Source organism: Lepidothrix coronata, unplaced genomic scaffold (genome assembly GCF_001604755.1).
Source record: "Lepidothrix coronata isolate B3197 unplaced genomic scaffold, Lepidothrix_coronata-1.0 Scaffold18, whole genome shotgun sequence".
NCBI classification, from domain to species: domain Eukaryota; kingdom Metazoa; phylum Chordata; class Aves; order Passeriformes; family Pipridae; genus Lepidothrix; species Lepidothrix coronata.
In genome coordinates, this window is record NW_016690198.1 from 7,892,582 (window position 1) to 7,964,670 (window position 72,089).

Sequence of the window (72,089 nt, forward strand, 5' to 3'; positions counted from 1 at the left end):
TCCTGCCGTCTCTAGCCACCTCTCTTACCGTTTTAGCACCACTCTGCACGATATTTTTTCTTACACAACAAGTAATGAATTTGACTCCCAGAATTTTATTGACAGGATGATAGAAACAAGAGGTTCCAGTTAAAGAAGCAGAAACTTTGTCATTGAGTTTGTCCATAGTGCACTTGTGTATGAAGGGCTGGAATTTTAGACTGAAGGGTGAACATCTGGATCACTATTGTCACCTAATGTGAGCAATCACATTTTAGGAGACTTAGCCTAAATATGCAACTACCTCATGCATGCAATTTCCCCAACCTGAGCATATATCTAAGGCATGTGGTGCTTGCTGTCCTGATGAGAGAGGGATATGTTTTGAAGCAGACATGCAGACATTGCTGGAACCCTCACCCCAGCACAGGGGTTTGCATACCCTGGCCAGTTCTTCCACTGCAGGGGTCTCCCACTGCTTCAGGATTGTCTCAGCCCACCAGGGCTGCCAGAGGTATGGCAGCCAGAAAGGGGCTTTAATAAAGTAAGTTTGGCAGCAGTCGACAGGAGTTTACCATCCCCACCTCATTTCCCAGTGGTCAGAGTACCTCAGGGAAGACCTAGGATTCAGGCTGTGCTTGAACAGATGTTTCAGTTTATCAAATAATTTGGTCTCAGCTCACATTCAGGTATTTGGTCACAAATGCTTTAAGCATCTCTCTGCTGAGCTCACCATTTGCTCCAGCCTCCCTTTCTGGAAGCCTGCTTGGTCTAATACCCTGTATTGCCTTCCTGACGTAACTCTCAGCGGGATCTGTATAGGTGACTGGGTACCAGTTTAGGTAAGACACACACTACAGACAGCACACAGAGCAGCTGGATTGCCTGTCCACCTTGCAAAATGCAACACAGAGTTTTCTGAGTTAGCTCGGGGCCTTAAAGAAGTATAGTCATGTTGGGGATACCACCTGTTGCCTAATTAAAACCAAGATCAAAAATCTGAGGAAATCACTCTATTAATGTATATATATTGCTTCTAGTGCCAAACCTAACAGCTGAGATATAGATGAGGTTTCTCTTTGCTGTATTGCTAAGCATAGTCTGCCTCAAGAAGAAAGAAACCTCTGCACGTAGGGACATAGGAAAAGAGAAGTGAAATGTTGGAATTAAATTATACAGCACTTTACAACCATATCTCTTGCTGAAATCAGAATTTGACTCCCAAAATATTATCAATGGCAATCCTGAAAACCATCCAGCTGATTCAGACCAAGCACTCTGTCAAGAGTGGTCTAGTGACAATTTTTTCCATATAGTGTTACCATTTGTACACTAAATGAACATCTCTTCTTCAGTCTGGAATGAAGGATGTGAACACAACAGTAAAGCACTGGTCTATGACACACAGTGCCACAGAGCTGTGACCCAGGCACAGAAGGACAATCATTCCACACCAAACCATAGGTGTCTTCAAGGTGGGTAGCACATTAGTCCCTTGTGCATGTGACAAATCCCTTCTGCTGTCTACTGTGATCAGCTGTGAGGACAAGAATACCCTAAAGTGAGAACTAAGTCATTGCAACACAAGTTATTGTTTAACTTAACACCATTCTCCATTCATAGCTTTCAAAACCAGAGAGTTTTGGAGAAGAAGGCTGCAAAACTGAACAAGCATCAAGGCTTGGTCTTTTCTATGGCATAGGCTATGTTTGGGGCACCACCAGAAATCCCAGCCTGACAACATCTCTCTTCCCCATGGACATGCAGTCATTCTTCCTACATCCAGAATGGGGCCAAAGAGAGGGGGAGGTAAGAGATTAAATTGTCCCTGGACCTGTGTTCCCATGACACAAAAGATTAAAGCTGAAACCTTAAAGAAGGTATTGGTATTTCTTATTTTTCATTGTGCTTCAGGTACACTGCATCAAAATATTTACTTTTTACCTTGGGAGGTAGGGCTTAGGTTCTTTCTGGGAGTCAGAAAATAACTGTGGGGGGAAGTGCTGGCTGAGGTCACACCATGCTGGTTCCCACTGCCCCCAAGAGCCAAGTACTGCCAAGTAAATGTTCCCTTCACAGGGTAGTGTGAAAGTGTGAAACTCCTAGAACAGCAGTCAGGATGCAGCCACATTGTCAGACCTTCTTAAATCCACTTATGCCATGAGAATGTTCTTAAAATATAAATATGATTAAATTGTTCTTGAAGACATATGTGTACTGAGGTATGAAAGATGGCAGAAGGGCGATTCATTCTCTAAGAACTCCTGTAAAATTTTCTTTAATAATTCATTTCTCTGCTTAATTCTTAGATGCTTATACCTCATGGTTCTGAGGCAGATTTCTGAAATACCAAGACAGATTTATTATTTGCCACAGGAGACTGAGATTTTTATTTAAAGAAGAATCCCAGTGGTCTGACAGGCAGGGCCTAAACTCCCCTTGAGTGCAAGCCTTGTGCTTGCATTCAAGGATTGATCTGCCACAGTCCAGGTGGTAGGTCACGGCAGAAGCCTTCCAATTCCCCTCTGGCATACCTAACCATTTTTTCTCCCCAGGACCCTGTCCCAGGTCTTGGCCTAATTCAGAGCTGGGAGAGAGCAAGGATAGGCTGTGTTTGACATCCATAGAAGCATTACTGCACCCACTGCCATGTAGTTTGCAGATCCATCGGTGCTGCCTGCCCTGAAAACTTCAGAGATTGAAGGGGGAAGGTCTCTCAGGCCACTCCGTGTTCCCTCCGGCACAGAACTGTTCCCTATTGTACCTTATTTACATGTGATATGATTTGCACACCCCACCATGACTCTATCAATTTGCTCCCACAATTTTGAAATTATTTTTCTGGCTTGACAGAGGCTTCCTTATTTCGGATGATAAGCATGCCTTTTCCTCTGTTAATTTTCTTCCCAATTGCTGTTGACTACAGTTTGTAAAGCTCTTAAAAGGATTCCTCCGTTCCACTCACATCTCTTGAAAAAGTTCTCTTTTTTTCTTACCCCCACTTACTTCTAATTTAGCATTTACACACAGTTACATCTTTTAATCTCTCTCCATTAATTAATACCATCAGCTGCTTAAGAATTTTGATTGCTTTTCTCTAAATTCCCAACTGCTGTCTTTTGATCTTTCTGCTTCTGAGGCTTGCAGACAAAACAATCACCAGCCTATGCACCATCTTGCCAGCACAGGGTGCAAAGGGACAAAGGGCCACCCAGGCTGTGATATATTGCTTTTAAAAATTGCAAATTGAACTGTTCTCTCACTCGCTCACCTTTTTTTTTTTCCATTCTGTAGTAGGGAGGACACTAGATTCTTTTTCAAACTGATGTTCAAATTACTGCCCATTAATGCTCATGGTCTTTCTCCATCTTTGTTTCTGCATGTGGTGTTCTTCCTTTCTGAGGCCTGTAGGTAACATGCTTTGTTGTGACAGAAATTTTTCTGCTCTTTTAAAATCTTTCTCCCTTTCTGTTATCATAGGAATAAAGCAAACATCCAGTGCTAAGCCTTTAGCAAGTCATTTGCAATGTCAATCAAAAGCAAATTCTGCACCGAACAGCGACATTGTCCAGGGCCAGAGCATTCTCTGTGCTGCAAAAATTGGACATTTAACCCAAAGCTTATTAATTAATGAAGCATATATATACAGAATCATAGAATCACAAAATTGTTAGTGTTGGAAGGGACCTCTGGAGATCATCCAGTCTAACCTCACTGCCAAGGCAGGGTCACCTGGATCAGGTGACACAGGAATGGGTTCAGGTGGGTTTTGAATGTCTCCAGAGAGAGAGAGGGTCCATGACTTCCCTGGGCAGCCTGTTCCAGTGCTCTGCCACTCTCAATGTAAAGTTCTTCTTCATGTTGAGGTGGAACTTCTTGTGTTTAAGTTTATGGCCATTGCTCCTTGTCCTGTCATGAGATGGCACTGAAAGAGTCTGCACCATCCTCCTGGCACCTGCCTTGAAGATATTTGTATGTATTGATGAGATCCCCTCTGTCTTTTCTCCAGACTAAACATCCCCAGCTCCAGCAGTCTCTCCTCATAAGGGAGATGCCTCAAACCCCTGACCACCTTTGTGGCCTCTGCTGGGTCCTCTCCAGTAACTCCTCGTCTGTCCTGTACTGAGGAGCCCACAACTGGGCACAGTACCGTATATACCAAGTGCACACACACATGAGGCACGCATTTGTCCGTATGAGGTGTGTTCACTCCGTGCCCTCACACCCGCCCCGTCCCGCCCCCCCGCCCCACAGCGGAGCGTGGAGCGCTCTCCGGCGCCCCCTGGCGGCCGCCCTCCCGCGCGCCCCACCGCCGCCCTCCAGCGGCGGCGTAGTCCCGCCCCCGGCAGCGCTCTGATTGGCTGGCTGGCGCCCGCGCCCTGCACTGATTGGCGGCGGCGGGGCGGCCCGGCGCGGGGCGGGCGCGGGGCGGCGGGCCGGGCTGTCATGGAGGCGTCGCAGCGAGCGCGGGCGGCGGCGGCGGTGGCGGGCGCGTCCGTCTGAGGGCGGCGGCGGCGGGAGGCGGCCCGGAGCGCTCCGGGAAGGTAACCTGCGGGCTGGCCGCCCTTTCCGGCCAGCTCCGGGGAGGCGAGCGGGGCGGGCTGGGTACCGTGAGAGGAAGGAGGGAGAGAGGGAGGGGGCCGGCAGGCTCTGGGCGCACCGGGGGGCAGCCGTGAGGGGGGCGGCGGGCTCGGGCTCTCCCCGCCGCTCGGGGCTCTGCCGGAGCCCCGCCGGTGCCTTTCCCACCCGGCTCTCCCCTGGGGGTGCGTGTCCTTGGGGCTCCCGGCGGGAGCGGGGGGCTCTGCGCTTGGGGTGCGCTCCGAAACGAGTCGGGGGGGGGCGGTCGGAGCGCTGTGAGGGGGAAGAGGATCGTTCTGTGGCTGGTATGGATAACACCGTGGTAGGATCAGCCCCCTCCCCCCCGAGTAGCTTTCCTCAGGGGCCACCGCGCGGCCGGGGAGAGTCCCATGGAATGCAGCTGGACGCCGGCGCGCCACAACAGCGACTTGTTTGGGTATAGCTGCTGGAAAACACAATGCGGTTACTTGTTTGCCAAATAGGAGGTGAAAACATTGAGAATTCTTCCTTCTGTAGATTTATGACAAGCACAGCCTGCGCGTCGTCAGGACCGTGTTCAGAGTCTCCATGTTGTCCCATCGAGATGAGACTGATCTGAGAAGAAGCTGGGGACGTTCTGTTTGGGCTGAGCGTTTCCATTAAGGTCTTGACTGTGAAAAAGGCAGGCCTGTATCCCTCAGGAAGCAGAGAGGTACAGACTAAATGGATCTAAAGACAGCAGTCTTCAACGCAGCTCGTGATGGCAAGCTGCGGCTCCTTTCCAAGCTACTGGCAAGCAAAACAAGGGAAGAGGTGGCCCAGCTGATGTCAGAGAAAACCAATGGTGCCACACCACTTCTGATGGCAGCCCGCTATGGTCACCTCGACATGGTGGAATACTTGTTGGACCATTGCTCTGCGTCCATAGAAGTTGGTGGTTCGGTGAATTTTGATGGCGAGACCATCGAGGGGGCTCCGCCGCTGTGGGCAGCGTCGGCCGCTGGCCACCTAAAGGTGGTTCAGTGTCTGTTAGATCACGGTGCATCTGTCAACAACACGACCCTGACAAATTCGACGCCGCTCAGAGCTGCCTGTTTTGATGGTCACCTGGAAATAGTAAAATACCTTGTGGAGCACAAAGCAGATCTGGAAGTATCAAACCGCCACGGGCATACCTGCTTGATGATCTCCTGTTACAAAGGCCACAAAGAAATTGCTCAGTATTTACTTGAAAAAGGAGCTGATGTTAACAGAAAAAGTGTTAAAGGTAAGATAGTTTCTTCACTTTTGTTGTGGTGAATACCAGTAAAGGTACTCATTTACTTCTTCAGGAGGCTGACGTGCAAAAGTATTCTGCTTTCATAAAGTGGCATAGTAAGAGATAAAGTGTATTTAGCTGTGTTTCTACTTTTTTTTAATGTACTCTTTTGTTAACATGGGTAATAAAATTTCACTTTAAATTGATAAGCTTTAATCTTAAGCCCCTAATTCTTAAAAAGACTTAGTCGTATGAAATGTCATATTCATGCATGTGTTAAAAGCTAATAAACTTGCTGAGAACTTCTCTTTTTAGTAGGTTGGTGTAACAACATACTCAAATATGTGAGTGTGCATTATTGGTTTTCAAACTATTTCTTGACAAAACAAAATGCTGTATGTAAAACTGACCTGTGCCAGTAAGGGTAATACAAGGAAGTATGCATAAAGGAGAAAAATTACTTTCTACATTGGAAAAATTAAAAACGACTTTGCTCTTCACCCTCTCCCTCCAAACTACTGAGTAATTTTTGACCTTTTTCACTGTTGGTAAACAAAAACACATAATAGGATTAAAGAAATGAAGCTGCAGGTGACTGTGATCTCAACAGAAGAATTCCAGTGGCTCACAGATCTCAAAATTGCCGCTGTTTGCACTTGCCCTGGTGTTACCACTTAAAATGAAGATTTATGGGGTTTTTTTGATGGGATCATAAGTTGGATCTCTTGGCTTGAATACTGGGGGGTTTATTACATCTCAAACTGGCATTTGGATGTGATATTTACCTGAAAAGCAACCAGTTACTGCAAGTTACAGTTAATGTTTTAGCTCACTGGGCCAGGATTTTATTTCAGCAGGTTTTGGGATTTTGTATATGTATGCGTATATATATTACTAATCAGTAATAATTTTTTTGTAGTATAATACTTCTACAGCCTGTTTCAGGCTATTACATTTGTAATAGTATACTGTACCTTAACTGTTATTTCTGTTAAAATATACTTAGTGTCTAGATTATTGTGTGACTAGATTATTATTATTGGTAAACACCAACTATGAGAGTAATCTTTGGAAAAGCTTCTTGGTTAAATATGTGGTTTTTCAGCAAATTGTGCAGATATGTGGGTCTAATGAAAAGAAAGCTAAACTACAGATCTGTCACAGAGGTGGGCAGAGCAAAATAAATCTTACTTTGTAAGGATTTGAGGTTGCTTATGAATCATCATGGACTTGTGGTGGGATAAAAATGTCATTTTTCTAAACAGTGTTCTTGGAATAGCAAGCTAAATATAAAGTGTGTAAACAATTAAAAACTTGGGGTTTAGTTTTAAATCTATCCCTTTATGCAATAGGTATGAACAGAAGACTGCTGTTAAATATTTGATGTAACAGAGAAAAAAGACGTAACTCTGCAGTTCTTTTCCTCCCTCATTTTGTGTTGGTGGAGTAGGCTTTACCTTACTCGTTCTTTTTGTTCACTTTATTAGTACATTAGCGTTTTTATCTTTGTTTAACTGACTGAGTGGCAGCCACACATTCCTGAAGATTTTCAGTGCTGTCTGTTATCTTAATTCTTTTTTCTCGCTTCTTCCTTTAGTTTCTGTGTGACTTGCACCTAGGCACACTAGCAAAAGTTCCTAAGGTATATAATTGATCTGTAATTAAAGTTGCATTGAATATGGTTTAGCTCGTTAAAACTCATTTTATACTTTGAACTGCCACGTGTACAAATGGATGTCTGTAGGTAATCGTTATCTGCTGGTAAGTATGTGGAAATCCCCTCTGGTAGGACAGGAGCGTACTTTTTGGTGTATTAAAGAAGTCTGATCTCTGAAGTTAAGCAGTGGTGAAGTAAAGCAAGCAAGCAAGTACTATAAACCTTGGAAATCATCTGTGGAAAGGCAGAAGAACTGAGGAAAATTGGTAGCCCCTAGTATTGTGGCAGTATGGGCATTGCAGTTTCTGAGACTCGGCAGGTAACCTTTAAGTTTTGTATGCAGAAATGCCATTAATTTTAAAATGGATCCAGCAGGATTCATTTTACATTGTCACATTCCACCTCAAAGACTTTTTGTATTACTTTCAGTTTCTACCCCTCCCTGCTATGTAGTAAACAGCTGACAAGTGTGTCTGGGCTTGTAGCAGGAACATAGAGAGCACCTGAGTGCTCTGCTCTTCATAGTAGAAGTTGTTGCTGCCCTTGTATGTGAGCTCTTTTTAGGTAGGCCCTGTCTTGGGCCATGTATAGAAAAACCTATTGTTCTGTGAAAGATGTAAAAAGCTTTAACTATTTCAGATTTTGTTGCATTTAAAATTGCAATGTTCCTTGTAAGAGCAGAACTACGTAACTTCAGTAGAGGTGCTGTTGTGGGAGATTACTATGCAGCCTGGGGTGGGACAGGGGACAAAAAATTACTTGGACTGTTTCTTGTGGTTTTCCACTGGATTTTCATATTACAAAGTCGAATTTAATACATATTTTAAAACTCAGGAAAATGTAAATATGAAAATGTTTTGAAGTGTTGGCAGTTCCAGGGAAAAATCCAAATAGTTTGATATTAGAGAAAACAGGTAAGTTCACACATGTCTAAGTGTGTAGAGCAGGTGAAAGGTGAAATACCGATTCTAAAATACAGGCAGAATCCCACAGCTTTAAAAGACACTGAGGAAAGTCAGAAAGCACAGGTGTTCATAAAGGTTTCAGAGTCTGAGTCAGTTAAGCTGCTACACTGAGGTGAAGTGTAGGTCTGGCACTGTCTCTTAGGAGATGGTGCTGAAGAAGGAGGTTATAAGGTGTTTGGGGTAGATGAGTGCTCTCCTGTGAAAGGTGGCCAATGGTTCTGAATTGAAAGTACAAACCTTTAGTTGTCTTAGTTTCTACTGTTTTGCAAATCTGAGCTTTCACAGTTTCCCCAAACTTCCGTGTAGCACATAGGCCACAGAAGTGTAAGCAAAGGGTTTTTTAAAAAATGTTTTATAAGCCATGGGGACAAACTGATACCTAGGGTAAGAAGGGTAGGTGGGATTTTTTATTTGATAATTGTGGAAAATTGGAAAGGTATCTCTAGATGTGAAGCAACCGAAGCAGTGCTTTACATAGGTAATTCACCACTGTCTTCCTAATTCATAGCTTTCTCTAGTCTACTGGTTTGAGAAGCTGCAGATAAAAATAAGAAAGCTTAATAACTTTCGCTTGTATGTATTAATATCTCAGGTGACGAGGTTCTATGGTGCTTCTAATAGGAGGAATGGTGTGGATAATGCTAGAGTAGCAGGAACCCGACTTTTTTCAGGACGAGGCATAACCCTAGAAGTAAAGCTCAAGTGAAGCAGAGCTCTACCTCTGTGCCGGATGAGGAGGACGTTCTGTGACGGCTGCGTGCAGATTTATGTTTGCTGCATTGCAAAGCCCACCAGTGATTTGTTATTAGGGTGGTGCTCCCTCACGGTTACCTTCAGAACAGACCTTTTGATTCTCTAATACGTTTCACTGATTTGTTTCTGTGCACAGTCTTCATCTGGCGATGTGTAGGAAGGGAAATGCTTATTCTCTTAATACAAGTGGCAGTGGGCTTAGGGCCTTCACATTACAGATCTGGGCTCTTTGAGACTGTATTTGTTGGATTTTATATTTAATAATACAATATTTAATTTAAATGCCCCGAATAAAGTTCTTTTTAATGAAGACTGTTTTTAATGGAATCATACTTTTGTTTTAACTCCAGACGTGACACTTAAAATCTTGCATTTTGAAAATTTGGAATGCGTATTTTGATAATTTGTTTTATGCTTTATCCTCCTCCGCCAGATTTGCAGAAAGAAGGGGAATGAATATCCATTATTGCAGGAATTAATGAGTTAAGTTGTAGATTAAGTAAACATATGCTGATAGCCAGGATGATCTGAATGCAATGGCACGGTGACTTTTTTTCAAAATACCTGCTTGAAAGGCAGGTATTCTTTCTGAACAAGTCTTTCCATTCTTCAGATGTTTGTTGTATGGTCTCTTCAAGGTGATCTTTGTGGTTTTGTAAGTCATCTTCACTAACTCTATCCCTCTTCTGTAGTTATCAGACTTGTCAGCTAGCCAAAAGACTAATTTTTTTTCTCCTTCTGATTATTAGAAAGTCTAATAAGAACTGCTGAACTAGGCACTCTTTTAGATGTCTCTTGGGATCTGCACAGGAGCATTTGATTGCATTTTAAAAATTGAAAATAATATTATGATTCCTAAATTCCACTGGCACAGTGTTTGATTACAATAGCTTTGTAGAATAATATGGAAAACAAGGCTTGTTGACTTTGCTTCCTCACTTTGGAAAGTACAGAAGCATACAGACCTCTGTCTCTATGGGTACTGTATCAAGGTTATGTGTGTAGTAGTACTTTATCAAGGACTAGTGCTGTTTCGGTATTGTGTTTTTATGGGCTAGTGGAAAGTGTAACATTGAAACCTGCTGGTAAGGGAAAAAATCCTTTACAAACTCGGAAGACCCAGAAATAGGGGGATTATAGAGATGCATGCTCTTTCCTTTGTGATCAGTATGGTTTAGTATGTGTTAAAAATAATTCATTTTCTCTTGCAGTAAACATTAAGGAGTCTTGACAGGTTTGTTTGCTTCTGAGGTTGTTTGTCTTGTCTGCTTGCCAAGATTCATACATTTATTGGTGACGGGGCAAGGCAGGGGGTGGGGGGGTGGGGAGGGAACAAAAACGACCAAAACCCCTTGGGCTTTATTTTTGCTTGTTTGTTTTGTTAGTTGTTGCTTCACCCCCCCCCTTTGAATAAGCCCTTGCTCTAAAAGTGTGCTGTGTTGTTTTTCTGGGGGTTGCTTTTATTTCTGTTTTGGTAGGTATTACATGGTGCAGTGCACTGCATTTTATAGATATATTGTTTGTGACACAGTGTGGAAACTGAACTTCAGTAAGAATGTCCGTAAATTAAATTAAATTAAATTAAATTAAATTAAATTAAAAAGATACGTTTAAGGGAATGAATTCTTGAATTTCAACTAAAAAGAAGTTTATGTTGAAATTAAATTATTAGCAGCACACTGTTATTAATCTAATAACTGGTAATCTTGTTCTCATTAAGTACTTTGGTGAGCAAGAGAGGAATTATTCCATTACAGCATATGGAAACTAGATTAAAATCAGTTGTTGAGATTAGCAGTTCTTTGCATTTTTTACTGAATTACTTACTTTTTAACTTAATTTTTGCTAAAAGGGAAGACGTACTTCTAGTTTTTCTTTGCCATGCATACTGAGTATAGGGATGTGTAACAATTTTCCTGTGCACTGTCCATGTGTGTGTGCACCTAGAAATACTTACTTTTTTTAATCAGTAAAATACTTGGAAGACTGAATTACTCTAAGTACTCTGATAGAAAAAAAAATGAACATTACATGAACAATTTCACTTTATAAAAGTGGTTGATTCATCTATAGGGCTGCAAAAATCTATACATGTGGTTAATTTTACACACTTATTCAGTCATTTAAATAATTTTTTTTTCTCTTATGTTTAATGATCTTGGATATGAAATCAGATTGGTGTTAAATTTTAAGTTTTATCACATGGAAATTTGATCAGGCATTTCGTAAGTACTGGGAAGTGGATGCACTTAATTGGTTGCAAATCAAAGCAAATCACTTTCTGTGTCATGGCTTCATTTTCTTTCACTCCCCTGTCACAAGCTACCAGTCTATTTTGGGAATTACTTTCTTCTGACATAGAAAGACCTGTCCTCATTGTGAATTTGAATGCCCACCCCCCAGTCCAGTAAGTTTGGAAACATAGGATAGTTAGAGAATTAGTTCAGTGATAGGTGAAGTGTTTCTGTAATGTTTATAACCACTTTTAAAGGAGTACTGTTAAAACAAGAATAAAATACAAAGCTATGGTGCCAACTGACCATATCTTTTCCTGAATTTGTGTTTACAAGATTTGGAAGGACTGGAGGTGGGGTTATTCTGTTTCTTTTTGCTGTTTCTATTTAGAGAAAGTTATTAGATAGTGTAAATGGTAAAGTTTTATACAGACAGAAACGGCTTGTAAGCGGTATTAGCAATACAATACAGTGACACATTCTAGCAGAGAAGTATCGGGACTACCAGAGTATCTCTACTCCAGTTTTGCGTCTGGGCAAGAAGGAGGACCCCTTCATGTTGTCATAATATTAACTATCTCTGATACATGATTAAATTCCTACAGGTCATTTTGCAATTAAAAATGGGTTGAAAAGACTACCTGAAACCTACTTTGAAATAATCATTCTCACCTTTAAAAAAATACTCTAAATATGGCCAACACCTTTATATGTGTCTCTTTGAAAATGGCTTATCAAAGAGAATGAGTTTCAAATTACTTTTGCTTATTTTCAGCCTTTTTCCTTCTTAATACAGCAGTAGAGATAATATTGATTTTTAGATTGTTGCTGAATAAATAATGTTACAAAACTTTAATTAACTACTGAATTGTGTTCAACTACTTATTACTGTCAATATAGACAGTACAGTGTTTTGAAATGGATGAGTTAATTCACAGGATAATGCTTGATTTGCCATACTTATTTGAACTGGTCAACTCCTGGCCAATGTATGGAACTTAACCTTCAAATTAGATATTAAGGCCACTGCCATCTTTTCTTTCAAGTTCTTCCTCACATTTGACTTGATACTTGCTAGGTGTAGATGGCTGGTAATGTTGTTCTTTCTTAAGATTGGGGTTTAAGTTGTTTTTTGGTGAGTTTTTTAAGTTGGCAGCTCTCAACTGTCTGTCTACAACTACCCACTTTTCTATGGAAACTTGTGTTTCTTACAATATATTTTTCCCACTCCTGTACCTGTACCATCCAGTCAAACTAAGTGAGGTGCAGCCTCTAAAAGTCAGTGGTGATGGCCTTGTGTTACTAATATTTACATGGTTTAATATGAACTGTGGTTATTTTAACTCTAAGGGCTACTGCAGTATAAATAACTAAAAAACAACACTATTTCTGGTAAACTGTCCCTAAGAGCTGTTTAAACTTAATTGTAATATGAATAAAAAAAACTAAATTACTTTAAGGACATCCAGTTGGACAGAGTAGTGAAATTCCTTGGAGTCTTAAACATATTTCCACATGTTCTACATAGCTGCATTGTAAATTAATGGCATACAGACTGTTGGATTGAATTTACCCAGACAATGGCCAAGCTTATTTTGTTTGGATTTTTTTCAGTCATACGGTGATGGATCTGCAGTATGTAATATGAATAACTGGTGTTGATCCAAGATGGCAAAATGTATGTTAGTAGTTGTGAAGCAATAGTAAGAACTTCAGTGCTACTGATACCTTTGGGCTTATTTGTCTTTAAAATGCTTTTATGTTATGACTCTTTAAATATCTCAAAAGTATTGACTTGTAGGTAGAAAGTTGTAGTGCCAACTCCAGTGTTTTAGAGCTCTGCTGTGAGGGATAGTGTATGGTTTGAATACACCCTGAAGTGCCTGTGTTAACTGGTGGCTCAGCCGGGTGCTTCTGTTTTTGCCTTCACCAGTAAGTACAGATTGCAGCTGGTTTGAGCAACCAGCCAGTCTTTAGTTCTGGATTAACTGCTGTAGTTGCATTTTAACTACACTTTCTCCAGCATAGCAAGAAGACTTAAAATGTATGTGTGTTGGTAAGTTTGTATATTTGTCTGCATGTGACACCTTCCTGTTTTAGGAACATAAAGGTCTTGTCCTTCTCAATAATGAGGTATCGACAGTTTTCTGGTCTGCGATGTACAATAAGGACAGAGGGAATTATAGCTGATAAATTATGCATGCCAAATTCACCAACTCTTAATCCACCTAAATTTGGTTAAATCTTTGTTCCTGCAATTGAAAATTTTGTTTTGGTAGAGATTGTAGTGTGGCCAGACCTATAATTAACTTAATGCTCTCTATTAATGGTAAAAATTGCCTGAGTATTACAAGGATTGAAAATCACTTTCTGTTGCATGAACTAGATTCAGCTTTATGAATGTTGATCTAGCAGATAATTTCAGATGCCACTTTGTGTTGTCTTCCTCTGCTTACTTGTTAGTAAATGATAGTGAAATCACTGGCCACTATTCAGAAATATTTCAGGAAAATAATATTTTGCAAGTTAAGCTCACTTTCAGTTTGTAAAACAATCTAATATTTTCTGTGGGTTTTTTTTATTTAAATGTTTGGATCCTACAGTTAAAATATGAGGGGAAAAATGTGTTCATAGCTCTGCTATATTTACAAAAACCTGCTAAACTTAAGTCATAGGCTTTTGAAAATAATTTTTTATGCATTTTTCTGTGAATTTGATTAGTCTGTCAGCTAAATTTTGATTTCTGCCGAGCGTGGATTGAGACTCAGTTTGTCCTGGATAACTGCATATTCTGTTATTGCTGGTTTTCTGGTTGCTGGAATTGAGAGCAACAACGAGACCTTAGAATATGCCGAGTTCTTTTTCAGATGGTCAACAAACCTGTTTGAGGAAGAAGTAGGAGACCAATATACATGTGAAGTTTTAAGAACTGAAAGATTAGGAGAGAAGGAGTGATGAGTGGATGATCTGGATACTAGTGAGGAAACCAAGGCAAAATGCCCGGTGCCCATTAGAAAATATTCATCTAAACAGTCTTTTAGTCTCTACATACTTCTTCTGCATACCAAAACTTGCAAAGCATTGGGTGAACATTTTCTTGTCTCGGTGGCTTTGCCAACAGAAGATAAAAGCAAGCTGCTGTGTGACAATCTGCTAATTCAAAGCACAGAATATAGGTTTACATTGTGGATCTAAGGTGTCTCAATCTGCTGGTGACAAGTGGGTGTGGAATTCAGAGGACAGTCTTTATGGTTTGACCAGGTATTTCTGAATTTTGCTTTTGTGGTGTTTTTTTTTCTTCAACTTTGTGTACTCTTACTGTGTCCTGTTAGAAAGGAGGTAAGCGTGCTATGAAATCACATATGTAAAAGCTAGAAGATGTCAAAGTTATTTGTATAGATCTACATTAAGTTCTTATAATTGAAAATGGAACACGTTTTCTATTTTTGAAGTATTTAATAAGTATGAAACCTTTTTTCTTATATGCGTACTAATTTGACATGTTTTGCTTTTGAATTTACTGTATTCAGGCCAGTGTAAACTATGCATTCTTGGCAGAAAGAATGTATTAATGTAAAGACTTCACCTTCATTTTAGTTTCAATTTAAGTCTGTATAGTGTTAGGCTTTTCAGGCAGATCTCAAGCGTGCTTTTGACTAGAGTTTCATTAACTAATGCTCTAGAATGAAGACTGAACCGTGCATTCTAGAGATCAGAGTCAGGAAAGAAGTTAAAGTGTATGAAGATAAATAGAAGCTGTTCAGATCAGTAGACTATACAAATACACTTATCCCTCACATGAGCTGAAGATTTCTATTGCATTCCTTCCTAACCCACGTAAGTTCTGTTAGAGACTAGAAATACAATGGCAAAGCACACTGTAAATCTCTCTCTTGTTGGCATTAAAAAAAAGCCTACGAAAAATGCAAATAAGGAAGTTTCCTGAAACTTGTCTGTCTTAACTTTTAAAAGCCAAATCTGATTACTAGGAATGGGCAGTGAACCCTTAGAAAATTAGGTTCTCATTTGTGAATGTGGAAACTTGCTGACAGCATAACAGAAAGTGATGATTGGATGAACAGTTAACTGGAATTTGCAGGCCTAATGATTTAGGAGATCTTAATTGGGTTGGAGGGCAGATTTTAACATGAATTTTCTGTTAATTAATTTTGTGTGAGGCTGAAAACTTTCTATGCCTGTGTCTGTAGTGATAATATAAAGAATAAGGATAATGTAAATTGTGTGGTTTTAAAGCAGTCAACTACATAATAGACTCCGTTATGTTGAGAGAGGACCAGAAGAGTTTATCTCCATCTTTCCTTTCTCCTCCACTGAAATGCTCATATCTGAAGTTAAGCAAACTTTTAATCTAGTTGAAGCCTAATAGATATTCAACTGTGGTGTCCAATACTTGGTCTCTAATTTTCTGTAAATAGAGTTTTCAAATAGGTGGCACTAGTGCTTACTAGAAATTTCCTCACGTGGTGTTGGAACTGGAATGCCATTAAATAAAAGACTTTACAATGTCATGCTAATGAAAAATAATCTGCATGTAAATGATAAGATGCTTGTAAGATAGATGGCTGCATGTTGTGTGTTGAGGGCATGTTTTTCATCTTAGCTCTGGGAATCCTAACTACAAGAGCAGAGGGATTAAGATGGGAGTTCAGGATAAAGGCCTAAGAAAGCGTTAAGAATAGTTTGTCTGGGTAGGTACATGCCCTTGACAAAATATTCTGCTCCCTCAGAATATACTGGCAGTCTGAAAGGTCCCAGCTGAGATGGAGGGTCTGTTCTGATGGATTGTGTTGTCTATATAAAATCATTGCTTCAAAACATACCCATCAAAAGGGTTGGCAGATGGAGAGAGGAAGAGGTGTAGGGTAGATGAAAAGAAAGCCAATGTTGGGTTATCCCAGCTTTAATTTTCATACACATCTCACTATTTTTTAATTGTTGCTGGAGATAGAGAAGGAGGGAAATTTAACAAGGGATGAGGGAAAAGTAAAGCAATGTGAAGATAGACAGCTTAAATTTCTGTTTTATACTTGGAAGCAGTTACAAAATCCTTTACAGAATAGATTATTCTAGTTGGAAGGGACCTACAATAATCACTAGTCCAACTGCCTGACCAATTTATGGCTGACCAAAAATTTTATCAAATTACTAAGGACATTGACCAAAGGTAATGACACTGACAGGCTTGGGGCATCAACGACCTCTGGAGGAAGCCTGTTCCACTGTTTGACCACCTCTCAGCAAAGAAGGTTCCTCATGTCAAGCCTCAGCATCCCCTGGCACAGCTTTGAGCTGTTGCCATCTGTCCTGTCACTGGATACCAGGGCAAGAGCTCAGCACCTCTGTCTCCACTTCTCCCCCTCAGAAAGCTGTAAAGACCAACAAGGTCACCCCTCAGCATCCTTTTCTCCAAACCAGAAAAATCCAAAGTCCTCACAGGACATTCCTTACAGCCCTGCCACCAACTTGGTTGCCCTCCTCTGGGCGCATTCAGGGACCTTCACATCCTTCTTAAATTGTCGGGCCCAGACCTGCTCACATTGCTCAAGATGGGGCTGTGCCAATGCTGCAAACAGCAGGATAATCACCTCCTTGGACAGCTGTCTGTGCTGTGTTTGATGCTCCCCAGGATGGGGTTTCTCCAGGCACACTGTGACTCATACTGGCCCCCCAGGTCCCTTTCTGCAGGGTTGCTCTGCAGCCACTGCTCTCTCAGTTTATATTTGTGCCTGGTGTTACTAAATCTCAGGTGCATTTGTACTTGTTCAGTTGGTGCCACTGACGATTGCTGAATGCACCAAACTATCCAGATCCATCTGGAAGGCCTCTTTTCCCATGAAAGTCAACAGCACCTCCCAGTTTGGAATCATCAGCAGGCTTACTAACAGTGCATTTGGCTCCTGGATCCAGGTCATTGACAAATATATTGATTATAGGCAAATATATTGAGCAGCACAGCCCCAGAACTGAGCCCTGAGGAGCACTTCTGGTGACCTGTTGCCAGCAGGCTGTAGCCCCATTCACTACAATCCTTTGAGCTCTGCCCTTCAGACAGTTCTTCACCCAGTGCACCCTGAACCTACTCGTTCCACAGCTGGACAACTTGCCCAGGCAGATGCTGTGAGGGACATTATCAAAAACCTCACTAAAATGCAAAAAACCTGCATCCACCACCTTCCCTTCATCTGCTGGGTGGATGACCTTATCCTAGAAGGATATCAAATTAATTAAAACAGGACTTTTCCTCTGTGAATCTGTGTTGATGGTTCCTCATGATTGCATTGTCCTTTAAATGCTTTTCAGTACCATTCAGTATGATCTACTCCATGATTTGTCCAAGTACTGAGGTTAGACTAATACATCTGTAGGTTCTTGGGTCATCGCTCTTGCCCTTCCTATAAAATGAAATAACATCTGGCTTCTGGTCAGTGGAGACCTCCCAAGACTTTTGATAGTTGATGGGAGGCAGGACCTGCCATATCATCGCCCAGCTTCTTCAGTACTCTAGGGTGAATCCCATAAGGTCCTGTGGGCTTGTGAACATTCAGCTGATACAGTCCCTGAGAAGTGTCCAGACAAATGGAAAGTCACTATTCCCACAGTCATCTTCTGAAGCCAGGGACTGGGCAGAGGGCAGTCCCTGTGTGTTATTAAAGACTGAGGCAAAATAAAACATTGAATGTCTCCATTTTACTTCACCCTTAATAATCAGATGACCATCTCCAACATGTATCAGTCTAATGTTTTCATTACACCTCCTCTTGCTACTAATGTGCTTTAAAAACCCTTTTGTCTTACACAATATGGGCCAGTTTCAATACTAATTGAGCTTTGGCCTTTTGTGTCTTGTCCCTACTTATATCAAGCACAGCTCTGTCAAATTCCTCACCTTCCCTGTCAAAGCCTGACCTTGGTTCCTGAGATCATACAATTTCTTTTTCCTCTTGAGCAGCATGAGGAGTTCCCTGTTCAACCATTTGCTTGACTTTTGACGCAGTGGAATTCCTGCTCCTGTGCTTTTGTGTAGTGGAGACTTGCATTTTAATTCTGGTTTGGTTTTGCTTTTGTTAAAAACTTGGGGCCATAATATCAAGCATTTTTATTTTTATAACTGTCTGGTAACCTTGATATTTAATCAGATCTTGAGTATTTTGACTTGTCATCTAAGCTTTCATAATACAGAGATGTGGAAAAAGCTATTTTAAAACTATTAATATTTGACTTTTTTAACTTTTTTTTAACTATTAGCATGGTGAGGTTCGGACTATAACTTGATTATGATTCGTTTAATCATGTTTCTTCTCTTGCAGGAAATACAGCATTACATGACTGTGCTGAATCTGGAAGTTTGGAGATCATGAAGATGCTTCTCAAGTATTGTGCTAAAATGGAAAAGGACGGTTATGGAATGACTCCCCTTCTGTCAGCCAGTGTTACAGGCCACACAAATATCGTGGACTTTCTGACCCAGCATGTACAGACTAGTAAGGCTGAGCGCATAAATGCTCTGGAACTTCTGGGAGCAACATTCGTGGACAAAAAGAGAGATCTGCTTGGTGCTTTGAAATACTGGAAGCGAGCTATGGAAATGAGATACAGTGATAGGACTAATATCCTGAGCAAACCTGTGCCACAAACACTGATTATGGCGTATGATTATGCTAAAGAGGTAAACAGCTCAGAAGAGCTAGAAAATCTTATTGCAGATCCTGATGAAATGAGAATGCAAGCATTATTAATTAGAGAACGTATTCTTGGCCCTTCTCACCCAGACACATCGTATTATATTAGATACAGAGGTGCTGTCTATGCAGACTCTGGAAACTTCAAGCGCTGCATCAACTTATGGAAATATGCTTTGGACATGCAGCAGAGCAACCTTGATCCACTGAGCCCTATGACAGCCAGCAGTTTGCTATCGTTTGCTGAACTTTTCTCATTCATGCTTCAGGATAGGGCAAAAGGCCTGCTAGGCACTACTGTCACATTTGATGATCTAATGGGTATACTGTGCAAAAGTGTTCTTGAAATAGAACGAGCCATGAAACAAACCCAGTGTCTTCCTGATCCAACACAGCTGAACAAAGCCCTTTCCATCATTTTGCATTTGATTTGTTTGTTGGAGAAAGTACCTTGCAGCGCAGAACAGGAACATTTTAAGAAACAGACTATCTACAAGTTTCTTAAACTTCAGCCTAGAGGGAAGAATAACTTCAGTCCACTTCACCTTGCTGTTGACAATAATACTACCTGTGTCGGTCGCTACCCAGTTTGTAAATTCCCCTCTCTACAAGTTACTGCTATCCTGGTGGAATGTGGTGCTGATGTAAATGTCAGAGACTCTGATAACAACAGTCCATTACACATTGCTGCACTGAACAACCATCCAGACATCATGAATCTTCTTATCAAGTCAGGTTCACATTTTGATGCCACAAACTCCCATAAACAAACTGCTAGTGATTTGCTGGATGAGAAGGAAATAGCAAAAAATTTAATCCAGCCCATAAATCATACTACTTTGCAGTGTCTTGCTGCTCGTGTAATAGTGAATCATAACATATCCTATGCAGGGAACATCCCTGAAAAACTAGAGAACTTTGTTTTGCTTCATAGATGATAGTGTAGTGTCCCAGAGCACTGTTTTTGAAGCACGACTTGGTGATAATATTTTCCTTGAGCACTGTTGTGATACACCAGCGTTCCCTTAGCTTGCTCCATTTTGCTCTCATTGGCTAAAGTGTTGTTAGCATCAGATCTGCAGAGTTGGTTACCCAGTATTTAATATGAATATACCATATAATATATTTTGTGGATTATTTAGAAATGTAATGCCATATCTAGACTTTCAAATTGTCTGCCAAAGGCTTGTCTTTTCTGGTCTTATTTGCCTGTTGAGTGTTTGGGACTGAGATGAGTATTTTCCACTGATGTCTTTCTACTGTAATTGTCATGTGGATTTTATACAGTTGGAAGGTCATCTTTTTTTGGTTTTGCTTGAGCATTTCTACTCTTACTCTCTTCTTTTTCTATGGACTCATTGCTAAACTGTACAAGTTGTATGGACTTGTTAACATTTGCAACTACCATAAGTGCTTTTATCTTCTCTATGCACTGGCTTAAACATGACTGTTGTGTGTGAGCATATTTCTATGCAGCACTTGGCCAATTTAAACTTAAATGCCAATTTTGTTTTGCAGTTTGTTTGGAGCTCTTTTGAGAATGCTGTCTTCATAGCATGATGAATTTTGGAGTTATTTATCAGCTCTCCAAACTTGGGTTTGACTTTTTTGACTGCTGTAACTGAGATTGCTTTCATCTTGTTCCTCTGGAAATTTGTCCTAAATTTGGGAAAAGAAAATCTTGCTTTGTCTGATTGTAGTCCACTTGAACTTTAAATCTGAAAATTGTTCTATTGCATCGTGCAGCTGGGGGAAGAGTCCTCATTATGTACAACTGACACCTTCCCCTTTGCACTAATGTCTTGCTTGTGCTGATTATGTGACTAGATGTGAAGTTTGCTCAGAGTTTAACCTCAAACCTTAATGATACACTTTAACGAGAAGTAGTTCAAATATATGCTGTACTTTAAAATCTGCAAATCTACAGAAGAAACTAAAGCATGTTTGTGGCATGATGCTTATCAGTCCAGATCTAGACATCACCTAGTATAGTAAGTGGCTGTCTGCCAGGATATTGGAAATTCTATAACAGTGTCCTTTTTTCTTCTTTTTAAGTATCTTTAGAAATACTTGCATGGATTTTTCATCTCTACTGTGTCAGCTCTACTTAACAAAAGCGGAAGTTCTGTTGTGTATATAGCTCCTAATTAAAGTACATATTTTTATAATATTTGCACAACAGCTTAGCTTCTACAACAGAAAGGGCTCTTAAGACTCGATAAGTCTATAAATGAAGATCATAAATGTGAGTGCGATTCAGGTAATTAATATAATTCAGCACTTTACTGTTGATTATTGGTAGGATTTATTACGGCACATTAGCCCTGCAGATGTCTTAAAGTGAAATTAATTTCTGCTGGATAGGATACAGGTTACTTGCAAATTTAGTGGTCTAGCATACTGGATATTTTTGACTTAATGTCTCATCTCAGTGGTGGACAGTATGTGTATCTATGGGGTTCTTACTCCAGAAATTCAACAAGTTGTTTTAGAGAAAGATATTTAGAATCCAAATAAATTAGATTAGAAGGGTCTTTTTAATACTTAATGTTTATTTTTTAAGTTGATGTTGGAACATTTTTGTCATTTAAGTTGAGGAAGAATGTGTGTTGGGAGCATATAAGAATAGTACTTCCACGCTTTTGGTCTGTTTTGGCATTTCTGTCAGTGCACAGCATGGTGCCTACTAGCTTAGCCATTCTTAGGAAAATTATGGGGATATTTTTAAGCAAAGATGTGTTGAAAGCAGTGCTGTTTGTGTGTTGCCACTATAAGACTTGCTATTTTGAAGCAATTTTCACCTGTTTGTCCCTTGCTATGTCTACATTGTATAAAATTACAAGAATCATAGGTTGGAAGAAACCCTTGAGTCCAACCCTCAACCCAGCACTGCCAAGTTCAGCACTAAACTGTGTCCTTAAGTGCCACATCTACACATCTTTTAAATACCTCCAGTGATGGTGATTCAACTGCTTTGCTAGACAGCCTGTTCCAAAGTTTAACCACCCTTTCCATGAAGAATTTTTTCCTAATATCAAATCTGTACCTTCCCTCGTTCAGCTTGAGGCTGTTTCCCCTTGTCCTATCACTTGTTACTCAGGAGAAGAGACCTACTTCCACCTTGCCACAACTTCCTTCCAGATAGCTGTAGGGAGCGATAAGGGCTCCCCTGAGCCTCCTTTTCTCCAGGCTAAACACCCCCAGCTCCCTCAGCTGCTCAGACTTGTGCCCATCTCCATTGCCCTTCTCTGGACATGCTCCAGCACCTCAATGTCTTTCTTATAGTGAGGGGCCTCACAACAAGTTGTGGCCTCATCAGTGCTGAGTACAGGGGGATGGTCCTGCTGGCCACGCCATTGCCGATGTAAGCCAGCATGCAGGGTTTGCTTGCATCACAGAGGAGTAAAATTCTAATCAATTGACTGAATTGCTCTGGTTTGTAATGCTTAAGACACATGCCATTCAGCTTGTCATTTGTGAGAACGTGTAGCTTGATTTTTGAATTGATATATTTCAATGCTTTTCTGCTAATCTGTAAGTAGAGATAATCAACAAATCATACCATGCTAGAAACACATTATCTGGCAAGTCATAAGAATAATTCTTTTTGTATAGGTCACAGAGAAAGGGATTTTTAGAGTTTTTACTTTGGAATCTGTATTGCTCTTCAGGGGTTATAGTTTAAATTTAGGTCTTCATAACTGACAAATACCCTGTTTAGTATTAGCTGGACATTATTACTTGGTTGTTCAGCCTGGAGAAGAGAAGGCTCCAAGGAGACTTTATAGCACCTTCCAGTACCTTAAGGGGCTACAAATGAGCTGGAGAGGGACATTTTACAAGGTCGTATAGTAATAGGACAAGGGGATTTAAACTGAAAGAGGAGAGATTTAGATTGGATATTAGGAAGAAATTCTTCACTGTGAGGGTGGTGAGAAATTGGAACAGCTTGTCCAGAGAGGTTGTGGCTGCCCCATCCCTGGAAGTGCTCAAGACCAGGCTGGATGGGGCTCTGAGCAACCTGGTCTAGTGAAAGATGTCCCTGCCCATGAGGGAGGAGTTGAAACTACATGGTCTTTAAGGTCCCTTCCAATCCTAGCCATTCTGTGATTTATGATCATTAGTCCAGTAATATAATCTAAAAATTGTTAATTACTAGCAAATTTTTAAAATTGAAAACATTCCCAAAATGATAGCATATCACTATTACATCTATGTAAATCTAGTGAATGTTGCTACAAGGAAGGCTTACTGTGTTAGTTACTCTTTAGAAACAAACCAGTTTATTAGGACATGCTGATATATTGCATGTAGTTCTGTCTAAATATCTACTGAAGTGCATCAATCCAAAAGACTTATCACCTCTATGCAGAATTTAACTTTTCATGGTAGTGAGCCTCTCTGCTGAACACTTATGTTGCCAGATAACTTGGACTTAGGTGTCCCAGCAGGAGAGTTCATGCATTTACGGCAACTTTGCATTTAGCCCTGTGTGTTTACACTACCCTGTTTTATTTCTCTTAATTTTAAAACAGTTTGGTACAGAGCCTGTGCTGAGTAACGTGTTAGGGGTTAGTTTAGGATTTACTGGCTGGGAAGGAGGGCTGGGAGAGCAGGCCCTGTCTGAGATGCATGTGCCACTAAGGCCTGTGCTGATGGGTAGTAGCCGTTTTGCCTCCTCAGCCCTGATACAAAGAGTTTTGTCTCCACTTCAATATAGATACCAATTTCCTGGACCAGATATTTAATTTTTTTTATTATTATTATTGTTACTATTCAGAGGTGGGAATAAGTTTATTTTAGTGAAACATATTGATGTTAAATGCAGTGGTATTGCAAGCTGTGGTAAGGACAAGGAACTAAAGAGCATTCAGAACACAAAGAATGATTTTATTTTTGTCATATTTTTAACTCATTCTTTTACTGTTCTTCTCTTTTCTTCCTATTTGGCCTTTTTTTTTTCTGATGAGATGCACTGCTTCTGAGCTACTGACACAGAAAAATGTTGACAACACTGCGGAAATAATTGTACACCCTGCAGGGGTGAAACAGGTTTTACATTGATTAAACAACTTACAGGTTAAACTTCCTTGAGACAAAGACACTGATACCTCCTTGCTTGTTGAGACCTCTGAAGTTACATTTTTTGTGAAGGGGATATATGCTTAAAGCAGCTTCTAATCATTCTGGGTTTCAACTGAAGCACTTCAACAAGGAAGATGAAAAATATTCTCGTAAAAAAATTCTAAAATTTTATTCCTATTTTTGTATCACTTAGGCTGGAAACAAGATTCCAGCTGTCTGCGGTGTCTCTGTCCTGTTTGTTCAGTGCAGTGTAAAGATGCTTTCTGAAATGCAAGGCAACAGTGTGTTAGTTTTCCATATATACTTTACAACAGAAAGGAAGTAGTTTTGTGTATTTACTAAGTCCACAAAGAGCTGTCTTTTAACAACTGTTTTGTAACTGGTTAAAATTAACTTCTTTCCATTTTTAAAAAACACTACTTTAAAAAAAGGAATACAATGCTAAAGCAAAATCCTTAAAGGAGGATTAATAAGAAGATAAAAACCTTTTGAGAAAAAAATGTGCCTCTTCTCAGTTTTGTATCAGCTGCAAGGTGACAGTGGCAGGATATGACTGCTCTTGAAATAGCTTCCTCATGCATTGAAGTATAGAGTGGAAGGACTGTTATACTCTAAAATGCTGAGAAGCACGAAAAAGTAGACTAAACACTAATTTTACCTTCTGTGACTACAATGAATCCGACTGGTATTTAATGCTTCAAAGTGATTTTGGGGAAGTTGATGAGAGACATACTAGACTGCTCTTATTTCTTGGCTGTGAGTGTAAAAGTAACTGTTGAGCCCTCAGTGAGGGCAGAACAAAAAGCTGTTGTTGGTTTGGTTTTAACTAACGTTGTCCTTGTGTTCCATTCTATCGCGAAGACTTCCTATGCAGGGCTAGCTCCGTGTATGGAAATATTGCAGTTTCTTTTTTACGTGAAGTAATTTAGCTTTAACAGTAATGTAAAAAAGGAATAACAAGCATATTTCTCTGCTCTTACTCTCCTTAGGCTCCAAATGCAGAATACATTAAAAATATGTTTTGGAGAACACCTGTGTGAGTCTATATATCTGTTTCCTCTAGGGTACTGCAGTACTGGTTGGTAAACTGCTTTTTCTGTTGAGTATGAGTAGCTAAATGTGACTGCTGCAGCTTTAGACTTTGATCTTCATGTCATTAAGAATTGTATCTTAAACAAAATGTCATGTTTCATGCTCTTTCTTTCTGTGAAATGGTGGTCCAGTCAAGCCTTTGAATTTTGGTAGTGGGTAATAATAAAGAAAAGGCTTAAACTGGATGATATAGTAGAGATTATTTTCCCAGTTTCTAGAAGAAAGCAGTTAGTCATACTATTAACTCTGTGGAAACAGTACTTTTAGCATAAAGTAGAAGAAGAAGTAAGCAACAGGCACTTTATCAAAATGGTTGTACAAATTAATTTTCTTCTTGAAGTATCTCCCCTGTTGCATGAACAATTCAAAAAATAGACTAATAAAATACTTCAAGGGTGAAAGAAGTATAGGATCCTTATTAAAGGCAGCTAGGGAATTGAACACTTTGAAGAACATTATCATTATAAGTTCAAAATATCTTTAGAGTTAAGCACAGTAGTAACAGTCTATCCGATAAGGCAGTGCACATTTCAGAAAGCTGAAATTTTAGATTAGGCCTAATCAGTAACAACATGAGGTTCTGGAAGAGGAAAACTGATCCGAGCTTTCACAGTAAGATAATTGTCACACAGATGGCTTTAATGATTTGAATGTATTCTCTTAATTAGGAAAGGGAAGAACTGGAAAGGATCATTTGCATCGTTATTCATCCCTCTGCAGTTGCAGATGCTGAAAGATGTCTGCTGTTACCTAAGCTGTGTAACTATGCAAAAATGCTTCTTGGCAGTAGCAAATGCTGGCTGTCAGTTGAAGACCCAAACTCACCATACCAAGTCATGCAGGACTAGGGCAAAAGAGACGAAGTGTGTGGTATATTACTCTGGCAAAGGCAATCCATTTGTTTGTTTCCCACATAATATCCAGAGGGCCAAATGCCATCCACAGTGAACAGCAGAAAGCCCTTCCCCTTCGCGCTAAATCAAAGTCTTACCTTGCAGTTGATCTCTAGCATTCAGAAAAATTGAGGAGAGGCTATACTCAGGAATTAGGAACAGCAATATTGAATTATGCATACAGGAGAAAAAAATAATTGCTTTCTGGTCCCTGTAAGTGCTTGTTGAAAGCCAGTAAGTGTGAGGCAATGTAGATGATGAATATGGCAACCATGTCTCCCATCAGATCATAAGACATGTGGGTTCCTATCTGAAGTTCAAAGCATTGCTTCTTCTCCTGAAAATTTATTGAGTCATAAGTTCCTTGCCAGAATTTCTCTTTAGAAGGCATTTGGGACTCCAATCCGTCAATGATTAGGAACCTAATTCCCAATTCACAGCTTTGTTTATCTTCTCATAGTTTTAGCACTTGTCTGTCCTTCAGCCGGTTCCTTTTCTCAGCCTTCATGTGGTTAGGCTACACCAACCAGCCAACCCCCCCCTAAGATGTAAGGATGAGCAAAAAGCAGAATAATCCAGAGGTAAGCCAACAGAATGTTTCCGTTCTCCCTTTCCCCCTCTCTTGGTTGTATGCTACCACAAATACCAGGATTCACTGATTCATTAAACATGTTTTGCTGCTGAACTGGCAATTTAAATTGCCAATTCTTTCCTTGTTACAACAGGAGGGATTTTTTGCGGTAAATAGTCACTTGTTTTCAGATAGTGTAGCTTGTGTCCTATTCTGATTTTTTAGGTCCCTAGATGTTATTTTCTTCTATTCACACACAGCATTATCCTAACTAGAATGCGAGGCAGAATGTTCAGTGAATGAGACAAGCATGGATTATTTTTTATTTCCATCCCATAGTTTCAAAATAATGAACTTGCTTTTTCTTTTTTTTTTTCCGCATATGTGGTTACAAGGCTTGCACTGTACTTTTTTTTGCTATCCTGTAATTTAGAGTCCTAAGCTGACTGTGCTCTTTCTCTGTTTTTCTGGCTTTGCTGGTTGAGGGAAATACATCACCTGCTTTATCATTACCTCACCTACTCTGTGAGGGAGATGCCCAGTGTGTTGTACATGAGGAGTGCTCATGGCACTTCCACTCCCACCTTTGGTAACCCGAGGGCCAAAGAGCAGATCTGTGAGAAGAGTGGTCTGTGCAGGGAACACTCACCCCAGCATTGTAGTTTAGATCAGGGGTGTGCTTTTCAAATCAGTCTCCAGATTGTCCTTACTCTGCTTGTTTGTGTTCATATCACTGAGGTCTCTTAGTCCCCAGACTGGATTCCTTTTGAATGCAACTGAGCTGAAAAATGTGCTCCAAAAGCTCACCTAACAGGCTTTGACCACTAATGGGTGTCCAGTTCATGGGAGAAGACTTTTATCTTCTCCCGTTCCCTATTTCATCCTCTCAAAAGCGTCACAGACTTTTGATCCTTGGCACCAACTTCTCCATGTGACAGATCTGCTTCTTGCTAATACAAGAGTAGTGTACTTTTCAGTTTCTCTTCTGATATTAAACATTACAGAATCACTTAGGCTGGAAAAGACCTCTGAGTCCAACCTTTGAGCCAACACCACCTTGTCAACTAGACCATGGCACTGAGTGCTACATCCAGTCTCTTTTTAAATAGCTCCGGGGACGGTGACTTCACCACCTCCCTGGGCTGCCCATTCCAATGTCCAGTCATTCTCTCTGTAAAGAACTTCTTCCTAATGTTCAACCTAAACCTCCCCTGGCATAGCTTAAGACCATGCCCTCTTGTATTGCTGGTTGCCTGGGAGAAGAGACCAATACCTTCCTGGCTACAGCCTCCCTTCAAGTGGTTGTAAAGAGTGATGAGGTCTCCCCTGATTCTCCTCCAGGCTAAACAACCCTAGCTCCCTCAGCCGCTCCTAATCGCTTCACCAGCTCCAATCGCTTCACCAGCCTCATTGCCCTTCTTTGGACATGCTACAGCACCTATACTGGTTTTTCTTTTCTCTTTCTTGTAGGTGGTTATTGCCTATCCAGGATAACATCCCATAATCTATGCTTTGAGCTGGAAAATGAAAATGTAGTTGATTGCTAAGATGGATCTACCACATCATTAACTGCTGGAAAATGAATTAGCTGTGCTGTATGTATTGCTGATGCTTCCTCCTGACAGCATTACGGACCTTAGTACAAAATGCTGTTCACGTGTTGTAAAGAAATATTTACTCCATTATACAAATGCAGAAACTAAGACACAGACTCTTAAAATGATCACAGGAAGTTTGGGCTGTGGCAAGGAACAGGGTTCTTTAATTTTAAGACTCTTTGCTCCAGGTATGGTTTGACATGGTGATTTCATACATGAAGAGTCTGCTATGAAACAAAACAAAACCACCAAGAATTTCTTAGAGAAATCAGGCTAGTGTTATTGCACAGTCTTAATGTATGTGTCTATCCATCTTCTCAGTAATTTCTGAACATGTTGGGCCAGTTTAATAAACTCAACAGAAATAGAGCAGCATATGTGTGTCTGTAACTTCCTTGGGAACACCAGAATGAGCAGATGGCAGAGTCCATTCTGACAGTTCCAGCTGAAGAAGAGGATTCAGCAGGAGCTTGACTCTTACTAGGCATGAGAGAATCCACACAGGGATTAAATTACTTAGGACCATGAAAAAGTCTTTGCTCATAACCTGAGCTTTACTGGAGAGCAGCAGATTGGGTCAGTGTTTTAGACATGTCACACATTCATTACATCATATGTCATACAGTTCCTGCACCTCTTCATCAATGTGGTAGCATCTGACCAATGGATGATCCTGGTTTGTGCACTGTGATCTCCCTCATTAGGTCCTGGGTTGTTGCAGTTAGCTGTAATGGCACAGAATGTAAATGAGAATTGGCCAAGCTGCTCAAAAATTAGAAATTCTGGGACCTTTTCTGACTGTATACTGTTGCACTGTACATGCCAAAATGGTCCACAGTTAATTCTGATGTGTAGGTATTGCCTGTTAAGAAGGTTTGGGGAAAGCATGACTCCCAGTTTGTCAGTAAGAGTTCTGACCTTGTTTGAGTCCTGATTTCTGTTGACCTCAGTGCAAGGAATGAGCAAGACCAGACTCCATGATCACCCTTTTTCAAAACCCTTCATTTCAGTTCTCAGGGGTAGAAATTGTTGTATTAAAAAGCTTAAAGTTATATGAAATCTGTAAAAGAAAACATGTCTCAGGTGAAGAACACTTCCGGGGGAAAAGGGATCTGACACTTCTGCCCAGTGAGGTCTGCTCTCTCTTGAGCCTCCAGCAGGAATTTTCTGAGATTCCCAATTCTGTCCATGCCTGGGCTTTATTTTCCAGCTCTCTAGAGTTCTCTTAGTGCAGCAGTGTTTCCTTGCCCTCATGCCCCTCTGGCCACAGCGGTGCACTCTGCTTGGTCCCAGTTGCCCTTGCCCTGTGCTGCTGCTGAAAGACAGCTGCCAAACCAGTTATCCCCTCTTTGATCGGGATGCCTGTGGCAGTCCAGCGTTGGTGATGTGCAATGGCAGCTATTTAAAAATTTAAAAAACCCCTAAATGCTCAGATTTCTCTCCATCCTTAGTGACCCTTTTCTAGACATGCTGTTGTTTCTTCTCAAAATGTTCTCCACTTCCTGTCTTTACTGTTCCCAGTTGCTCCCTGGAGTATCACGTTTCCCACTCTTCCCCTGCTACCATTGTGGCTGACTCAACCCTGCGCTGAAATGGGAAATGCTTGGGGAGATTTGGCACTTGCTATGCTTTAATCAGCTGTGCTAATTCTAAGCTGTGTCGATTTGGAAGGGGGAAGGCTGGAAGAAACGCAGGATTCAATTTGCTTGTCCTTTCTTCATCTGCCTGGTTCTTAAGCAAGGTGATAGTGCTTAGCCTCCTGTCATGATTTAACCTCAGACAGCCACCAAGCCCCCGGCAGCTGGTCTCTCACTCCCCCACCAGCAGGATCAGGGAGAGAATCAGAAGGATAAAAGCAAGAAAACTCGAGGGTTGAGATAAATGCAGTTTCATAGGGAAAACAAGAGCCGCACATGCAAGCAAAGCAAAACAAGAAATTAATTCACTGCTACCAATGGGCAGGCAGGTGTTCAGCCTCTGCAGGAGAGCAGGGCCCTGTCACACATAATGGTGACAGGGAAGACAAACACCATAACTCCCTTCCTCCTTCTTCCCCTAGCTTTGTATTCAGACCATGATATCATAGGGTATGGAATATCCCTTTAGTCAGTTTGGGTCACCTGTTCCAGCTGTGTCTCCTCCCAGCTTCCTTGCCAGCAAGGCAGTATGTGTAAGCCCTGCTTAGCAATAACAAAAACATCTCTACGTTATCAAGCCTGTGTTCAGTACAAATCCAAAACACAGCCCTGTACTAGCCACTGTGAAGAAAATTAGCTCTCCCTCAACCAAAACCAGCACCCATCCTCATTAAAGTGAAGTGTGGGCTCTGTTAATTGCTCTGCACAGTGTGTTTTGTTTCCCATGAGGTTGCAGATGTACTCTGCAGGTATTGCTGGTGTAAGCTGTTAAAGATTCCATAAGCAGATTGGATCTTCGAATCAGCAGTACTCATACCCATGAAGAAGGTACTTAAAAACCTTTGTCCCTGTTTAAACAGCTGTCTTCTAACTTGCTGATTTTTGGCTCCTAAAATCTGCCTTGAAAAAGTGTAATTTTCTCAGTATCTTGGCAGGTCCCACTAGTTTGTCCACCAGGTTGCTGCTTTATGACTCCATTTTGCCCTTCTATGCTGTGAAAATATGTAGTAATATTAGGAATGTGACAGTTTGTGTGTTTCTTCTGAATATGTTTATTGACTCTGCAAAAGTGGAAAGTGCATAAAAATTGCCTCTTACAGTGTGCTCTGCCAGGCTCTGTCTTGCCATTCACAAGGCACAGGGTCATCTATCTCAGGATAAATTCTAGTAGGCTAAAATTTTTAATTGGAGATAACAAAAATATGTAAATTACTACTGTAGAAATATAGTTTAAGAACCTGAATTGAATATGGAACTATTTTTTAAATCCAAAAAGGAGAAAATTAAAGGAACCTGGACATACTTCTAATAAGTTAAATGCCAAGCATGCTGATACTGGTGGGACTGAGAAGCAAGTAAATTCACTTCTGACCCTGCTCAGTCACTGATAACTTAGATAATTAGACCTTTATGTACTTAGAGCAAATAAGGCTAAGTGCACAGAGCTGGCCAAAGGCTTCATGGCAAAGTAGGCAAAAGAAACTGCAGCAGAAGAGGGAAGAAAGGCCAGAAAAGATCTTACAGAAGGAGGAAGATGTAATGGTCAGTTGGACGTTACCAGGCTATACGTAACCTCATGGTGCCACAGAAGATTGTCTCTCAACCTTTGCATTCACCATCTTCTCATAGTAGTCTTTCCTGTCCATCTTGCATGTCGGGCAAAGGTTTGAGCTCATTCCTGTTGCAGCAAGTGTGAGGGATGAGGCTGAAGAGTGCACACTTAGCTCTTGGTGTTGCAGCCAGCAGTGACGCAAGGGGGATAGCAATGTTTGCTGCTAGAAGTCCCTTTCTTCTGTCAACTGAACACAGCAGCTGTCCCTCAGTTCTCCAGAACAGAGAAAACTGAAAGACTTGATCTAGATAGCCCCCTTCTTTGAATTGCACTGTGATCTGGAGCTGAGTGAAATACCACTCAAGGTATCTGAACACACTGCTCTGACTGAAAGCTGTCAAGCTTTCAAGCTTGGGCACAAGCTTACCACCACAAGCTGGGACAGTGCCACTCTTTCCTAATAAATCCTCAAACCCTGTCTCATTTAGTCTTTGACTGTGTGACATCAGTCTTACACTGGCAGAAAGCAGTCAAGAAGAAAAGTGAAAGAAGGCCATGCAGCTACTGCAAAGCCAAGCTGACTTATCAGGCAGTAGTAAATTTTATTTGGATGGTGAGAGGATACTCACACTTAGTAAGAAAATGAAGTATTGTTTCTGTACTAATGGCAGAAAGCAGTGCAAGGCAGTGACTAGAGACAGAACAGAGTTTGTGCTCACATATTGTGCACAATCTGAAATATCACCTCAAGGTTTGAACCCAGGAAAAGTAAATAAGCAGAAATGTAGCTTTGTATCTTTTCTTACCGGTTAAGATTTTATGTGTAGTCATAGAACCATTCTCTGACATTATGCTAAAAATTCCTGAAATCTCCACCATGGTTGATGCAAAGTGACTGCAATGTCTTCTGTAAAGGACTTTTCAGTACAAAGCCCTCTACCTTCTAGGCAGAGTTCGTCTACATAGTCAACTGCTCAGCAATCTGCTCAGCTGAAAAAGCACTTTTGAAATGAGGAACTACTCCATCAGATACAGAGACAGAAATGTTCTAAGCATTGTGTAACAGCATCAGAAATGTAAAAAGCCACTCAGTCCTCAATAAGTTATTTTTCAAAATAGAAATTTCAGAAGGTGGGTAGAAACATACATATTTCCTTAATTCAGGAGATCTGTCTATTTATAGCTAAAACTACCCATTTGCTTTCTCTGTAAAAATTGGATACAGACCTCTAAAAGAAAAAGGTTAAGTGATGTTGTATAGATCTTTTATTATATGTTCTCTGGAAGATGGCTGAGGATGCTTCTTCCAAGAAGTGCTTGCTTTTATGCAAATCAGTGAAATAATTTGCTTTCACACAAAAGTGGACTTTTTAATTAATCAAGGATATCAGAAATACTTACAAATCAAAAAACTTCATGGAATTTTTAGTCTGTCTCCAGCCTGAATGTTTGAACCATGCACACTGCTGAAAGGAGTCTTGGAACTCCTGGAATAGCACCTGGGGTTGAGCACGTGTGTGTGATGAACTGTGTAAAAGAGGCTCAGGCATTCCATTGCTGTTAACCAGGTAGGGCCCAGCAAGAGTGCCTGTATTACATCAAAATAGGCATGTATAGCTCATGGCATAAATATGCATGTGCATTTGCAGCAAAACACTAGGCATGTTCACAGGCATGCATGTACTTATAGATAGAGAGCTGTGAACCTTCCTTAATCATTAACTGTGCTTTTAACGTCTCTTTTCATTTGCCCAACGTAGCAAAGGCAAAGTGGAGTGACTTAAAGTGACTGAGGCAAGTGCAGAGATACCAGATAGCTAAACTGAGGCATTAAGAAAACCAGAAGTGTTAACAATCATTGTTTTATGGCTTGTGTGGCTGTTTGATACTGTCCTTGGGAAAAAAGTGCAGTTGGACCAAGGTATGTGCTAAGCAGAACACTGATTTTCACAGACATAGCTATATTTTGTGTATCCAATGGCATATGATGCAACTGCAGATACAGATAAGGAGACACTATTTTTTCTGGTTTGCCACGGTTAGAAAAATGTGTGACAACCTAGCGCAGAAGAGAAAAGAAACACCCAAATGCCTTTATTTCCTTTTGCACTGTGAGCAGTTTACTATCGATTGCAGGCCACCGCATATACTTTTGCCTTGCTGCCCTGCTGAGGTATCTCTTGGATTAAATCTGGCAGATATTCAGCCTCTCCATTGAGGCTGCTCATTGGATGGAAAGAGGAAGAAGAGTATTTTCCAGTATTGATAAAGATATGATGTTTTTGAGAGGAACACCTACAGACTCAGGTTTTTCTGTAGGATTTTTTTTCTTACAATCTTCTGCCAGTTGGATTTTTTCTTTGTCTAAATGAAATTACTGTGTGTAAAAGAGAGCTGTAACAAAACAACTGTGTTTTGCTGCAAAAGGATCATACTATCTGCAAAGTCGAAATGCCATTTTCTTAATTAGCTCACTTGTAAAACTACTTAACTGATTCTACACAGAAATGAAGACTAGCAATATCTTTATCTTACCTCCAGTGTCAGAGAGGTCAAAGCACAGCAATTCTTCATCATACAGTGAAATGCTGCAGTAGGGAGAGCATGGTGTAGTTGGCATGTACCTCAGTATGTAACTGCTATTACCAAAACATATCCCTACCGGTGGTTTGTGCTGCAGAACATGTGTTGGGAAGAGGCACCTCTGAAATAGTGCAAATTGCAAGTGTGAGTTATCAACAGCAGGAATGAATGGAGGCAGCAGGTTTGCAAAACTACCAAGTATCCCCTTTGCATACTCCTTAACTTCTGACCTGTGTTTTTGAAAATTAAATAAAGACATCATTGTTTGTGGCTGTGATGCCAGCATTCAGGATGGAACTGGTGGTGGAGATCTCCTGTTTGCAGTCAGCCTGAAGCTTTGGCATTTGGAATTGTTTTCCAGCCATCTCTTCAGGATGACAACGATACACAACATTATTAGCATGCAAATACCAGCTAAAGCTCCTAGGAAAGACAAAGAAATGTCAAGATTATTAATAGTGGTGCACTGGCTCCCAAAACTTAGTGAAGCTTTGGAGGGTGCCATCACATTCCTTGTTTTTCCTGATTCCCACTGCCTCCCACCTGGTGCTGTGAGAATGCCCTGATGCAGCTGCCCCAGGAATCCACACTTGTCTCGCATGCAACTCCTCTACAATGCTCCTGCAGACTTCCTTTAGCTTACATTATTAAAGATGAGCTGTGAGGGTAACACCTTCTTTGGAAGGGTACCTGTGCTGCTTTCTTCTTTCCTTTTGGTACAGAAGTCACTAGTTCACTGGTGGTAATGTGTTCTTCCAGCTAAAATAACCATTTTTCTGCCCTTTGTGGTCAAGAGTCTTCTCTGGGAGGAGATCTAAGTTGCATTAAGAGCTTGACACAGGGAAGTTTGCATCATCAAAACATGTCATGCAAATGAAGCGCTACAATGACAGGCTGCTGGGACTCTCCTTGTCCTCCAGGAACTCAAGGTATTTCTTAGCGTTTCAAGGTACTATGGAATCAAATTTGCTAGATTTTGCTTACTACAATACGGACAGCATTGAAGACTGTAAGGACTTCACCTGACTGAGGAAGGGCAGAGGAGGAGAGAGATACACTGGCTCGGCAGCAGGGAATCTTTCTGCCTTCCAGCAGTGGGATTAAGGCTTCATAAATCAGGGAGGGACCCTTGTGCCAGCAGTCTGGCACAGGTCCCCTGCAGAGTTAAGAAATGTCTCAAGTCAAAAAGGATGGAAGCAGATGACTTTTTTTATTTTTTTATTTTTTGATTATATTTCACCTTGTGTATGAGGAGTCAAAATGGAGACAGTAGTAGTGTCACCATGGATATAGGAAATGGGGGAAATGCTTCTACGGGAGCCTTACTGTAGAGGCTTGCGGAGTCCTCAGCCCCAAAGGGTGTTCTTGTAAAGTGTGCAGGGGTGAGGCCCTGTGATTACTTTGTCCTCTCTCGTTCGTGGGAGGATTTTACAGCTGCAAGGTTTGGAGTTATTGGTGTTCTTGTTTCTTATCAAGCAACAATATGTTGAAATAGGATTAAGCTGTTCCTGCGAAGATAGGAGTTCACTGTGTATGCAGCTGTGCGAAGTGAAATTTTGCCAGGCATATTAATCCCTTTAATATTATCAAAGATCATCACAGAGTACAGAGAACTTATGATTAGGCTAACTATAGTCGTGCTTTTCAGCCAATTTTCATCCTTCTTATGCTGTTGGAAACTTAAAAATCAGAGTGTCTTTGAAACAGTGTATTTTATAGTATCACAGCCCATCAAACCAGGTTGATACCTAAGCATGTGCTCACGCTCAACCTCTTCCTCTGAGTAGCTTCACTGCTGTCAAGGAGACTGGAAATGTACTTTACTATCAGCCAAATGTTAAGCATACATAAGACACTGCATGTTTTCTAGCTGTTGGTGCCATTAGTTAGTCTTTCACAGAATGATCTAGGCTGGATGGGACCTCATGATGTCTCTTGTCCAGCTTCTGTCTGAAAGCATGGCCAGCTATGAAGCCAGGTCAGGTTCCCTCAGCTCTTTATCCAGTTGGGTATTGAAAATCTTGATCATAAATGTTTCTTACAGAATCATCTGGCCTCTCTGCTGCATATTTTGAGAAAAAAACTTCTCATTTATGCTCTTCAGAGTAAAACTTATGCAATAGTCAGACCGGTGTATGGAGTCTTTCTGCTTTTTTTCCTGGCTGGTTCAATGCACCAGCCTCTGGAGAGTAAGCTCCATGAACACATTATCTGTAAGTTGTAAGCATTGTTTAAGATAGAATAGAATCATAGAATATAATTGGTTGAGTTGGAAGGAACCTTAAAGATCATCTAGTTCCAAACCCCCTTGTCATGGGCAGGGATGCCACCCACTAGACCAGGTTGTCCAGGGACACATTATCTGTTTGGATTTGTGCTTTTCTTCCCCTAATATTAATTTAATAGATCACCAAACTGCAGGTTTCCTTCCTCAGCATTTTCTGATTGTCCATATTGGTCTCATTTCTCTTTTATGCTTACTTGTCACTGACTATTCTTCAGCCACCAGATGTACTCCAAGTACCACTTGCCCTCACCCCTCTGACTCTACACTTCTTCCAGCATCATCTAATCCCTCTCTCTGAACAGTTTTTTCTAAGTAATTCTTCTATGTGGATAGACAAGGGTGTATATAATTATGGAGAAGAGTAAAGTTAATGGGAAAATATAATGACAAAGTCAAACAATTAAAAATTCAGTATGGACTGCCAGCAGTCTCATTCTGTATTCCCGCATGCACATGGCTGATCAAGCTGCTGATAATTATATGATCAAGTTATTTATTCACAAAACCCTTCCTCGTTCCTTGGACAGGATGTGATTCTGGGTGTGAGTCAAGAAGCTGCTGTTGCAGGAGCTGAGATATTTGTAGCAAAAGGACCCGACAATTGCAGGAAAAGCAAAAGGATAGCCTTGTGGTTAAGGCGACTGACTGCTGCCCAGGCCAGTGGGATGACACATGACTCAGTTACATGAGTTTGGTGATGCAAAGCAAGTGATTTCTGCCTAAATTCTTGCAGGCAGTTATACTTCCCTGGGCACTTCACACTTCCCAGGTGCTTACCTACTTGATACCTGATGTTGGAAACCCGTCTTATCTTTACAGATGGAGCTGAAGTAAATGGGAAAGACTTGCTTTAAATATACAAAGAAATATGTTTTTTGTATTCTGTAAAAATTTTCTGTATTCTTAAAAAATTGGCTCCTTCACATTTCAAATAGGACATCAAAAGCCAAGAAGAAAGGGTGTCACAGCTTGTTTAAGACAACTTCAGGAATGTTTCTCAAGCTCTAAAATTAGAAGAAAGCCACCATCAGATATGATAGGCATGCTAATCTCTATTCATTTTTGTTTTGTTAGGCTTGAGGCTTTTTATATTTTGTGGGTGACAGGCTGAAGTGAGAAGGATAAGGTGTGGGCATGGATATCAGTGACTCTTAAGTTCCCATTCTTTTGTTGACATTCACTATGTTGTTACAGATACTTGAAGCCTTATTACATAAATTTATTACTCAAATTGTATTTACTGAGACTTCAGCTAATTTTGGAGCTGAATATAAGGAGAAACAAGCCAGTATACCTGGACCCTTCTTCTACCAGAGCTTGCACTGGCTGCCATGCCCCTCCAACCTGCCCACACAATCTTTGAGTTCATCACTTAACCCCCAGCCCCAAAATACGAGGTGTGACCTTTCCAGAGCAGAGCCCTCCCACTGCATGAGCGGGACTTCAGTACTCAGCCCTGTTGTGGCTGTGTGGGGTGATCTGATGACGCAGGACAACTTGAGTTCCAGCTGGTGGGAAACCCTTTCCCTCAGATACTGCCCCGTGTCCTTGTTCATATGCAACTGAATGATGTATTTTGATAGAAAATGTGCCATTTACGTTCAGCTTCCACTAACGATGGAGAAATACAAAATAAACATATAAACTGCCATGTGTCTGGGAAAGAGTAGGTCTTTACTGACTCTTGCTCCTGCAGTCAGTCTGACGACTTGCACACTGAAGTGTGATTTAACCAGCTCTTGTGCGAGATGAGTCAGAGAGGATTGCACACGTTGCACAACTTCTTTATAAAAAGTGTTAACCAGCCTTAGTACGACATCAAGCCTGTCATTTAAAGACAGAAATTTCAAGCATGCAAGTAACAGGTGTCCCTACAAAATGCTGGACCCTTCAGAAAAGGCTGCTCTTTAAATATACGAGTGATTGCATTTGTTTTGGTGACAGGTCACTAAGCAACGTGCACTGCACCAAGAAAATACAGTCTCAGCAGTGCTTCTCAGTACAGTCATCATCTTTGGCATTGAATCACTATACCATGAATTAGCACTGACAGTGGCTGCAGGGCTTTGTCCACAGGAAAATGCTGGGGCCAGATACACAGCTACACCAGTGGTTTTAGATATGAATTAAAATGCAATATGCAGGTTTAGAGTTGTGTGTTTTAAATCTTATACAGTATTGTCAGTTTTGCTAGTCAGCATGACTTGTCATGTTGTCAGTTTTGCTTGTCAGCATGACAATGGGTTAGTAGTTACCAAAGTCCATAATCAAATGTGGTAGTTTGAGCAGAAAAATTACTCTGACCTGAACACTGCCAAAGAGTGAATTTTTGTTGCAAAAATTGGAGGCAACTAAATTGGCTGAAAGAGTGTTGGAGAGCAGAAAAAGGAACAAGATGTTTTAGAGATTAGGTGTGTGTGAAATATAACAGTGCACACCTCTATGACTGAAACCAAAACAAACTAGATGGCCTCACCCAGTTGTTCCTCAGTGAGCTCAACCTCAGGACTTTTCATACCTAACCATTGCAGTCAGTCACATGAAATTTAGTTTAGTAAAGCAAACAAGTGGGTCATTTGTCATTGAGAATATATTTTTCAACTTCTTGTAGAGCATTATATGACATGTCCCCTAAAATATATATCTCCATAGCCTCTGCCCAAGACATTAGGGAGGTCTGTCTGTAGGCACAGGACATAGAGGATGTACTTACAGCTTTGCCTGTATCTTACAAACACCTTCTTGATCAGTGAAACTTTTAGCTAGCTAATCAACAGCACAGCTCAGTCCAGACCACAGGAGGAGACACAGGTGTACTCTCCTGCCCTTTGCTGTCCATAGAGGAGCCACTTTCTTGGGAAACCAGTGGCTGCAGGGTGCTCTGGCATGCTGTAACCCAGACTAGGACATGCCCTTAATTTTGTTGATAAAAACTTGTTAATGCTTCTAGCAAGCCAAGTAACTGAGAAGCGTGAGGTCTGCATAATAGAAATTTCTAGCTTTCCTTTGCTGACGGGAGTGAGCTACCTCAGGGTATGATCTGCCTCGAGGCTATATGAGAAACAGAAGGGAGTGAACCATAACATTGAAAATTATCCTAGGAAACCAGGTGACAAAGCATTACAGAGCCACTAAATAGCACTTACGTAGTAAAATGAATTGGCACGAGTGGGATATCTGGGTGTTGGGACTAATTGTATGCCCGGTCATGGCCCCGTGGTTTTCTTTTGTAACAGAAGGAGTGGTCTATGTGTAATCCTTCACACTGAATTTACTGCTCCACTTCCTCTATGTCACAACCTCAGTGTTGCCATAGCATTTTAGCATGTCTGCATTTGTTAAAATGTAAGTTACTTGGGCATGGAGACATTTGAATGGGAAGGATTTACTTGATGCTCCCTGCTCCCCCTGGACAACGGCAGGACATGTGCCCCCAGTGAAGTGTGTGACTGATGTGAAATGAGTGCGATGCTAATCTTGGCCAAAAGCTTGTGAGGAAGCAATGTCTGTTTCATTTCCAAGGAACACTGGATTCAGAGGAGGTTACAATCAGATATTCAATGGAACCGACACAACAGTTCTATAAGAAAACTCCATAATGACCAAATTGTTAGACACTTGTTTGTCTTGCATTCACAGCATTTCAGTAGTGTTTTAATACCAGTTCCAAAAATGTATTTCTTACTGCTCACCCCATCTTCTAGCAGCACAGTCACAACTTGATGAGAGGGACTAATGTTTGTGGGATGGTATAAGGGATCAAAGATTTATATAAACTTCTTCTGACAGTGCAGCTGCTTGATTATGTCACCTGCCTCTCCCTCCTACCATGATTATGTTTATACCAGCTCTCTGGTTTATGTATCTATACATTTCTTAGTACCAAATACCATAATACTGCCAGCAGCCCACTTGACTCTAATCTCTGTGGGTTGTGTTGCAGTTCATTTGTCTGGTCATGAGTGAATCGATGCTCATAATGTCCTCAGGAGAAAAATACTGCAACCAACTGCAACAAATATAGAAGGGAACAGAGGTCGTTTCCTCTGTTCCCTTCTCTTTTCCCCTTCTCTCTGCCTTTTTCAGATTTCCATAGTTTTAAAAGCCTTTGGGAACAAGGACTCACCATGACTAGGGAGAAAGCAAACATTGCTTTTGCTCTGGGACAGGCATATGCTGCTTGTGGCATGACACGTACAGGGGATTTATCTCCCAGGCCGTCTGTCACTATAGACTGCTGGCGAGCAGCAGCAGTGACTGAAGTGACTTGATGGAAAGTCTGGATACCTCCTGCCTGCCACCTGCTCAACAGGGAGGTCTGGTGGACCAGGCTGCTCAGCTGGGGCTATTTTGAGGGGAGTTTTTTATTTTGGAGAGATGTGAATGAAACGAAGTGCTGGTGTGCTCCTCTGGCAGCTGATCTGCAGTGGAAGATGCCAAGTGGCTGCAGGATCACCACCAGTGAGTGCCCACTGGTGCCTGCTGAAGTAGCTGGTGAGGTGTAAGGGCTTCTCCACTACTCTTGCAAATTCACTTCTGAGGAGTCCAATTGATTTTCCTAAAGAAGTATTCTAGAGACTTACTTAATTTCTTGTTTAATTGGATAAAATATTGCATTGTAAAAACCTTTCCTGAAGCATTTCTTAAAGTTTAAGCAGGGTGTGATCTTGTAGAAACTAAAGGTTTTGCTTTTCAGGTTGAAATTTCCCACTCTGTCCTGAGGTGGAAATGAGTGGTGCAGATCTGTATTAACCTGGAGGAAGGTAGCCTCAGTAGCAGAAATCTTGGTTTTAGACCAGACACAGAAAACAACTGATGTATGAAAGGAGATGAAATATTGCCAAGACTTGTTGTTACACTTCTACCAACAAAGCTTCTGAATACAGCTACAGTGTGATACAACACCTCAGCACACAGTACTAGCAACTATGGCACTACTTTGTCCACTTTTAGAAATTAACATGGTTAAAAGTCAAGTCCCTCCCAAAGGGACCGTTAGTTGCATTTTTTTTTTCCTATTTAACACCAACTGACTGTAAACCAAAATCATTACCTAAAATAAATTAAGCACTTGTGTTTAGGGGCTTCAGAATGAACGAATTAAACTGAAACTGAGGGCTACATTATTGAAAGGTGTTAGCTTAGGTACACTGGTTCAGTATTAAAAAACTTATCCATTTCAGAAGAGCTGAGTGTTGGAAACTCTCCAGGTAAATGTATGCTTCTGCTGTCTAATGTGTTCAGGAGCAGAATTTACCCACTGACACTCAGATCAACATGACTGGAGTCCCTGCATTGGCTAGGGGAGGGGATGCTAAAGCTGTTGCTGAAGCTGCACCATCAGTAGGAAGTGACCAGTAAGGTCCTTCTGGAAGCAGTACCAATCCTGCCTTTTAGTGCTGCCTACCTGTGCTACTTTGCCTGCAGTTTGCACTCTTAATTGCAAATTTGCCATAGGGCTGAAGTGAACAAAAGTACCAGCAGGTATAGAAAGGGATTAGCCATATTAAATTGACACTATCAAGAAACACTGCGTGGTCTGCATGCACCTGAGCCCATAAACTGTGGATTTCCAGATTGCATGCTAGGGAAAGGACTGCTTCATACTTGGGTTGTCCTTTATGCTCTTGCCTTAAGCACTTATTGCTGGTTGATGTCTGACTGAAATATGGGACCAGACTGGTCTCATGCTAGCAAGCTGTTCCTCTGTTTTGCTTCATCTTGTTTTGTACTGCTGAGTGCACACTGCCATCTCTGCAGCTCTGCCTTTTGCACCAAGGATCCCAAACCTGCCACCTATGTATCATTCTGCCCAGCGGCAGGGCTCTGGCAGATCTGACCTGTGTCACTCTACACGCTGCTTGCTTAAGTGCCTAAGAATGGGCTTTTTCACCCTATGTTCCTTTTTGTAAAACCAGGACCAGCAAAATCCCTCCCTGGGCCTGCTCGTTTTCTTCCTGCTGCACCTCTTGGAAAACAGTTCGCAGCTGTCTGCATTGGCACTGGAGAGCGCCGATAACATCTGTGGATAATGAGCCCTGAGAAGAGCAGTTAATGAAGATCTTGTTTCAGAAGCTGTGCTGCTCTCAACCCTAGAATAGTCAGACATGTAGTACATGAGCACAGTGTTCATTGCACAGTGCTATTTTTGTCCCTTTCCCCTTCTAACCAGCTTTCAACAGCTTGCTGTGTGGATTCGCTCCCTCATGTTGGTCTGCTAGGTTACAACAGTGGTCTTTCAAGTGTCAGGGTATGCACCCGAGGCATTGTGCTAGACAGTCCATTGGGGTGCAGGAAGAAAATAACTTTTGTACCATTAATAAAAAAGAAAATTTTAGTTTTAAAACAGTGTTTACTTTATCCTTTTTATTTCATTTCTGGTTTTGTGTGTGTGTTATGACATACCTAATAGTTCAAAGATTCTTTACTGAGAGGGGTTGAGCAACCAAAACTATTTGGAGGCCACAGGCTTAAACGACATCTTGGAAAGCTGACACCTGCAAACTCTTCTGTTTCATGAAGACCGAGTCTGGTTTTCCACTCCAAATCAGTGGAAACATCAGGGCTGTCGTCTCCCTGATTGTCATCTACTCTGATACTTTTAAGACTTCCTACTGTGTAATTTTCTGTCCCACCTGAGGTCTGTACAAATGGTGGTGTAATCACCAGTTAGGCTAGGATGAATTTGTTACATGTCACCAATGGAGCAGAAAGTCAAACCAACCAATGTGTCAAATTTATGAGGGGGCCTGCAAAAGCCTGAATGTAAAGATGTGTAATCATTCTGCAAAGAAAGAGCAACTAAATTTCAAGTACCAGTCTGCTGGCTAGAGATCTGTCTGGGAAATCGAAATCTGTGTTAGAAAATGATACTGATGGCTAGGTGGTAAAACTATTACAGTGCTAGAGCAGACATGGTGTACTGTCTATCCTTAGCCACAGGCTTGGGATGGATGCATTCTCTCCTTTTCATTTTGTGCAATGCAGATCAGCTTTCTTTTATATGATGTTTGTGTCAGTCTTAGGGACTTTGTGACAGTGGCTGTAGCTTGCTGAGATTGAGATTACCCTCAGTGAGATTGACCTTACCCTCCTTGGGCTGATGGTGATTTTGGGTGGAAGGTTTAGACCCTACAGCGATCCTTCCCTGGTGAGTTGCAGCTCAGCATAGCCACAGAGGCATAACAAGGTTGGGTTTATACAAAAGGAGGGCAGTAACTAAATTCAGAATGACCTACTTAGACCATGTGTATTGAGTAAGTAGGTACTAATGAAATTCAGTGTAAAGAGCTATGAGGCAGTAAGAAAAGGAAACTGCGGTGACCTGTGTAGGGTCACCTTCAACTGTACCCTTTTAGAGCAAGCAAGCTAATGGGGAAAGGTTTGAAAATTAGCCTAACTGAAACAGCAATTAAACCATGTGTGTGAAATTTGAAATAGGTGCATGTGGGGCTTATGTCTGCCTTTAAAAATCTGACAGTAAAAGTGCAGGAGAAAATCAGCCTCAACTGGTACTAAAAAAAGGTCTCCCCTGCTGCCCATTTCAAAGTGTCCATCTCTGCCAACTGAAGTACAACTGGAAATTGTGAAGGAGGAGTCTGAGGAAATGGAGTGAGGTTTAATGTGTTCCCCCTTAGTAACAAGTATGTGGGCTTTTATGTGGATTTTTCTGAATATTACTTGGCATTTGATTCACTTTTACATGATGACAATCACACTTAGACACAAACAGGTCTTCCTTGGAAGGAAATACAAAGTTTGGGCCTGTTCTCAAAAGTTTCTTCTCTAGCCCTTTAAGAACAGAAACTTTTGTATCTGTGGGTGTTTAGTACCTGAACTGTGGCTGGCAAGGGCTGCTATGAAGAGATGAGACTGGCCTCAAGTAATATACCATGCACTGAGACACTGAGAGGTTTGCAGATGAAGACCTTGATTGATTTATGAGGTGAATTTATAGGTGATGGGAGCCTGGAGGCCAGAGATGATTTATAGTGATGCAAGGGCCTTCACATGTGAAACCTGAGATAGTTTGGGTCCTGGAGCTGCTAGAAGGTTGGTTGCTGTGAAAAGGTGGAAGTATGAAAGGTGGGAAGTATCAAGCAGGGTGACATGTGCGACCATGAAAGGTTTTTAAGTAGCAAGTATAACCAACACGTTGTTGATCCAAGTTGATTAATTTCAAGAGAAAGGCACCCTACTACTTATTGTCTATAAGCTTGAAATCAACAACTCCTGGGGTGATAGAGCCTGCACCCAGTAAAGGAGGCTCTTGGCATTGCACACGTCCTTGGACCCTCAGACCAGCAGTACATGCTGCACAGACCACTTCAGAGTCTGAGGCCTGCTGTAAATATTTAGACATCCCAAAGAAAGCCAAAAGCCCCATCAAAATAAATTAAGCTATCATTAATAGGCAGGAATTTAGTTATAATCAAAGGTTTGTGTGTTCCCTAGTCTATTCCCAGCCTCCTGGTTGTTATCTATAACATCTAAACTAAATAGAAAGACCTCCCAAAGTGAAACGTGGCTGTCTCCCTGCTATGTACCTTTGCTACTCTTCAAAGACATTCTCTGCTGAGAAAACAACCAATCATTCTTTTTTTGTAAGCCAGTACTTCATAGGGCTGTCTTTGAAGGGAATTTCGGTCATTCCTCCCTAATCTCAGACATCATCACCTCTAAAGGGGGGAGAGGCAGCAGAGCAGCAGGCAGACAGCTCAGGCAGCTGTTGTTAGCGGTGCAGACTGCGCAGCCTGTGGGTTGTGCTGGGGGTACAGCTGCTGATCGCATTTTTCCCTTCTTTTCGCATTTTTCATCTGTGCAACATCAAGTCAGTGGCAAACCCAGTAAATGTCAGATAAGTCACTGTGGCCATGGATTTGCCGTGAGCCTAAGGCAGCTCCTTGCCCCCACATTAGTGCCAGGCAGTGCAGTGTGTGTCCTGTACGTCACAGGATGTGGGGACACAGCTTTGCCCTGCACTGTGAACACCTTACCATGGTCTTCTGAGTTATAATTCTATAGCAACTCATACAGAATAAGGTGTTTAGGACAATATACACAACACTGAGCACAGCAGTATTCAGAGCATTTATTTTACTCTTTCCAACTTGGATAAGATAAATTCACAATTCAAAAGCAGCATGGCCAGAAGGTTCAGTGAGGTTATTCTGGCCCTCTGCTCCGGTGAGACCCTACTTGGAGTATTACATCCAGCTCTGGGGTCCCCAGCACAAGAAGAACAGAGCTTTGGAGTGAGTTAGGAGGAGAGCTGTGAAAATAGTCAGAGGAATTGAACACCTCTCCTGTGAGGACAGGCTGAGAGAGTGGGGGGTTGTTCAGCCTGGAGAAGGGAAGACTTTGGGGAGACATTATTGTGTCAATACTTAAAGGGGGCCTACAAGAGAGTTGGAGAGGGCTTTTTTACCAGGGCATGTAGTGACAGGACAAGGGATGATGGCTTTACACAGAAAGACAAGAGATTCAGACTGGATATTAAGAAGAAATTCTTTACTATGAATGTGGTGAGACGTTGGAACAGGTTGCCCAGAAATGCTGTAGATGCTTCATCCCTGGAAGTGTTCAAGGCCAGGTTGGACAGAGCTGTGAGCAACCTGGTCTAGTGGAAGGTGTCCCTGCCCATGACAAGGGGTTTGCAACTAGATGATCTTTAAGGTCCTTCCCACCCAAATCACTCTGTGATTCTATGATTCTCCCTTCTGTCCCTATGGTGTACCCTTTTGTCAATGACTGGATTGCATTTTAAAGGAGGGGGTTTAGATATGTCTTCCCATGGCTGAAAAACAAGTTAATGGTGACGTCTATCCCAGAGTAAACATCAGTAAATTTTTTTTGTTTGTGTCAGTATTTTTTATGTAAGACCACAGGTCTGAAGAAAATTATTCACATAACTATTAAGAGAAGTACTGCTGGTTTGGATTTCTCTCCAACAGGAGATGCAAGAAGAGACTGAAAGCTGAAGAAAACTTCCCAGAAGCACAAACTCTTGCTAATTTATTGACAGAGAAATTTAAAAAAGGCTGCAAAGAACATCTGGCAGCTTCTGGTTTATATTTTTTCTTCCCTAAATAATTGGAGCACTGTAATTAAATTGCAATCTTGACTGTATTTATCACTGGACTTTCATGGAGCCTCTCATCCTGGGGCCTGAAAGCAAATGATTTAAGTCACAAAACATCTCCAGGAGATTGTACTGGTAGGCAAAGAAACAGAGGAAACAGAAGTAGTCCACTGACAAGACAACACCGGAAACTTATAGAAGAGGGAGGAAGGAAGCCTGGGGTCTCTTGGGGTCTCAGGTAGTGTGCTGTCAGCTGCAGCTTCTTTATGGAAACCAAACTTGACTATAAGATACTGTTTCTGCTTTCTATTACTTCAAAGCATTTTTACAGGAAAAGATGATTTCTAATATAGGAACTAGCAGCTAAAATAAGTGTGCACCTTTCCAAGGACAAAAATACTTCTCTAAGCTTCTGCAAATGTGGTGCTTGCATGAGGCAAGGTCACCACACAGTTCCTTCTGCTCTGCTTAAAAATACCTCAGTTACAATCAAAGTAAACATATTGCTAGATCCCAGAATGGGTCTCTTGAGCGCTCAACTTGACATCACAAATAAAGTTGCCTATAAATAAATAAATAAATAAGTAACATCAAGTTGACCCTCCTGAATATTAAAAGCTTGCATTTTCCCTGTCTCTCTCCTTGAAATCACCATAATTTTACTTCAGCAGTTTTCAGAGAGCTATGCTCTGTGTAAGACCTCCTCTAACAAGGCCCCTAGTGAAGCTACCTGCATGAGAAATTGTAAAAATCATCCTACCCTTGTTCTGACCCCCCCTGCCGCTGTCTGCCCTACCCTTTTCTGCTCCACTGAACTCTCTAATTGCTTGCTTTTGTGACTGGCATTTTCCTGTCTTAGAGTTACTTCATGAAGATGAACTGCTGCATTTCAAATGTACTATTACTTTTCAAACAGCACATCTCTGTTTGATTAAGTCTGGGGTGAAATTTAATGTAAGTGGTGCTTAAAGAGGTTATTTCTTACCCAAACTGAAACCTTTTCAACATGGAAGGTCAACAGCTTCATCAGATCCATCTCCAAAATGCTTTTCTTAAAGAAAGGGAAAAAAATATGCCCCCTTCCTACCTAGAACTCAGTTTTACTTTGGATAAAAATTAATAAAAGCACCATTGATCACTTGCCTGCCCATGGAAGATTAATAGTCTGTGTAGTATAAATACTCCAAAGCATAGAATTGCATCTGCTATTGAGCCTTATGTATCATTTCATGGCATGACGTGATTGTACTTGCAGGGAGGGAGTCAAGTATAGCTAATGCACCTGCATGGAGAAGCTGTTCCAGCAGGTACTGCAGGGAGTCACTATGCACTTTTGACTAACTTAGCTCTCCCCTATCCCCTGGTCCCTCTATCAGGAGACTTTTGAAATTCAAAATAGAATTTCTTTAAACTAAACAGAGATAGAAAGCCAGCTGGAGAAATGTCATGCCTTTCTCCTTCAAAGTGCCATACTTTTGTGTATTCGTTGTAGTACCTCAGCTACTAACATGAGCCCTCCCAAGGAATATTACCCTTGGATATTATAGCCAGAGCAGTGGTGTGGTTGCTGTGACAGTACTGTCACCTTTGGAGTACTGGTGATGGTGGCAGTGGTACCCTCTGTCAGAGGAGACTCTGAGCTCTCTCTGAGGATCAAAATTTTCTCAAGCCATGGTCAGCGATTTTGCCATGCCACCCTGTGCCCAAGAAAGCCATTTAAAAGTCTTCTTGTCCCTTTTAAAATTCAACTTTAAAAGCAAGGGATGCAAATCTTGAATTGTGTCCTCTTTCCTTCCTGCACTCCCCCCAAGGACTCAGGCACATTTTCTGTACTTGTTGTTACTTTATGGTTGACTTTTCCCTCTGGTTTTTTATCATCTGAAGCCAGTTTAGATTGTATGTGTTTCAGCAGTTTTTTCTGGGCAAGGAATTAATGTCCAGGGGCAACTGATGTGTTGAAGCTGTAAAGTGGCTTTGGTGTATGTGACTAATGGGTTACAGAGTACTGGGTGTGTGCAGTTTCTTTTTCTGCTCATGGTCTGAACAAAGCAATCATCTCAAATGTGTGGAATGGGAAATCTTAGTCATAGTGCACTCGTGTTGAGTGTATGTGGGTAAGCACAGAACATACCTAAACAGATAGATGCACATGCACACATACGTTTGTACAGCACTTTATCCATATGAAAGAAAAAGCCTGTAACTTAGGGAAGTGACTGAACATACAAAAGGTGAGCTTACTTTTGTGGGTAACATCAGTGGTGCCAGGAACTGCAGCTCAGAAAGGTTTCTTACGCTGCTGGAAGCTGCCACACAGAGTGACTTACATCAGGGAAGAAACTTATTTTCTATAAAGGGGTTTGTAAGCAATGAAGCAAAAAGAAGTAAAAACATTAGAAAGGAGCATATTTTGTTCTGTAGTTTCACACAATAGCACAGCAAGAGGTTTTTTATGGCAAGCAAGAGTAAAGGACTTCAATTAAAAAAACTGAGAGCATGATTGATGAAATGTAACATTTTTGTTCATAAATTAATCCCAAATAAGGGAGCTATGCAGTCCTTAGAGAAAGAAAAGTAATGGAATAATAGGAGGATGGAGAACAGAGATTGGTATTGTTAAACTAACATCAAACATGCTGTTTTCTCTGTTCTTTCTAATTGGCTCAGCCAATGTCAAAAACCTAAGTAACCAAAACCAAGAACCATTTCAGCAATAGGATCCATATCTGAAGAAGTATAACTTGCACCTGGGCTGTCCCAGGATTACTTATCATAACTTGATGATCAAATATTAAAGAGCAGCATTGAGGAGCACAAATGTGAAATGGCTCTGTTGCCTGCAGTAGATGTGGAGGCAGGGGCAGTGCCAGTGCCAGCCCACAACTTCCACTTCCATGCCACTACTTGAGTCCTGCTACGATTAACAATAATCACTTGTTTATCCCTTCCAAAGTATAGCCAGGGACATATGTGAAATCATTTAGTTGCTAACGAGGGATGATTTAATGCCTGGTCAATTTAAGCCCCAACGAAGAGCTTGCATTTCCTGTCACACGCTGTCACCACTGGCTGGTGGCCTGAGCAGAGGAGAGCTGACCCAGGCTCTGAGCCAGTCTCCATCATTGCTGGTCAGAGTTAGAAGGAGCAGAGGTTGACCATCCTGCATTATTGCTCCTGTCTGCAGGAGCAGGACATCGCAGTCCCCTCCAGTGAGCTGCCAGCATCGCTTCTCCACTTCTGAGCAGTCACCCCTCCTGCAATGCCTGGATGGGCAGCCCAGCTCGTCCGGATATGGATGTGGCAGGGCATCAGCAGCCAGTCCTGTGTGTTGGCATCCACAGGAACCCATGGGTGATGGGTGAGCAGACAAAGCAACGTCTGTTCCCCTCCTGGGAGCCTGCCATGCTCTGTGCAGAGCTGTCACTGCTGGGTGCCAGAGAATGTCTGTGAAGCCACAGAGGGGACAATGTGTCCAGGGACAGTGTGGGGTGCCAGGCTTGCAGAGCTGGCTTTGAGGACAAGGTCTTCTCTCACTTAAGCTGCTGGGGTCTAAAACCTCACTGGTGCAGAAATAAATGCAGAACCAGCCTTCTATTTGCACCCCTGTTAGCAAGAATCATTCAGAGAGCCCTTGACAAGCTTGAGGACAGGTTTGGGCCCATGTGAGGCTTGTGAAGTGCAAGGTGCTACAATTGGGTCAGGGCAGCCACCAGTATCAGTGCAGGCTGAGGGATGAAGGGGTTAAGAGCAGAGAAAGATTTGGGGGTACTGGTGGATGGAAAGCTGGGCATGTCTCAGCAATGTGCACTTGCAGCCCAGAAAGACAATCATATCCTGGACTGCATCAAAAGCAGCATGGGCAGCAAGGCAAGGGAGGGGATTCTGCCCCTCTACTCTGCTCTGCTCTACTCCACTTGGAGTGCTGCATCCAGCTCTGGAGTCCCCAACACAAGAAGGTTGTGGTCTTTCTGGACTGAGTTCAGAGGAGGGCCACAAAGATGATCAGTGGTGGAGAGGAGAAGGCTCGGGGGAAACTTTACAGCACCTTCCAGTACCTAAAAGGGGCCTACAAGACAGCTGGAGAGTGATGTTTTACAAGATAGCATAGTGATAGGACAAGGAGGAATGCCTTTAAACAACCATTAAAGGATGGGGTTAGATTAGATATTCAGAAGAAATTCTTTCCTGTGAGAGTGAGGCACTAGAACAGGTTGCCCAGAGAAGCTGTGGATGCCACATCCTGGAAGTGTTCATTGCCCAGGTTGGATGTGGCTCTGAGTAACCACGTGTAGGGAAAGATGTCCCTGCTCATGGCAAGGGGCTTGGACTAGATGGCTTTAAAGGTCTTTTCTAACCTGAACCATTCTGTGATTGAGGTTGGAGACTGCCTTAAGCACTGGCTCTATTCCATGCATGGTTTTGAGGTGCATGGACAGATTTGCTTCTCCCACAGCAGCTTCATTCTGCTGATGCATGTAGCATCCTAATGTGGACACTACAGGTATCCCCTGTCTGGATTGCACAAACCACCCCTTCAGCTCTCCCTGGATTTGTTTCAGGTTAAAGCTGACTTTTCCATGGCCAGCAGTGATCTGTGCTCTCATGAGCAAAGTGCACTGATAAGTGGAGAAAGTTCGGTCTGACACAGTCTGTGAAACAGCCCTGTCAGCAGTGGACCTCTGCCTGAGCTGATGATAATCCCATTCCTTTAGTTCTCCTTAATGCAATTTAGAGCATTAGAAACAAATTTGCAAATTGCAAAAAGGCAGCTTCTCTTAAGATACTCAGTTGCTATGCTAAGACAGCAAGAACAGGCTATAAAAGTTATTTCAGTAAGCAGTGGATGCATCAGTGACAGTGCTGACCACTGAGCTGAACTTCTGGTCAGTTCAGGACAGTGTGTTCTTCTTCCTGGTAAGTGGCTGATTGCTGCAGATGATTTCGTCTTTCCTAGGTTGCTGAGCTGCCGGTGTAGAGCAGATAATGCTACAACCTGTGATAGCAGAGGTGAAGTTCTGCAAGGATAGGCAGCAAGCACACAACAAAGACACAGCTGGTGCTTGGCAGGGAAACTGAGTGCCTGGGGCTCATGTGGTGGGTATCATGGCCCTGAGATGCCCCTTGCACTGGGCAGGTAGTGCTGGCACATGGATGGAAGCAGCTAATGCTGTGCTTGTTTACTGCACGCGTGCTGCTATTTCCAACTACATGACTCTGCCTGTGTTCCTGAGGGAGATTAAGGCTGCCCTTCTCTCTGTGAATCCTCAGCTGAGATCATCCACAGCTTTAGTATCTGTGCTTCAGCAGGGCTGAATACCATCTTGCAAACAGTTTCATGCTCAGTGCCACTGTGATGGTGCCATGAAGGGTTACTACAGATGTGCTGGGGACCAACAAAGACAAAAGACATGTTTCTTCCCCAACTACCTTGCAGAGCAGGAGCAGAAACACTGGAGAGTAGATTCTTCTCCAGGCAGTCATCAAAAGGACCTCTGGCTGTTGTTCCCAGTAGGACTCACACAGGTGTGATAGCTGTGCTCTCTGTCAGCAGTCCCAGCTTGGTTGGAGCTTCCAGCCAAGGGTCCCAAGCATGGTGGGATCATGCATGCAAACGGCTTGGTGACCTCTTCAGTGGTGCTGTCACTGGGGTGACACATGACATGCAAGTGGCTGGTGCTGATCCATCTGGAAAGTTAAATATAAATATAAAATGTCTTAATTACTTTTGTAAGCATAGTTTATGACCTTCAGGAGCCTTCGGTACCCAGGCCTGCAGTGCCCAAGGTTGTGTATGATGGCCATGACACCATGGAGCCAGCCAGGTCTGACTGTCAGTGTTTCTCATGGCACTCAGAGCACAGTCTGGGGTGCCAGAGGCCTCTTAGCCAAGCACATGTGATAAGGGACTCTGTGGAAAGTGCTGCAGATCTTTCTTGTTTAACACTCCTGTGGAGCAGAAATATAAAGATAGGATGTGTTTCAGCTCTTTTCCACTGGCCTTTCACAGGGCATTTTATTTTTACTTTCAAAACCATGCAATGCAATACTCTGGAAGTACTGTCCTCCTCTATAAAAAAACCCAGCAAAACCAGCATAATCCTCTGTGTTTGGAGAAGTACACTTGCTAAGCCAGATTGCTTTTGACCTGGATGGCAGGCTCCTGCTTGCTTGTCTGGCTTGGTTTCTAAGTCAGCTCCCATGGTTTGGGCAGCTGCTGTAACCCCCTTTCTCCAGAAGGACACTAGGAACTTAGGTGAAATCTAGGTCAGCCAAATCAAGGAAAAAAAAAAATAAAACTTTTGTCTGAATGAAAGTGTGGAAAAACTGCATTTAAAAATGAAATTTCTTTAAGAGGTGTCTGTCACGACAATTCTATTAAAGTGGGGCTTCCCAAATTTGGAGGTTGTTTAAATTTCCTAAATTGTTTTCTGAGAACTGACTAAGCAGTTTGCCAAACTATAATCACCGGATATAAATGTGATGCCATCCAGAGATGATAAGTGTTACTTGTATCTATAAAATTTTATTTTCGCCATGGTTTGCCTTCCCATTTCCAGTGGTTCATGGTTTGAGATTTCAAGAAGATGAGTAGTTTGTGGAGAGTCCCTCAAAGAGGAAATGCACAAGGTGCTCTTTTTGATGATTTCTGGGATTTTTTTTTTATTACCTTACACAGGCCATACAAAAATAATTTTCCATTAATATTTTATTTATTTATTTGCCCTATTATAGAAAAATAGTACCATCAAATCTTCACATGGACTATGTTTGCTTTTTGCTCTGAGTCCTGTTTTGTAAATCATAATGCTACTTTTATAAGTCTTCTGTCTATCTTCTGTATGTTTCAGTGTTGCTAGAACAGAAAACAATGAAGATTTCAATGGACTCAGTGTCTCAGCATCTTACCATAGTGTAACCAACAGGATATGTCAAGAAGATGCAGCTGACTTCTTTCAGTGTGTAACATCTTTAAGCCTGCAGCTGATTTGTGTAAACAGTTATTTTCTCAACAATCTCTTATATGAGGAAGCTTCCTGTGAATTGCATAATTTGAGGCAGAAAAAAACACAGTGAGCAAAAATATCGCTGGGAGAGTCTAGAGCATGAAAGGAAAACAATAGGTGTTTTTATCTCCTCTGATTGCCAGCAGCCATGTGTGTTGAGAACATTCATCACATAGGTTTGGTCTCCCAAGGCTGTGGCCACAAATTCAGTTCCTTCCCCACTGCTGCCTCCAAGCTTAGTGTCTCCCCCCACCACTAATTCAATGTGAAGTGTCCACAGAAACTGGGACAGATGATGGGGAAAGGCAGCAGTGACAAGTGACAGGGATGGAGCTGTTAACTGTGCACATTTCTGAGCAGTGAAGAAAGTTTGAAAGCAAAGGAGCAAGGGAAGATGAAAGAGAAAACAAGGAAGTATCAGAAAAAGAAAATAAGTATCAAAAGAAGCTATCAGAAAAAGAAAACTGGTTGAGGAGTCACTAGCAAAGATCAATGAGACAGGGAGTATCTCCCATAAGGAGCACTCCCATACGGAGCAAAGTAGCAGGTTAAAGGGAAATGAGGTTTCTCCTCTCCTTAATTTGGAGGATAGTTTTCTTTTCTTCAAGCGCACACATTCATTTGATACCAGATGTCCAGGAATAAATAAGATTTCTCTGCCTTTTATGACCCGAATCCTGTCATTTCTATAGAAGGAATGATTCAGAATAATTTGTAGCATCATCACTACATTTCCCATATAGTAAGCATTAGATTTCACAGCAGACATGTAGATAAAACATACCTCTAATCTAGAGAAAAGCTACCAGATGGGAACCAAAAAGCCCACAGATAAACCCACCAACTGAAAGGGTGCAGAGAAGGCTCTTCACCTCTGCACTGGGATGTCCCTGTAAGAAAGGCAGGTACAGGGGCTGGGTCTCCATGCCTCCCACCCTACCACAGCACTGAGAACAGGTACATTCCCAGGTGAGTCTTGTGTTCCTTAGGAAGGCAGGGCAATTACTTAAAGCATATGTTAGTGAGAATGGCTGCAGGTTTAACATCGTTCTGTAATTCAGACTTGCCAGCTTGGTAAGGAGTGCTGTTTGCCTCCACTCTAAAGCCTTGCAGCACTGAGTGAAACTCTGTACTCTAGTGATGCCTAGCATGACTATACACAGGCCACACTCCAGTGGAACAGCAGCTAAAGTGGTTTTCCAGGTTCTTGACCCAGTCTCACATGCAGCTGATACAATGATTTTTGCCTGAGGAGTTGTATGCCTGTTTCCAGTGGCTCCTCTCTGGCTACAGTCCCTATCCTACAGGTGTGTGCTCTACAGAAAGCATTGGTTTCGGCCCAGACACAATGTCTTTGGAGAAGTGACCCGACTGGGGCTGTTTTGGTGTGGTTTTTTGTTTGTTTTCTCCTCCTATCCTCTTCCTTTTTGCTTGCTCCACCTTTGTACTGTTTGCAAAGAGCTTCATATGCTGAGAGGATCCATTTCTTCACACTCCTACACGACTTCAAAGATGAGCTTGATATGGGACATTCCAGATAATAAGAAATCTCCACACTGATTGTTTGTACTGGCTTCTATTTTTGAGCTGTGCTATCAAAATCATCCTTGCTACAGGTCAGCACAAGCAGAGTTGTGCATTTCATTGGGCTGGTAAGTTAGGTCGTGTTTAAGAGGAAGGCATGCTGTGTATTTTGTCAATAGCACATCTGGTTTCCTCCCAAGTGCTGCTTTCAGTATGCTGATGACTATTCACTGCAACAAGACAAGCACTAAGGCACAAAAACTTTAGGACAGGTCCATATCCCACTTTGACTTCTCTTACACAACCTTATGGGAAATCACTTAGGTACATACGTGGCTGCCACTGCAGCCCAGCCTATATCCTTGTCTAAAATGATGAGATGTAATTGAATCAAAGATGAGCTGGTATAGAAATGTGTGGGGGAAAGGAAAAGAGGAGGCACCATACAGATGTTCATGAAATACATCTAGTCAGCAAACGTCTTCTTGCGAACATCACAGTGAGGAATTAAAAAATGTTTCATCATGCTAATGCTGTGGGAAGGTTGTGTGTAGCTCAAACACATCAGAAAAGAATAATAAGAAGATATTAGTGCCTTGGTGAGTTTTAAGAATAGTCTGGAATGTTTTTTTTGTCAGTACTAAGCCCCCGGCCATCTCATTTATTTTATAGATCCAAGTTTCAAAATTATGATATTCTGATGAGAGTAGTAGATAAGCAATTAGCAGATGCCCTGCACAGAACAAGCTACTTGTTCTGCAGTAGTGCTCAGAGGCACAGAGTGTATCACATATTTCCAGAGAGTCATTGTGTTTAATTGATACTCTCTAAAGATGACACTCTACTGGTTGCCTTTTGTTTCTTGCTCACCCTTTTCTCACAGTATTTGATATTTCCACTGTAATCCTCCAGAAGTGCTAAAAAGAAGGCAGCATTCTCTGCCCACATCTTGCCTGTCTCTGCAGTAAGTCTCTTGGGTTTAATCAAGTGAGTGATGAGGTGTGAAACTGTGATAATCATAAATGAATACTATTTTATGTGAGAAGTGTTCTAAGTGACAAAAGGAGTTGTTTTTATGGAGACTGTCATCAACTTTTATTTTTCTTCCTGAAGAACAGTCTGAATTCCCCTTTTCAACCTCACTCCATGTCATGAGAGACACTTGTGCAGTTTGCCCTTATGGCCCAGGTGAGAGAGTGAAGGTAGATCCATTGCACTGCAGAGGGTCTGTTATTAGCTGCATGTTTCCATGATCAGATTCTGATTCAACACAGTGTTGGGAACTGCTTTGTGCTGTTTAGCATCTTTCTGACTCTACCTGATGATTGCTGGGTAAGCAAGGACAGTTATGCTGCATCAATGCACAATGCAAGCTCAGTTGGGCAACCTGCTTCTAGCTACTGCCTCCAAACTCCTGCTTTGGCGCAAGTTATTCCTGTGCCTGAAAGGGGCAGCTGTATTACCGTGCCTTTGACCTGCTTCTGACTGGGGCATCTGGATTGCCAGCTACATCTTGGAGACAACTGCAGAGAGAACGGAGTCTTGATTTGGACTTGGAAATCTCTTTTCTGCACCATAAGGAGTGCAAAAAATTGCCAAGTTCCCTATCAAGGAAAAAATCAGTGAATGAGAGAAAAAATCATTTCGGGTTGTTGTTCTGTCTCAGATATACCCCTCATTTACAAAGTCTTCTGCTTTAGAATGGGATGCCTCACAGTTCATGCTCTGTTTCTTTGTCTCCCAATTAAAGGTTCAGGCAAGGCAGACTGTCTCCGATTTTTGTGGAGGCTCTTGTCAAACACCAAATGTCTGTGTTCAAGTTGTCCCACCTCATTCTAGTTTGGGGACGGGTTCTGAGAGCTACCTTATGTGCTTTTCAGCAGTTTCTGTACAGGGTCCTGCATTTTGTTTGATTTGGACTTGGAAAAAATCCGAACTCTTATAAATGTTTTGACCTGCTGCTGGGCTATAGAAATCTATTCTTAGAGCAAACGATGCTATGGCAACTGTCCCTGCAATATGACACAGTAACAAGAATTCTGTCTTCTTTTAATCTGTAGCTCCCAAAATACCTTCTACACATCCCAAGCCACCTGGCTTTCCCCACCCTTTTCAGAGCTGGGGAAGCAGCTCCTTCCCAATTTATTTTTCTAGTTCAGTCTGAGGCAAAACCATTCTAAGCCAATTTAAGTAGATCAGAAATAACGTACTCAGTCCCAGCTGTCATAACCTATATTGTAGGACAGTCCCCTTGCTTTTCTATGACTCTTTCCCAGTGGCTTATATGATCCCATTTCCCCTCAGGACTTGCTAAATAATCCTTTGACATGGGCTTTATCATACACTGTGTTCCTCTTTGTATATCCTACCAAAGGTGAGTTGTGAAATCTTCTGTTTGCACATTTTTCAATCAATATAACATAGCATTTATTCAGAGTTAACATTTCTATACAAAACCTCCTCTGACAAGACTAGCTTGTGTTTTATGAATTGATTAGCTCTTGATTACAAGAGCTAGATTTTTGGGAGCCCAAATGCATCATTTGGTTGGGATGTACCTACGTCCATGCTGAGAGATGGGCTCTGCCTTAAAGAGCTGGAGACCGGGTGTTATAAACATACTCAGAACTAGCCATTACACATTCAGACGTGTTAGCAACAGACCTGTAGAAAAATCTGAAATGTTTCAACTCTCCCAATCTATGCTAATTATCTAATAATTTCTCAAGTACACTGTGGGCTTGTACAAGGCATCCTGCTAGTAATTGGGAGCTGCAAGTGCTGTTTGCTTGAGTACCGAGCCACCTACAAATTTCACAGCATTTGGTGAATAATTGAAGAATTTGTGTGTTCAGTACATCCCATATGCCATGACTGTCTTCAAGCGATAGCAACAATATGGCTATTGAAAACTTCTGCACATAACAGATCAGTTCATCCCTGATGTGACCCCACTGACAACTGACCTGCAGGTGGAGAAGCAACACACAAGGCTGCAGGATGTAAAGTGGCTCTTCCTGCTATCCTGCTTGGGCTCTCTTTGAGCTGCTGCCCTGCCAGCATGCCACCCGTGTGTCTGTGCTACCGATTCACTGAGGCATGGCTGATAATACCATTTATAGCTCTTCAGCAGGGTCCCAAGGGCATTACAAAAGTAAATTGTCATTGCTAAAACGTGGGCATGAATAAAAATACTTGCCCTGATTTCTCTGCCATAATGATCATAATTTCTAATATAAATTATATTAACCTTCTTCCTCTCATAAACCATGTTTTAACTCTTTAAGGAGAAAGAACAGGGTGACAGACTAAGTATAATGTATTGCATTTTAAAATTTAGCTCTGTTCCTCAAATTTCTTCTTTTTACTTTATTTACTGATCCTGGAAGCATTTTAAGGTCACTATCCTCCTTTTATGAAGTGCAATGTAAATCCCCTAAAATACATGCTGTTCCCATCATGACTATTTCTTCCAGCTTTTTGGTTGTCTTCCTATAGCACAGGAGGATGGACAAACATTAAAGCTGAGCAGGGCAAAGGGAGGGAAGGGCAAGTGGGTGACAGTGCAGAGTCCTTCTCTGCCCCAGCTGTGGGATGAGGGATCTAATCGTCACCCTCAGCTCCCAGAGTGGAGCAGTTTCACTCTGTGTTGGCACCTGTTAATTGGGGCGCAGGTTTGAACTCAGTGCTTGTGCCTCAGGTGAACACCTGAGCCATCTGTCTATCCAACCTGCCATGCTGCCATCCAGCAGGTACTGAATCATCCACGCAGCAAGGAACATCTCCAGGAGTAAAGGAAGCAATAGCCTAACACTCAGTGCAAGACTTTGGACTTTCAGTCTCCAAGGCCAGCAGTCTGTCTGCTGGGGTCTGAGGCAAGCTTCTTTGATTGGACAGCTTCGGTGTTAATCGTTATACATTTATTTATCTTTTTTTTTGTTTGTTTTTGGCCCAAGAGAAAGCTACATCCCTGGCAACAAACACCCTACCACTTCAGCATGGCCTGGGCTCATATTTTGGTAAAAACCACATGGGCAGGCTGCAGCCACCCATGGCTGTGCCCTGGCAACTCTCATTCTGACAATGGCACTCATGTCCATGCAAAAACTCCCTTCTGGTGCACCAGTATAAATAATTCTTTGTTGTGCATGTGCATTTATGTAGTCAGCCTGAGTTTTCTGAAATTTCTAGGGGTACAGGAGAGGGAAGAGGCATAAGCCCCACTGGTATTAACCCTGTCTGTCTGTTCACAGCTCTGCCTTTATGTGTTTTCCCAACCTATTCCTCCCTTCCCTCCTCTCACACCCACTGGTAGAGTGAGTTTTCCCAGCAGTGAATAATAGTGTCACCTCAATGACAGGGCAGCAGCTTCCTCCCCTCCACTCCCCAGGCACTTTCTGGAGGAGGCACTTGAAAGTGAATGGGTTTTGAATTCTTTTGGATGGGCTTCTGCACGGCCAGAAGAGATGTGGGGAGCTATTGGTTCTGCTTAAATGCTGATCTCACCTCTTACTCCCTCCTTATGTTGACACAGGTGGCTCTTCAGTTGCCTTTGTTTTGCTAATCACAACGTCCTGTTTACCAGCCAACTAGCACTTACAAAGACACTGTGGCCTTGCTATCTCAGATCTTCTCACGGCCTAGGCAAGCAGTGTTCTATAGCCAATTCCCTACAGGGAGCCAGCTGCCAGGGCACCGGACCACGTGTGAGCAACCTGGGTGTTTGTAAATGAGGCAAAAGCCATGGAGGCAGTCCACATCGCTGTCTCCCTGGGACTTATGTTTCATTCATCTCTGACGCTTTGCATCATGCCTTTTTGTTGTTACTATCTATCATGCACTTAGCACGTGTTTTTAACTGGGTAATTATTTGTCCTTAGGCAAAGCATGTACTCCAGCATCTGTCATTAGCAGCACCATGTGTTCAGTTCATGCTGTACATCTTCAAGTACTATATTTGGATGTCTCTGTCATAAAATACCCCAGGTGCCCTGTGGAGGCCTTAGACAGCCTTTGATGGACTCCAGACATCCTCCTCATTGTCCAATTATCTAGTTGTTTACCAGTTGGACTCTCAATCACCCTATTATATTAATTGTAGCATTCCAATAATTAAATTTCCTGTTTTTCAGGCCTATATGCTATCATTTCACCCTACCACCACATACAGACCAGGAATGAATGCTGCCAATTTGCACTGCATACCAAAAGCAAACAGAGCAAACTTCCCAAGAGAGCTGAGGAGGACACTGATGTCTGCAAGGACACCGTGCACTGTGGGGACAGCTTGGGCTCCGAACTTCAGACTTCCCTGCTGAAGAGAAAATTTGACCCCCAGTTCCACTTTAGCCTGCAAGAATTGTGATTTCCCAAGCCACTAGCCAACTCTATCATAAGTACCAGCAGTGGTACTTTTGTCCTATCTTTAGCATATTTAGCATGTATTTTCTAAATACAGTAGGATACTCAGCCTTTTTCATGCAAGATGCCATGGACACTTCATCATTTTTTTTTTCCCCTTCAGTAAATCTTGCCATTCGGAATCAGCTGCTCTACATTTGATTTCCCATAGAAAATGTTTGCAATACTATTTTATTCCTATGGAAATGTCTTTATTTCCCATAGGAATAATATGTAATAAAGACATTTTATTCCACTGCATTTGTCACATTCAAATGACTGTCTCAGGCCTAGGCATTTTCCTGTCCTTCTACAGAAATATATGAACTTGTTCACGTTCTGAAAATATTGGAGGATCTGCTTGACACTAAATTAAGACTATTTACTTCCAGACGCCCCCCTAGTCCCACCCTGCCACCCCGCCTTCCTTACCCTCTTTACTACAAGGCTTCCTACACCTTGAGCGTTTATGCCAGTGAAGTCGGTAGAGGAATCTTTTCTGCCAAATGAAGTCTTACTCATTAAGCAGCAATTTGTTGTTATATTTAGCACTGGTTTCCTCATTGAGCAGACTCCACAATCCCAGAAAGTACCTGTGGTTTCTGTGGGAGCTTTGTGTAGGTTGCTTATGAAATTCTACCTGTTGTGCATGTTCTCCACCAAGGACCCAGCTGGAGCAGAGACGTTTCCAGTGAAGATTTTGAGTCAGCCAGGACTGAAATTATTCCAGCTCTAGCAAATAAATAGCAGCATGGTAATCAGTCTGGGAAATCCAACATAGCTGACACTAGAAAACACCAAGGGTGCTGCAATGGGAGCAGGAGTTGGGAGACACCTGGCACTCACTGGGCACACAGGGAGTAACGGCATGCAGTGGTCTGCACAGGACTGTGAGAACCAACGCTATGTCCAGGACCCCCCCACGTCCAGGCAGACTGTCCAGAACAGTCCTTTTTCTGGCCCAGTATGGGTTAGTGTCTCAGTGAGGCTGTGCTTCAGTGTAAGAAGGATTGTGAGCACAACACATGCTCAGGGGTCAGAAGGCTGGAGTTAGCATGGAGCATCAGTGGGTGAAGGAGAGGTAGAAGGGGCTGTGCTTGCACACTGAAGTCATTCTTCATAGAAGATGGCAGTTCTATAGTTACTTCACAGTCTTCAGAAATACATATTCAGTACTAACAAGAGTTAAACAAAAACATTTTAAAATAATAGCGCCTGCTTTAGTTTAGGGCAAAAGAACAATTGTGTGGTTTTTTAGGCTGAGTATACTCCCTGTTCTTATCAAACATGCAGCATGCTTCCTACCCTTCGTATCTTCTACTGCATCTTTTAGTTCCTTTTAAAATACTCCTTCTGCTAAGTGCAGAGAGATTCAACTGATTAATTGTATCACAGTAACATTCCTCAGTGGCTACACAAACAGTTCCTTCTTCTCCTCCTTCTCCTACTTTCCCAGCCTAAGTGACATTTATTTTTATGAATTGCTGGATTTGAGGCCCAGGTACCTCTGGGGGCTGAGTTGAGACCTAATGCCACTTTTACCCTCTTCTGAGAAACTGGGAGTGAGAATTTCAGGTTTCTCCTTTGTTCCGCAGTGGACAGCACTAAATGGAGGGAGGCTACGAGCTGTAAACCATTTCTTGTCTGCGGTATGAGTCTCGTCTCTAAGCAGATTTTTTTTCCTGGTAAAAGATAATAAAGCAAGTCTTCAATGTCAATAGAAAATCCCATGTCTTTCCATTCTTATTAACCAGAACAACTCTTTACCTTTTTACTGCAGCACAGCTTGGTCCCAGTATTGTCACATGGTTGAGGGAAGATTTGGTGGAACAATAAAAAGATCACAGCAGAAACCAGAAAATTATCACAGCTATTTGGGGACAGCACTGAACACAGAGCAGTTCCTTATCTTCTAAAAGGCATTGATGTACAAAATACCTGAATACGTATTTTATTAATGCATTGCTTTTTAGTATAGTAATTTTACAGCCTAATTGCACTCTAAAAGCAATTATGTCTTGTAATATGATCTCTGGATGTAATGGAGACATTAAAAATGTCTCTGTAATTAATGACAACTTAAAATCTTCTGCATCAAAAGCCCTTTGCATCCAGGACTTTTCATGCAGCTACAACTGTGAGGCTAATGCATTTTTCATGTTTTCACATGCCACAGTGCAGGTTTGGCAAATGGGGTGCACAGCTGCTGGCTTCCATGGCTGAATTTCAGAACTGTCGTGGCAGGACAGTGGCTGAGCCATCTCCCCTTCCTGCAGCTCAGGTGCTATGCAAATCTGAGCAATACTACACATTTTTCTATCAGGATCTGGACACTGGCACAAAGCCACTGGTGCCTTTGCCCCCAGAAATTCTCTTAACCAGTAAAGTTTTGATTTCAAGCCCCACTTCCACCCTTCCAGGACAGGAAACATCAAAATTATGTTTTTGTCCACATGATCTTGTTACTGAACCCTTGTCCAAGTGAGTTCTAAAACTGCCATATTAATTGCACACTACAGTTTAATCACCACGTAACCACATTTCTGTGATTACTTTGTCCTTTAGGGAAGAGGCCCTGTCTCTGCTGGGATAGAGAGCTGGTGGTATAAGTTTCTGTGCTTTTCTAAAGACTCCAAGATGCATATATGCACTCCGATTTAAGATAAGCTTAGCTAGCCAAGGTAAAGCATATGGGGAAACCTAGAACCTTTATGGCCAGCTAACCTGGCATCAAGCATCCCAGCTTCCTAACAAGCTTTCAGTAAGTATTAGGACTGCTTCTGCCATAATTTTACAGTTTTTCCATGGCTGGAAAAACACAACTGTTTTGGCCATCATGGGAACATGTCTAGGGAATCACAGAATCCTAGAGTAATAGAATGGTTTGGGTTGGAAGGGAGTTTGAAGATCATGTAGTTCCAAACTCCCTGCCATGGGCAGGGATGCCTTTCATTAGCCCAGGTTGCTCAAAGCCCCATCCAGCCTGGCCTTGAACACTGACAGGGATGGGGCATCCACAGTTTCTCTAGGCAACCTGTGCCAGTGTCTCACCACTCTCTGAGTAAAGAATTTCTTCCTAATATCCAGTCTAAATTTGTCCTCTTTTAACTTAAAACTGTTCACCCTTGTCCTATGTGACATCTGTCACATATGTCCTATGTTCACATATACCCATGTGAAAAGTCTCTCTCACTCTTTTCATAACCCCCTTTAAGAATTGAAAGGCTGCAAGGAAAACTGAGAACCTACTTGAATCAACTAAGATATATATTTTTTAAAGATTATGGCTCCACAGGTACTAAAAGTGCTAACTCTCCATCTCTCCACACCAGTGTAAAAACAGTGATTTTTTTTTATTTGTGGACCAGACAAAAGCTATGAACTTTCCTTAGGTGACATAGATCAGGTTTCTAAATCTGCTGATCACCACTAACAGCTTGCTAGCTAACACATTTATACACTCCAGTTTGGAAACGCCACCCATGCCTACTGCCCACTACACATGACCACCAGAGCTCAGAGCCAGATGCCTGTTTGATCACCCTTCAGAATCTCTGCATAAGTCAGGCTGAGGAATTACACCCAGCCAACCTTGCACTGAATTCACTATTTCTTATTCATGTAGAAAATATCTAGCACAAACTGTTATGCTAGATAAATTTGAGGGGCTGCACAGAGACTATGTCTCCCACACACTGGGTATTTGGACATATAGCTGTCACATGAGGTGTGCAAAGAGTCATCAACCAATTTTGAGGACTGTTACTTAGGCATGTACAAACTTTCTTTTCAGAAGGGTATAAGTAGAAGTGATAATTCTGTGCTTTCTTACTAAAGCTGTTGATTGTTGGGAAGATATTTTACGCAAAATGGTGCATCAAGACCCTGCTTTTGCAAAAGCACCATGTTACTCTTCAGGCTGTTTTATGTCAGAGTATATCTTGTTAACCAAAGTAGTGGTTGCAAGCACAAGGGAGGAATGCAATGGCTATGATACTACAAAAATTCACTAGAGCTGGAACAATCTTCTTTGATCTATAATATTCCTACAGGGAAGTTGTAACAGTCGTAAAGCTCTCAGACCTACTTATTGAGGTAAATACTGGGTCACCATATATTTAGCAATGATAACACAAACCTCAGAAAAATACCGTGTATGAATAATTTCCTCCAAATAACTATACAGGGGGAAACAGGAAGGGATTTGCCTGAATGTGTTCTTAGTTTCTTCTCTTTGTACAGATAAATCAGTGAGTGCTCTGTTGTATTTTCTGTGTTCTAGGAGATAAGAATGCTCAGAGAAGGTCTGTAATTATTTCACTTAGTCTGTCCTTTATGGAGGGAGATGAAAAATAACCACAGCAATCCCATTGAAAAGTTGGACTTTGGAGAAAGAAAAAAAAAAATCTGTCTTCTTCCATCTTCCTCTTCCATCTGGATGGTGTAGCAATATTCTGTGAGTGCTCTGTTGTATTTTCTGTGTTCTAGGAGATAAGAATGCTCAGAGAAGGTCTGTAATTATTTCACTTAGTCTGTCCTTTATGGAGGGAGATGAAAAATAACCACAGCAATCCCATTGAAAAGTTGGACTTTGGAGAAAGAAAAAAAAAATCTGTCTTCTTCCATCTTCCTCTTCCATCTGGATGGTGTAGCAATATTCTGTGGCTTACAGGCATCTGTAAGATAACAAGGTAGTATCCTAAAATTAGATTAACTGGGCATTTACATGGTAGCAGCATTCTGTAGTGATGAGGTAAAATCAGAACAGATGCCTCTTGGAGATTTCCTTTAGGGCTTCTTTGACAAGGGCACAGTCTCACTTTATCCACAGAGCAAGGAAGGTCCAGGCCAGGAACTTCCTGAAGGCAAACAAATGGTTCTGACTGTTATCGCACCTGCTTTGTACCACACAGATGTGAACCCTAGTTACATGCACGGAGCAGTTCATGGTTGATGTCTCTGTAGATATTTTCTCATGGTAAACAGGGCTCCAAGTCCTTGGGTAGCCCAAGAGTCAAATGCCTTGGGCACTTCCATTACATGCTCATGTAATTGGGGATGATTTCTAGTTGCTTGGCAGGTTGCCTTCTGAGTACTTTAGAAAGGTGTGGTGGTTTTGTTTTGGTTTATTTGTTTTGTTTTGTTTTGTTTTTTTTTTTGGTAAGAAGTTATCTGCCACACATGGTGTTTAGGCTGTGCAGTTTTTTAATACGATTACTGTAGTGCATCACCATAGCAGAGCTCATCTGAGAGGTAGTTTTTCTTTTTATCAGTGAAGCCTTTTTCTGCTGTCATGTAAGACTTCTTGAACCCCATCTAGTACTAGTACTGCAGCCAGTAATGAGAACATCAGAAGTAAATAATAAATGAGCAAAACCCTAAGGTTTTGCTGAGTATCCTGGTTTGAGCAGGAACACCAGCTCACCTAAACCAAGGGACAACCAGTGAGTTCACATGAAACATGCAGATCTGGTGAGTCATGATGTACTCTTGACACTTAAAGCATTGGCGTGTCTGTGTCCTGAACAGGTTCCTGCTGGAAAGAGAGGAGGTGGTCTGAGCAGGGGTAGGTATTTCCACGCTCTGCTGGTTTTGTCTGGGATAAAGTTAAATTTCTTCACAGTAGCTAGTATGGGGCTGTGGTTTGTATTAGTGCTGAACACAGTGTTGATTTTACAGAGATGTTTTCATTACTGCTGAGCAGTGCTTACACAGAGCCAAAGCTGTTTCTGCTCCTCACCCAACCACACCAGCAACCAGGCTCGCAGTGTACAAGGATTTGGGAGGATATACAGCTGGGATAGCTGATCCCAACTGCCAAAGGGATATTCCAGAACTTATGACATCATGCTCAGTACATAAAGTGAGGGGAAGAAGGTAAAGGGGGGAACATTTGGAGTGATGGTGTTTGCCTTCCCAAGCCAACATTACATGTGACAGGGCCATGCTCTCTGCAGAGAGCTCTCTGCTCTCAGCCTCTGCAGAGGCTGAACACCTGCCTGCCCATGGGAAGCAGTGAATTAATTTCTTGTTTTGCTTTGCTTGCATGTGCAGCTTTTGCTTTCCCTATGAAACTGTATTTATTTCAACCCTCGAGTTTTCTTGCTTTTACCCTTCCAATTCTCTCCCTGATCCTGCTGGTGAGGGAGTGAGCGACCAGCTCTGTGGAGCTTAGCTGCCAGCTGGAGTTAAACCACAACCCATACTCCTGGATGGTTTTTCTTTTAATTATTTGGCCTTTCTTAATTGCACCATGTGGTTAGAATTGCAATGCTCAACCTTTTGTTATTTTCTCTCAGCTACTTACCAGCTTCTCTGAACTGTACATAGTGTAGATTTATCCTTCTCTGACTCTCTTGATTTCTTCTAATTATTGTTTGTTGGGGGTTTTGTTGTTGTTGTTTTTGTGATGTGGCACTCCTCTCTGCTAGAGTTCTCCACATAGTGTTCCTATGGGGTTTCTTCCCTCAGAAGCTCCACCACCTTTCTCTCATTGTTTTTGCACTTCCGCTCTATTCTTGTTCAATCTCTTTGTTTGTCTGATTGTAATATTGCCAAGCATGATAGTGCAGCAGTGAAAGCTCTTCCATCTCTCACATTCTTCTCAGTTGTGACACTTGCTGTTTGAGTTTTAAAGATCTGTTGTTGTCTTTATCCATTGCACTGAGCTTAATAGATCTTCTATCATGGCTGTGTCAAAACATGTCCTAAAGCTCATACAGTGGAAATCTTTGTGTTCTTTTCTTTTGAAACAGTTTTTTTTCTAAATTTATAAAAAATGAATCATTAGAGTAATAGTTCTGCTTGCTGTATCTTTGCTAACTTTGGCATTCCTCCCTTATTTTCTGATCAGTTATTTCACTACTTTCTACACCATCAAAGGCATACTCTGCAGAAAGCTGGTGGTAATGCTTCCTGTCCTCCCATCCACCCTCTTGCTCAAAATTGCACCTGATGACTAATTGTGTAAGCATGCTCTAGCTTTCTGTGCCATTCCTTTATTCTGCTTCTGTAAGGAAACTCCAGTGAGGAATCATCTCCTATGAATGTGCTTTCATATTTTCAGCAAAATACTTGTCTTACTGACTTTGCACAGTTTGCACCAGTGTGCAGAGTTTCATCCAAACAGCAGTAATATCCATTAAAATGTGGAGGTTGCCCATTACACAGACTGTCCTGAGCACAGTGACGACTTGCAAGAAATTAAGTAAGGGTGAAGAGGCCTTCCAGCTGGAAAGACTCCCTCTCCAGCTGTTGAGTTCTGATTCAGTCTTGCTGTGATGCTCATGCTGGGCACTTCTGAAGTGGTCACCGAATGAAGATGTTCTTCCTTGTGCAGTTTTGCTTCCTTTAGTCTGCTGATGAGTTTCTTTTGCAAGGTGGGCTGATTTCTAGATGCACTGTATATTACTGAATTTAAACACTGAGCTTTAGCTTTTCTACTGCCTCCACTGATGCACAATTTAGTTTCATTCACAGTGAAATTTGCAGAATTACTCTAGGTAAGAACAGAAAACATTTGCATCACTCAGTAATATAGCAAACAGCCTGATTTGATCAGTTTCACTTGATTTATTTTAATAGGAATAAACTTTACTGCAGCCAATTTGAGGAAAATTTGTCAGCTACTCTTTTTTGATAGAAGTTACTCCCCAGAAAGCTTGATGAGTTTGAGTTATTTGATATATTTGCTAAGTTTCACATTATTTCTCCTTATGTTATGGAAAACATAAATGATAAAAATGTTGCAACTGAATGTTTTGATCTTTCTGTGGTTCACAAGAAAAGACATATTTAGGTTGTAACTAAGCTTTCTCTATTTTGTGTGGTTTAACTGAAAGACAGTAAATTACAGGTGAAGTAAGCATTTGACTAATTAGAACAGAGCTCCAGAGATTAGGTGGTACTTTACTGCTTTGATATTTCTACTCTGAGAATTTGGGTATGAATGATAACTAGAGGTTCAGGTCTGACTATAAAAATCCTTATTGATATGTGGCTGCCCCAATTTCTAGCATAGGACAGTACAGCAAATCACTAATGCTTTGTGAATAAGTGTGATGAGTTTATCAGCTTCACTAACTTGAACACCTATTATTTGCTTTTTGACAATCATTTCTTCCAAATGCCAATATCTGGGCATCAGAGAGAGTATGGAAACTCTGTGCAGTTGCTTATCTGCAGAGTGATGTTCAACCAGTACTGTTGGCTTGCTGCCATTCATTCCTTCCCCATTGTGTGGGTGTCAAGCTGGCAGTGCCTGAGTACAAGTCATAGCAAGCCTTGGGGAAGCAATGCCATGGGAAAACAGATAGCCAAAGGGATAACCAAAGACACTACTCAAGAGCAACACACAGGATAAATCAGCTTTAATGAATGCACCAAGAGAAGAATAGAATTAATTCCTACATATTGAATCTGAATAACATGTCAATTCATTAGATGAGATATAAACAAGTAAGTAATTCAAATAGGATCTGTCTATTAGTGGGGAAAAAAAATATCCAGCAGTATTTCTGTGGCTGAGCAATCGAGACTGGATTGTCAAAATCCATTGTGCAGATTCCTGAACTGCTCTGATATCTGTAATTTTTATATTTGTTAATATTTTGGTGACTTCCTCTACACAAGATTATTTATCATCTAACACTATTTGTCATCTGAACTCTTTATAGTGTTGTACGGTTGTTTCATGAACTGCTCAAAAATAAAGATGAGCTATTATATTTAAGTAAATATCTTAACTATATCCAGAAATCACCTGTTGAACTTCTCCCTGCTTTGAAATGCTTTTCATCTTGTAGATCAAAGCTTTATGGCTGTATCTGACTTTTATCCCACCTTTCCTAGGGAAAATCTCTAACTCATATCACACACTGTCCCTTCAATTCCTTACACATAGTGGACACGTGAATCTCAAAGTTGTGGAAGCACTGCTTTTCATGTTACAGCACAATAAACACAGTCTCCCTTCCCACTAGATTTACAGGTGTGCCACAGGGGTCTACACTTTGGTGTCCCACAGGCTTGATGCTTGTAATGCCTTACACCTGGAAATGAGCCCATGGTCACTGGAGGGTGTGCTGTGCAGCACCATTCGATTTCAGCTGTTGGGAGCAACATGGGAATATCAGCCAGGTGCTCTGGTTTCTCATGTTGTTTAAAACTAAGCCCAAATCTAGATTCCCAAGGCTCACATGGTTTGTCTTGAGGTATTGAAGGGGATGATATTGACAATCACAATATCCAGTCTCCTGGATTCAGATAAAAGCTTTTTCCTGGTTATTGGTCAGCAGACAGTCCTTACTCTTTCATGAAAGAGTATTCCCATAAAACAGCTTCTGAATCCCTGTTGCATGGGAGAGCCAAACTAACTGAGCAGTTTTATGGTAACTTGGCTGGTTGTGAGATGGAGTTGATGTCTTGGGATTTGCCATGTGGTACAACTTGGCTGTGGCTGCAGGTTCCTATACACTGGGACAGGGCTGAAAAGCAAGTGAATCCAAATCTTCTCACTGTGTTGCTTCCTGTCCAGCTACAGTGAAACACATCCTTCCTATTAGACCTGTCTACCATACTTTTATCAGGGTTAGATTTTTCTGGCTAACTGTGCGATAAACTTTGAAAACAATTGGCAGAAGCAGAGTTTATAAATAAATAAATCATGTCTTTGTTACTACTTAGAAGAGCTCTGGGACCACATCAGCCTGGGTGAAGTATGAAAGAACAAACAACAAAGGTGAAAAGCAAGACGATGTGTGTAGGTGGTTAAATGGAATTAAACGTGTAATTATGTGACAGGGGGTATGGTTATGAATCACAAACCATGCTGCCATTTTTAAAATGAGTGCTGGGGTGAAATAGACCATGCTATCATTTTAAATGACACAAATGGGTCTTAACCTTGTTTCTTTCTATCAATCTTGATTGACTATAACTTTTTAAAAGAAGTATGTAATTGTTAGGAATACATTTTGCTCTGTTTCTCAGAGTGTGCTACTGCTGAAGTGTACGATGAGTCACCTAATTGAACAGGGATGTGTGTCATTATATAAGAAGAAAAACAGATTAAAAGTACCACCCAAGTGCCAATGTGTATTATGATTTTGATTACAGTAAATGAACTTGGAAATATTTTATTTTATTAATAAAAAATTAAATATGTTGAAACTTGGTTGAGGCTGGAAGTTTAGGGGACATTAGTTTAAAAATAAACAGGCAAAAAACCCCAGAAAAAATATTCTTTCATCTACTGATGAACTGAAAATTTCAGTGTCTTCTGGTATTTATGAGAAAGAAGAAAATTCTCCTTTTTTCTCAGCCACTAAAGAATCTTGTATTTTCATAACACCATTAAGAAGAAGATCCTTGGAGAGCAAGTGATGTTTCCAGTACAAGACACAGACACTAGAGCAGAGGATGGTTTATAAAATGTGGACTGTAGCCTAAAGGTGAAGATGAAGGCAGCAAAATAGTTTGAGTTGTGTGCCTGGGTGTGCCTGCACCATGGGGTTAATGCTAAAGGCAGTGGCAAACAACAGCCCATTATCCTTTTGGTAAATCCCTGACTGACAGTGATGTCAGAGCTATTAAAAATAATGAGCTACTCATGTCTCACAAAGCACTTTGGGTAGATGTAAAATGCCTTATGCAGCAGTTCTTGAGGTGGTGGGTTGGGCAAGGAAGCCTTTCCCCACGTGGGGATAGTGAGGACTCTGGTGTGGGCATCTGGCAGAGGGACTTGGCCCTGCCTACCACTCAGCCTGGCTTACTTAAGCCTGAACTTTCCATGCTGGACTGCAGTGCCATGGCATTGCCGAGCACACTGCATGCCTGATGCAGATGGAAAGCATCTAGAGGTTTAGGACTGACTGTATGGCTCAGCTTGGAGCTAGGTCTGTATACAGTGGGCTGAAACCAGTACTCATGATGACCTTCTTAATCAGACCTTCCTTAGTGTGACTCCTTGCTCTCCAGCAGCAACTCCTCAGGATGAAAAAACTCTGTAAAACCTGCAGGTTTTAGCCTACAATTAGTTATCCCAGCTTCCCACTTCTCAAAGCAGCATTAGTGGCTTTTGTAGGTTTTTGAGGCTGCTTTACACCCTGGTGGCACTCTAAACCCCAAAGTCTTTTCAGGATCCAGTTGGAACGCAGCAGAATAATTGGTGGCACACAGCAGGCTGGGGTCTGCTTGTCAGATGGGCTGAGCAGGCAGGGGATGCATGGGGGTGGGCAGGCAAACAGAGTTTGTAAGGAAAGGAGACATCTCCATCTGTCACCTGCCATCCCTCTCCCCCAGCTGGTCTCTGGGCTCTGGAGGAGATCTCTCCCCATCCTCCCATCCCCACCAGGTGCTCTGAAGGTGATGGGTGCTGCCCTCGCATGGTGGTATGGACTGATTCTCCACAGCCTCAGGAGGCACCTGGACTGCAAAAGGCCAGAGGAAACAAAAGCAAATGGTAGACAAGGCTGGGGTATGGGATTTTGTCTCCTATGCCTGCTTCTCATGAATTTGTTTTCCTTCTGACAAGGGACCTGGTCCTGCTGCTCCCTCAACTGCTTTTTCCTCCATAGGAATATATCTCCCAGAGCATTTCCACTTGGTAGGCTTCAGGTGGACATGAACCTGGTGTAATACAGCTTGGCTGCTGTAGACCACTCTACTATTAGTAACTCT

The 72,089-nt window shown here is 41.8% G+C and overlaps 1 protein-coding gene and 1 long non-coding RNA gene across 2 annotated transcripts; both read left to right on the plus strand.

The window, feature by feature from the left end:
- The first annotated feature begins 4,462 nt into the window (after positions 1-4,462).
- FEM1C (fem-1 homolog C) lies at positions 4,463-21,273 on the plus strand. Its single transcript, XM_017807371.1, has 3 exons — positions 4,463-4,523; positions 5,074-5,803; positions 18,732-21,273. The coding sequence occupies exons 2-3, from the start codon at positions 5,260-5,262 to the stop codon at positions 20,039-20,041; spliced, it is 1,854 nt and encodes a 617-aa protein (XP_017662860.1). The 5' UTR covers positions 4,463-4,523; positions 5,074-5,259; the 3' UTR covers positions 20,042-21,273.
- Positions 21,274-23,122: 1,849 nt separating this feature from the next.
- On the plus strand, positions 23,123-28,714 carry LOC108493642. The gene is made up of 2 exons (XR_001873552.1): positions 23,123-26,754; positions 28,215-28,714. It is a non-coding gene; the product is annotated as an uncharacterized LOC108493642 (long non-coding RNA).
- Positions 28,715-72,089: the final 43,375 nt, after the last annotated feature.

What these genes read in the sequence shown, in the direction of transcription:
- FEM1C (XM_017807371.1), top strand. Translation starts at nt 5,260, where the DNA reads ATGGATCTAAAGACAGCAGTCTTCAACGCAGCTCGTGATGGCAAGCTG. An exon ending in TAACAGAAAAAGTGTTAAAG is followed by an intron (nt 5,804 to 18,731) that starts GTAAGATAGTTT and finishes CTTCTCTTGCAG; the next exon opens with GAAATACAGCATTACATGAC.